Source organism: Thalia democratica, chromosome 4, assembly GCF_965202585.1.
Source record: "Thalia democratica chromosome 4, ktThaDemo2.hap1.1, whole genome shotgun sequence".
NCBI classification, from domain to species: Eukaryota; Metazoa; Chordata; class Thaliacea; order Salpida; family Salpidae; genus Thalia; species Thalia democratica.
In genome coordinates, this window is record NC_139168.1 from 5,387,302 (window position 1) to 5,448,249 (window position 60,948).

General features: G+C 25.3%; 1 protein-coding gene across 1 annotated transcript; it reads left to right on the forward strand.

The window, feature by feature from the left end:
* The first annotated feature begins 28,929 nt into the window (after positions 1-28,929).
* LOC145835230 (uncharacterized) lies at positions 28,930-54,026 on the forward strand. The gene is made up of 17 exons (XM_082942791.1): positions 28,930-28,964; positions 35,188-35,395; positions 36,575-36,736; positions 39,804-39,977; positions 42,508-42,663; positions 45,777-45,971; positions 47,253-47,412; positions 48,007-48,120; positions 48,747-49,051; positions 49,415-49,475; positions 50,087-50,144; positions 50,211-50,414; positions 50,614-50,780; positions 51,766-51,838; positions 52,838-52,969; positions 53,188-53,300; positions 53,994-54,026. The coding sequence occupies exons 2-17, from the start codon at positions 35,208-35,210 to the stop codon at positions 54,024-54,026; spliced, it is 2,295 nt and encodes a 764-aa protein (XP_082798917.1). The 5' UTR covers positions 28,930-28,964; positions 35,188-35,207.
* Positions 54,027-60,948: the final 6,922 nt, after the last annotated feature.

The following is a 60,948-nucleotide window of genomic DNA, read 5'->3' on the forward strand; positions in this document are numbered from 1 at the left end:
AGTTTTTATAATTTCATATGCTTGAAAATTTTAAAATTTTTTGAGTTTGTTATTAAGTTGTGGTTTTATTTTTAAACAAGCAATTGACTTTCGTAGACAAAATATCAGTGTTTTTCATTATAATTTCTTAAAAAAATGTAATTTTTCATAAAATTTAGAGACTAATTATTATTTTGTCTTGATTACCTTTTATCAAAGATGTCAATTTATATCTATTAAGTAGTAACCTTTAATTTTTGAAACGAACGATTATTTAGAAAAAAGTGACTGCTTTTATCATAAAGTGAGTGTATCAGTCTAATTGTAGTCAAATTGTATGAAATATTAAAAAAATAAATAGCAAAATATTAAATATGTTTGTAGCAGTAACACAACAATTCAAAATCTGGAAACTAATACTTTTTAGAGACGATATCTTTTTAAAGAATTTTGAATATAAAAATATAAAGTGTACAAGAAAGTTTTGTTATTGATAAATTGAACATATAAAATGTTTTTATTTTGAGCTTCTCTAATAGGTTATCTCGTTTTATCTGATTGTAAGATCAACTGGGCGCCGACCAACAAAGGATAAAACAGACTTTTCTCTTCTAAAACATATATTTATAAACATCCTCTTGGCAGATATTTGAGAAAAGTGCAAAAATAAAATATAGTAAACTACAAATTAACTTCTTTTTGCCTTACTAATTAAAAAAATCTGGTAGCCAAAACTGTCCGTAAAAAGCATAACTGTCAACTTTAATTAAATAAAAGGCAAAATAGGTCTAAATTGAATAATTTTAAGCTAAATATAAAAAACTTTTCGCAGGAACCCTGAAAACATTAAAAACATTAAAAAAGTTAAAATCATTAATTAAAAAATTTTCGCTGTAAAAAAAAACTTTTTCAAAAATTGTTAATGAGATGTTAAAGTTAAATTGCAGGTCAAAGATTTCTGCCTATGTTGCCCATCACTACTTTGAATGGTTTTTCTAAATTTGTTAAAACTGCTTTTATTTAATAAAACTGAAAAAAAAACTTTTTTAGCAGGTAAAAATGCTGTTGAGAACAAAATAAATTTAACTTTTCAATACAAATATGTTTGCTATATAAACTTTAATGAAGTCTTTTAAAAACTTTAGGTACAACTTTTTATCTTTTTTGTTTTTAATAGAATTAATCTGAAAATAATTATACATTACATAGTTTTAAATTTTAAAACCAATTACAGTTAACAAGTATAGTTTATGACTTTATATAAATTGTTTATAAAATTACAAAAAAAAACACTCAAAATAATTGTCCTAAGACCTAGTACACGAAAATACTTTTTAGTTATCGAGTCTCACACCACTGGTACCTTTTTATATTTTGTCCAGGACTTCGCGTATTCAATGTTTTTTCCAATTTTTAGAATTTTATCAACTAAAAATACATACAAGTTGGATTAATTTTTCCTGATGCATATATAAATCTTCTAAATAAGAGTAACTTTTGTATGTTATTTTTAATTGTTTTGTGTCTTGAAATGTTTAAGCAGTTCTACTACAAACTATAGGATTATTTAGATAATTATTAAGAAAAAGCTAGTAAAACCGTTCAATATTTTACTAAACCTTTAGAAAAACAATTTTTTTTTATTTGACCATTCTTAAGCAGAAGAAAAAGTTAATGAAGGAAATCAAGGATTTGAGAACCATCATCAAAACGCTGCAAACAACTATTAGTAATCAGAAAACGATATCTAACAATTATCAACAAGATCAGTCACGCGGTAGAAGTCGCAAAAGGAGTAAGTATATAAAATTACTTTATCAAATATGTATGCCACTATACTTAAACTGTATAAAAAAATGTTTTACAAAGCATAAGTACTTGTATAACATATTTGTCCATGTCTACCAGAAGCTATGCATCAACATTAAGTATTTTTAATAGATTCATTCCATTACAACGGAACCTATGAAAAAAAAACTAACCAAGTAAATGTAGGATTCATGGACTTCAAAGACGATAGCAGTGGTTGGTATAAGCATATTTTAATTGTTGTTTTATTTTTCTAATTAATTAATTTCAGTTTTCAAGTTAAACTATCTTGGTTTTGTAACAATTTTTTTTTTACAAAAGACGAGCAACCTCGTGCATTGACAGGAAACCAGGATAAAGTGAATCATACACCAAGAGAACCAAGTAGCAGAACCTCAAATGCTCGTTGGTTGCAGCCGTCCGGAGGAGGACAATCAAGAAGGAACAGACGTCAACGACGCGTTCAGTTTGTGGAGATGACGTCATCCGGACCACCATCTGATTCGAATGCAAACGAAGAATTCGTGGTCTTCAGGAGAAAAAGGCAATCAACAAGAAGTTTGTTTCTTCATTAACTTGTTGTATACAAGGAAAAAACATGAAAACTTGACCAGCTAACAAATAATGATGTAACAAGGTTCAATGAAAAAATGTTATTGATGCTTTGCAACATTTTAAGTAATTTAATCGTTTTTGTTTTAAACTAATTACATAAACAAGTAGTAAATAGTAGTAGGTCAACTTTATACTTCAAGTTTATAGTTTACATTCTGTTTAATACATGAAGCAACGATCTACTATACAAATCTCTACAAAGATACAAAAAAAGTTGTTTATCTTTTTGCTAATTAGTACTGATTAAAGTCCAATAGAAACTATAATTGTGTAACAATGATCAGTGATCACACTGATTCAACATAAGTAAGTTTTTTTTTTCTACTATCTATTTTTACAGAAGCTCGTCGTAACAAGAAAACCAACAGAGGTCCGTTCAGTTGCAGAAACGAGCACATGTCAGCTGAAAAAAATTATGAAGAGTCTTCATCGTCCAGTGACGAAGAAGAGAGCGTTGTAGCAGTAAGAGGGAAGAAAAAAACCCTAACTTTCGGAAGTGAGCAATTTATATAAAAACATAAATTTCATTATAATAATTTAAATTTATCGAAATAGTAGTATTCGCTATTATTATGTTATTATTTTCCAAGTTCACTCCACATAAGTTTTTTTAAAAGTACCATGAGAGTAAATGTAAATGTAAACCTGAAATATTGTAACATTTACAACAACAATAACAAGCTTTATCTTATAGAAAATTATTTTTTATGAATGCCTAACGAAATAACAGTTATATAGTGGTGATTGGTGATCGATTTTTTAACACTAGTTTTAATTTTAAGATTTTTTTATTATTATCCTACATTTATTGTTATTAACTTTCAGAAGCTTAATGTGATATTAAGAACAAATTTCAACTATGATATTTTACTTGTTTATTGCAGAAACGTCGCGTTTTAGCAAGATGAGCGAAATAGGACCAATGGAAGCAGAGAGAGTGACTCTAGTTAGGAATGTGGATATCCAAGATGTACCAAATGGTATGCGCTGTAACAAGAAAAATTCACGCTCAAGTTCCTCCAAAATTACTACTGGAGCGAGGAAGTCTTGGGTTTGTAGTTTTTACTCTTTTTAGTGTTTTTTTACGATTAAGGGTGTTACTAAGTATTGATATAGTTTCAAGCACCATACTACTTGTATTTTTGTTTAAAGATGAAAAGCAGACTCACAAAAGCTTATTTTTTGATTTTTATGTTAAGGTCAAAGTATTTATAATTTAAAAAAAAATCTTATCTAAATTCTTTTTTTTGTAATCATATTTAATCTGACTTTGATTCATAAAAATTATTAACCTGACAAAATTGTTAAACTTTAAAAGTTTTAATTTCACTACTGTCAAAAGTACATTATAGATTGTTTATAACTAGTCAAAAAGAAAGTACTTATGTACTTGTTACTCACTTGATTATACTTTGTAAAATAGTAAAAAGTTGTTATGCTTTAAACCATGGTGTTATTAAAACTTAGTTGCTAAAAAACGTCTTTATATGCTTTTGAAACCAATTTGTGTAAAACCTGTAATTTAAAAAATTAAACTAATCTTAATTCGTTAGCAAATTAGAAACAAGTCTTCTAAATGAAATTCAACCTAAAATGTACACGAGATATGTGGACGACATTTTTACTATCTTTTCAAATGAAGAAATGGCAAACGAATTCAATCAAAAATTAAATACTCTACATCAAGATCTTGTTTTCACAATGGAAACATGTACATCAGGTAAACTTCCTTTTCTTGACATAAGTGTTAAGCTGGAAGAGAACAAATTTACTACCTCAATTTACAAGAAACCATCAAACACAGATGTACTATTAAATTTTCACTCTTGTACCCCGAAGTCATGGAAGAAAAATTTGGTTAGACAGTTGTTCATCAGAAACAAAAGATTAGTGTCAGAAGAACTACAGAACATAGAAACAAACAGAATAAAGAATCTTCTTTTGAGAAACGGCTATCCGATTAACTTCATAAACAATGAAATAGAAAAACTTCAAAAATTAGAAGATAAGCAACAAATTCCTAAACAACAGTATCTAACAGTTCCTTATATAAAAAAGGTTTCAGAAAAATTCAGCAAAAATATAACAAAAAATTTGGAAACAATTGGAATCAACATCAAAGTAGCTTTCAGAACATCTAAAGTTGGAAACTATTTTTCACTGAAAGAAAAGATCAACAAACTCTACAGAAGTTGCATCGTTTATAAGTTTCAATGTCCAGGTGACCTGGATACCCAATATATTGGAGAAACGGAGCGACAACTGTTCGTCAGAATTAAAGAACATACAAAACCTACAAATAGCGCAGTTTTTTCACATATAGAACAATGTAGAATCTGTCAGAATCATAATGATATTTTTAATTGTTTTGAGGTAATTAAATTTTGTAAAAATAGAAATATTTTACTTGCAGTAGAGGCTATTATGATTAAAAAATTTAAACCTAAACTTAATCAACATCTAGGTCCTGATAAAGGATCTAGAATTACAATTAACATTTTTAAATAGTCCATTTTTGTTCTAATTATCTATTTTAGTTTTTATGATTAATTTGATTAGTTTTATATTGATTTCTTCTTTAGTTTACTCGTATTGCGTTTGATTAATTAGTTTTTTGTGAGTATTTATTTTGTTTTGACAAGGAAATTAGTTAAATTTTGAAAGCATTGCTCAATAAACCGTTTAAATGAAAAAAGTTTTGTTATTAGCAATTAATTGGTACATAAAGTCATGTAAACTAATCTTAATTTAGATTATTTTACCATTCTGCACTGCTGTAAACTATTTAAAAATGCTCTTTTATCAGCAGCTATTTTTACTAAATATCTGAGTTTTATATTCTTAGTTAAGTGGAAGAAACAACTTGAATTATGCATCAAGCACATAAAAACAGTATAACTATAAATACATTTATCTTTAAAGATAAATAAAACATTGGCTCATCATAACATTGAATTTAAAAATAAAACTAAAATCAAAGTATAAATCGTTTAAGCATTTTACAGTCGTAATTAATTATTTTCTATCAGTAATGTCAATATAAGTTAAAAATATTTATTTTTATAAATAATTATATTTCTAACAGTTTTCAAGAGCCCGTGCATGGTTTAGAAAATAAGAAAGAAAAGGATCAGATGAAGTAACAACACAGTAGCTTTCTTCATTGTTTATAACAGTTTTGTAAACATTATAAAGCTAAGTGTTTCTTATAGACTTTATCTAAACTTTACTTAATCACAATTTTTTTTTGTTTACTGTAAAGGTTGAAATCTTTGTAGTTTAAATGTTACTATTAAAATATTTTTTCAAAATTATCATTATTAAGTAGTCAATAATAAAATACTTCGCTTTTGTTATTGTTAAATGTTTTAATAAAAACTTCATCAAAAATTTACCTTAATGCTTTTAACAAAAGTAAAATAAGTTTTTTAAACAGTTTGAACTTAGGGTAATTTTTACAATTTTATTGTTCTTTGATCTAAATGACATATTTATACTTTTTTGCTATAAACTTTGTGTTTTGTTTCATTTTAGTATATTGACTTTAATGTTTAGTTAAAACCAAGCCTTTTCTGTTGAACCTTTTGGTATTTTATTTACAATAAACTCATCTGATCCAAATTGTATTTTTTTTGAAGTTTACTTTTAAAGTTTGATCTCCTAAATTTTAGACAACTTAATATTATTAGTACAGTACAGTTCAATGCAAACATTGTTTTGACCAAGTTTTGAAGCTCTTATAAAGTTAAACTTACTTTAACATTTTTACAATAACAACTAACTGTAAGATTTTTGTGGTTAAATAGGAAAATGTTGAGCGTTAAATATAAGTAAGGTAAAATTAAAAACAGCATAATTAAGCTTAAAATGTACAAGAAAATGTCAAAAATTTACTAAAATTATAAACTTAAGGCAGTTTTGATGTCTTCTTGAAACCTAGAGTGCCTTTATTTTTGGTTAAGAGTAAACTTTCCAGATATTTTGCAAAGTGTCGAGCGGTATAATCATACTTACAGTTATTTTTCTTTAAGTACGCGCTAGCCTTCTATTGAGAACACTTAGGTTGCAGTACTCAAAATTAAATTACTGTATTTACTTCAGCAACACCGTTTGACCTACTTAGCAAGTTTAGAAAATAGTGTCAAAAATATATATAAAGTAATGAAATATTGCAACAATAAAAACTTTTGTAAACAAACACTGTTAAGTTATTTTTTTTAAATAGATTTAAATAGTTATTCTTTGCACTTTTTTTATTTTACTCCATGGTGACTTAAACTCATCATTTAGTTCCTCACTTAGTAGGAAGCGGGTCAGAATTGCACGGCGTCAATATTGCACTGTGTGTCACTTTGGCATAGTTCGTCTTTTTAGCATTGTGCGTCACTTTTGGACGATACGTCACTTTTATACAAAATCACTCAAGCACGGATTGTCGCTTCAGCACGGATAGTCAAATATGCACGGCGTAATTAAGACACGTAGCGTCATTCTTGCACGGCGTCACTTTATCACAAAGCGTTATACTAGCTCTAGCACGATGGGCTCTTTTTGCAAGGAGAGTAAAGTTTGCACGGCGTAACTTTAGCACCGAGCGTCACTTTGACACAGCGTCGTATTCGCCACTACATCTTTTGCATAGTTTTTTACTTATTTTCCGTACTTGCTTGTATCATATTTTTTACAGGAATTCTTGCACGGATCTTCTCAAAACATTATAAAACTCTTTTTAAACTTTTTCAATAACACATTTATGATTTATAAATACTTAGAACTTTGTATTATACTAAACGCGTATTTTAAAACTAAATTCAAAAAATAAATCTAAACGCGCATTAGATTAGTAGAAATTTCAAGCTTAATTTACAACTTTATATACTTCAAGTATTTAGATTTACATAAATTTTAAAAGTGTTTCAATGTTTTAAAGATGTAAATCTATTTTTATAATGGTGTAATAGTGTGTATAGCAAAGCTTGATAAACAAATATGATAAAAATTTGACCAATTAAACTTCTGAACTAAGTAAAATAGCTAGTAGTGAACTAAATATACTCAATAGGTTTAAAAGAGTTACAAGCGGTTATTTGTTGTTTTTACTAATAACAAAAATACTTAAAACCTTAACAAGTTAGTTTTGAGTATACTCGTATACAGCTGGGTTGCTTTATGTTGTTTAGTTTTAATATTTATTTCTTCTATAAAGATTTTTGAAACTACTAAAACTTAAGTTATTCCTTTTTTGCTATAATTGTTAAAAATTTAAGCTTTTAAGACTTAGAATAAGCTATTCTAATCATTAAAACAATTGCAATCTATTTAGTTGAAGTCAATAAAAACTATGACAAACTTAGTTGTTCTTTAGATGACATCGTTGTAAAAACAATACTATTTTTGTTATTATGACTCTATAAACCGCATTGAATGAATATTCAATTTATAAAAATAAGAATATTAATTGGCCAAAACTTCTATAAATCAACACTTTCTTTCATGAAGTACTTAAAAATTAAAATTTTAAACATTTTTTTTTCACGTTGAAAAACACAGACTACATTTAATCTAAAACAAGTAAGTGTTGTATGAAATTAAGTTCAATATTTCAGAAAATTGTAATTTTTAAAAGATATATAATATAAATTACAACTTGTTACTTTCAATTTTTGCGTATTTTAGCAAACTTAAAAAATTTAGCTTTATAATTTTTTTAGTTGAAATCATTGTAATTTTCCTATTATTAAGTTAGTTAAAAATTTATATAATTAACAAGTTACAAACTTTAGCATTTTTACCTTTGATACTAAATAATGTAAACAGGAAAGCTAAGAAATATCAAAAAAAAATGTATATTATTACATGATTCTTAAAAAATAAGATTTTCATAAAAAAGTACAATATTACACCATATTAAATAATATGTATGAAATATAACATAATCTTTTTAACCTAGTTTTAATTTTAGCTTAAACTTCCTACAACTTAAGAATATTTACATATAGTTTTAATTAGTTGAATAAAAAATTTAGCAATGCAAAAATGACCCTCTGTGCTAAAAAAGCCGTGCAAAAGGGACGCAAGGTGTTAAAATGACGACCCTTGTTAAAGTGTCGCTGTGCTATTCTGACACCCACTCCACTTGGTAAGTTCTAAAGATTTTTTAACCATATAATACCATATAAGCATGACTGTACGTTTAATAAAGTTCAGTGTAAACAGTTTCTGCACTATTGTCTTATTACAAAAGATAGTCGTAATGTTATATTTAGTAACAAATGAGTTAATAAAACAGTTTGAATTAGGTTTTGTAATTCTGAACAACAACTTGAACCTCTGCATTTAATTTAAATACGTACCTTTAAATTAATGATAGTAAATACAGTCAACTTGTAGTATTTTTTGCTAATAAATTTTGAAGATTTGTTCAATTTTTAAATGAGGTTCATGATGATTAGAGTAATATAGTTTTTTTTTTAACACGTTTAGCAACCTTTCAAATTAATTAAAAAAGATATGTTCTAATTTTTGTTGAAAGACAAAAAAGTTTGGTCTAAAGGCTTGGTGTACGAAGAAACATTTCGGTTATCATCACTTGGATGCAATTTATTGTCTTTTCTACGACTTTTTTGATCAAAAGACATATATAGACTTGAAAAATTTATAAAAGCTATCGAAAGTATTTACCAAGTAGTAAAAAAAAACTCATATTTATTTTCTCCCAGTGTCACCCGTTTTAGTCTTTCCAGTCGGATTCATTAAAAACTATAACTTGAGTTATATTTATAAAAAATTTTTGTGTTTAAGAATTAAAATGAGCTACGCTATATTAGTTTAATAACCAAGTATAATATCCTTTGATTTTGATTTAATACGCCAGACCAGACTTAAATAACAGTACAAAAAAAAAACAAAACAACGTACAAAGTTTTTACCAAACAAAATATAATGAGCATAAGCTTGTTATCTCTCTTTCAATATTTCAAAACTAAAGGTACAACACTTCAACTGAGTAAGAAATATTTTTTACGGAAACCGCTTAGTTCCAACCCGCGATCATTTTTCGACCGCACACAATTCCCACAAAATCAAATCCGAAAATCACTTACCGACCAGGGGTAACAGTTATAATAAAAAATAAATAACAATTAAATAAAAAACAACAAAAATGACAAAGTTTTTGAGTTAAAATTGTGCGCGGTTGGGAATTGTTCGTATACTAATTTTTTTATGACAAAATGAAGCCTTACACGTATTAATAGTTAAATTTGAAAATGATTTACTTTATTTTTGTCAAGTTAGTTCAAAGTCCGATTGCTTGAAATCAGAAGCTCTTTTCTTTATTGCAATACTTATGTTTGCTCTTGTTACAGTTCTTTTCTACTAAGAAAAAGTTTAAGCATAAAAAACTTTATATTTTGCCTGTCTTCATTAAAAAAATAGTTTCAATTATTAAATTAACTTTGTGACCAAATATAATTGTGTCTTTAATACTAAGCTGTTACTAAAGTATAGCTGCTAGTAAAATAAGCTCAAAATTTGTCATAAAACTTTTTTATAGTGACTTTTGGCATCGTTTTTTTTAATAAAAAATTAAATAAATACTTTTGTTTTTTAAACATTTAATTTTAAAAAGACTGTTCGCAACTCCCCTCCTCAAATTAATACAAAAAGTTTTTACTAATAAGCATTTTAGTCTTTAACTCTTTTAACAAAACAGTTTAGTATATTATTATACTGTCCTGGACAAGACGTTAAAAGACATCCAAGTGGTGAGCAACCTGATAACCGAAAGGTTTTTTCGTGCACCAGGTTTTAAGACCAAACACTTTGAACGCTTTTATTTGTCGTTCAAAATACAATACAAAAAACTATTATTTTTCAGATTGTTATTTTCAAGTTTTGAATTTAATTGTCTTAAAATTATTAAAATTTTTTAGGTATTTGAGTAGGTAATTTTTAAACGCTAAAAAAATCTCCTAAGCAGGAGTAGATGTCAAATATGCACAAAGGGTTTCTTTTTCACAAAGTCATATTTGCACGGGTTGAAAATTTTTATTGTATTTTAAGCTTTTTAATTTTATTTATTATCATCACTGTTACCTCTTACCCTATGTCGATTTTTTTCTTGTTCTTGTATTTTTTTTTGAATATCACTGTGCCCCTAACCCTTAGTCATTAAACTTGTTTTATTGTTGTTTCTTTTTATTTTGTTATCTCTTTTTTTCATTACTATCACTGTTACTCATAATTTTTTTGTTTGTTTTATACTTATTTATTTTATTTTTGATTTTATATTTTTTTACTATCACTGTTACCCCTAAATGTTACCTTTGATCGCTATTTTTTATTTTCTTTCTTTACTTTTTTTATATCTATTCTTACACAAAAAAACTCTTCGTGCAAATTTAACCCTATGTACAAAAGTAACTCTTGTGCATATTTGACCCCCCCCCCCGTTCCCCCTTTACAGAGTTAATCATTTGTAAACATACTTCTACAAGACTACAGATTTTGTAAAACTTTTTAAAATTAAATCAAGACTATTTTATTTTTAACAGTTGTCTTTTAATAAATATTATGGTCTAAATAAACTTATATCTAACTTTTATTTTTATTTTACTTAATATTTATTTATGTTTATTTTATCAGAGAAATATGTACTGATATTCTGATTATAAAATACCCGACTTCGATATATATATATATCTGAATGTCCACTCTGGGCGAAGCTGTAGATACCAATCAAAATATCAATATGAATTTAGCTGATCCAAACAATGACATTTTTTATATTTGTTCTATTGATACATAGCTTTAAGACAACCCTAACTAGTCTAAAGATCTTTGAGACGGTTTATATGTAAGTTAGTTTATGTTTTAGTAGATTTTCAAACGTTTGATAAGATTAAGTAATTAAATTGCATGCAAAAATTAATTTGTTTGAATAAGCTGAAAATTAGAGAATTAAATATTTTTTTCTGTTACTAATCAAAGTATAAAAGTTAAAATAATACACAAAAGTTATCCTTATAATGATAAACACAGTAATATAGAATACAGTTACACAACTTCTAAACTATTAGTTAAAAAACATCAAATACATACAAACATAACTTTTAACATTCACTTATAAACAGTTTGCCTAAGAGTTTTTGTGTATTATTTTTGTACACCATTTTGTAAAAGAAAATTCTCAACTAACAAAGTTTAATCTGTTAAATACTTTTTTGTTTATTTTACCTATAACCATAATCAAATACAAATACTATCCAAAATTAGTGTGTTTAATTATTTATAGAGACATGATGTAGTCTTTACTTTGACTTTTTTTAAAACTTATTTAAAAACTAAATGCACCTGTAAGCTTTGATAAATGTTCCAATTATACTAAAATTAGTTAACATCCAGTCTTAGTAGTTTAAGTTAGTATAAATATTGCTTATCTATTAAACAAAAACTAGATGTATTTTTTATATAAACCAAACATATTAAAGAAATAGTAAAAATGTGTTAATTCACTTAACTTGTTTGAGACTCTATTTTGCTTTGAAACAATTATGTTGGTATTGTTTATATACCAGAGATAAACAACTTTTCTAGTTAGCATGCTAGGTTTACCATAAAGTTTTTTTTAAGGTCTTTAATGTGTAAAGTCTTATAGGATCCTATCTTGTTACTTTGTATGGTATACTGAAAACTCCCACCCGCAATCATTTCCAACCCGGATAAATCTCACCCGCGCATAATTTCCACTCTAATTCTTTTTTTATTATAACTTATTTACTTTTTACTATCACTGTTACCCTTAACCCTTACTCTTGGTCAGTAAACGGTTCTAGGATTTAACCGGATGAGATTTGATCAGGTGAGATTTAATCGCAGTTGGGAAATGATCGCTGGTTGGAAATGAGCGGCTCCCAATTTGTATACAAGTAGTCTGCTCACATTAAAACTTGTTTTCTGTAATCTAAGTCAACCTTTAAACTTTTTTATTTAAACATAACAGTTAATGTGGAGCAATGTAAAACAATTCCTTTTAAGAAAACAATTGTATTTCATCAAGATTGTTTTATTAACTGATGATCTCTTTTATTTTAGTGAAGCACAGTTTTGAAATAAAATTCTAAAATGTTAAAAGTCAACATTAGCGGTGTAGGATTCTATTTTACAGAAGATTTTAATAGATTACTACCATTTATTAAAACAAAATCCATATGTTCAAAGTATAACATATTTTCTTTTATTATTCTCTTTCTTTAACGGTGGATGTTATTAACAATAAATACATAAGCCTTTTTAGTCTTCAGGATACTTTAGAACTGTAAGAAAACGTCATATTTGGGTAAAGCCCTTTTATGTTCTTTAAATCAGGAGTTTCCAAAACATTTTTATAATCGCTTCAGCAGATAAATAAAAAAATTTCCCTCTCTTTGTTAAATATCACCCCTTACTAGTCAACTACATATTTAATTTTGAGCACTCTAACAAATTATTAAGCCTGATAGCAAAATATGCTCACTTTAATATTGTTTTTAATTATGATTCTAAATTTTTATGGATGTAATTGTTGTATTATGTACCATTTAACTGTTAACTCTCTTATAAAAAACAGAAAAATAGTTGATAGAGTTTTAACTAAAATGTTTAACCCGCCAGTTAGTTGTAAAGCTAAATAATATAAATTTATACTGCTTATAGTCTGTAAAATGCTTATAAACTGTTTATATAAAATATTGCGTTTAAACATAACATTAAACAAATTACCTTATGAGAATATCGACAATTTATCTTTCAACATAATTTTGTTTAAGATGTATGAAATGGTAAAACATTCCAAACAAAGGGTCAGTGACAACGACAGTCAAACTTACCTGGGACGCCATTCGCAAAATGGACATGATTTTTTGAAAAAAAGTTATGGGCAAAGGTATTTATAAAAAAATAGTTATATATGATTAATTTAGTGTATAAATAGTAAAGTTTACCCACAATCTAGCTAATTGAAAACAAATACTATTAAAGTATTATTATTAAAGTATTAATACTATTAAAGTGTTAACTGTTGTTCTCAAATAGCTTGTTTTTTGAAAGTAAATATTAAAAAAATTTATATCTGTTTTAATTCTGTAAATATTATTTTATGTTTATATAATTCCCAACTAAATTTAGCTATGCACAAAATCTTATAATTATCGTATGTTTTTTGAAGAACAAGTGTTTCTATAAAAGTTTATATTGAAAACAAATTCTTGTTGCAAAAACATTGTAGGTATAGACCAAATCGGTTATGATAAACAATTGTTGTAAACAAAGCATTATTATTATTGATTTTACTATTTGTTCTTTTTACAGGGTTTCCAATTCACTATAAATCCCTATAATTCCCTTTGAATTTGCAATGTTCTAAAACTTCCCTATAAATCTCTAGAAAAAAATGAAAAAAATGTGAAAATTCTTACTAATCCCTATGAATTTCGTTTTTTTTTGCTTGGTGATTAAAATTTAAAAGCCAAAACAGCGACACCACGTGGTGAAACAACACGTAAAAAAAAACAATATTTTTTTTAATTACAATTTTTACGATCTTAAAACAACAGTTTGGCTTTTTCGTGCCACTTAATGGATAAACTTTTTCTTTTTTAAATTAAGCTAGATATATATAAAGTTTGCTTATTTAACTATAATTAGAGATCAAAAACCCTCGAACTTTTGTAAATTTCTAATTAAGACTCATCTTTAAATAAAACCGTTCTAAAGTTCTTAAAATCGGGAACTCTAAATCAAATTTTTATAATCGCATACTCGGCATATAAAGTTTAAATAAACTTCCCCTCTTTCTTAAATTTCATCCATCATTAGTTAGTTAAATATTTACTTTTTAGCACCATAACGAGTTACTGAGCTTAAAATAAAATATGCTCACTTTAACAAACCTATGAGTTATGTCGTGTTAAATATTCTTTATAATCATGATTCTAAATTTTTATATCATGTAATTAATATGTTGTATTATGATCATTTAAATGTTAAATTTTATAAAGAAAACAAAACAGAAAATAGTTAACTAAAACTTTTAGTCGCTAAGTAGTGGCAAATCTCAAAAATCTAAATTTATATTGCTTGCTATCTGTAAAACGTTTATAAACTATTTATATAAAAAATTGCCTTTAAACATAAAATTAAACAAATTACCTAACGAGAAAATCGACAACTTATCTTTCAACATAATTATAATTTTATTTAAGAGATACGGAATGAGAAGACATTCCAAACAAAAGGTCAGTGAGAGCAACAACAAAACTTATCTGTCATTTGCAAAACGCCTCACCTGGGACATGATTTTTCGAAAAAACTTTTATGGACAAAGGTATTTTTGAAAAATTAGTTTTACTTTGAAATAAATAGTAAAATTTTACCCACAATCTAGTTAATTGAGAATAGTTACTGTAAAAGTATTATAATTTCTTGATTTTACTGATTTTAGCTGCAGTTTGTGCAGATCTAAATTTGCAGGGATTTAACTCAAACAGAACGTGACTAAAAAGGTAATTAATAAACAGTTCTAAGGTTTACAGTTTATAAAATCTTATTTAATCTTAAAGAACTACTGTATAACTAATTTTACTTAATAATAGTGGTTTATCACTTTTATGACTCAAAAATTTCTATCAAATTCAATTTTAACTGTAGTTGAAAACTTAGTTGTTTTAAATAAATAAGTATTAAAACATCTTTTATAACTGATTTATTTTGTAAATATTACCTTAAGTTTATACATTTACCAACAAAGTTAAGTTCTGTATAAAGTTTTAAAATATTTTCTTATTTTGTTTAAGTATAAATTTTTCTATGAAAGTGTGTATTAAAAACAAATTCTTGTTTCAAAAATATTGTGGGTGAAGACCAAATCGGTTAGGTTACACAATTTTTGTAAACAAAGCATTGTTATTACTAATTTTGCTTTTTATTCTTTATGTTTTAGTATTAAAATAAAAAAGTGAAACTTAAAAAAATCTACAATCTTAAATTTAGGGTTTAAACCAAAGTTTCCAAATTTTGGCAGTTAAAGCAAAGGGTGAGACATAAAGCCATAATTTAAAACTAAAACTAAATATTCTGGAGTTGATGATGTAGAGCAAAAAAGTTGTCAATGCGTTTTTAATTGACGTTTTTTGAGAAATCTTGTTGGAGGGGGCCAAAGCTTTTCTAATTTCTTCAATGGGGGCCTTAAAGTTTGAGATACCCCGGTCTAAACATTTTTTTAAAACACAGTAAAATTTTACGGTTTACAATTTTTTAAAATAAATTTAACATCTTAAGACTTAAACATAACGTAATCATAAGCAAACGTATATTTGAGATGACAAACATTTTTTTTAGTTATTTGCGATGTTCTAGTGGTACTTTTGTTTTAATAATTTTTAATATATAATTTTTTTCATTCTTATTTCAAATTTGACTTAATGAGATTGTTAATTTAGGATCTTTAAGTCTAAAAAGTAGCATTTTTTTAAACTTTATTACTTTTACTACTTTTAGGGTTCGCACTTTACTATAAACTCTAATAATTTTCAATATTCTGTAAAATTCCTATAAATCCTTAGAAAAAATTGTAAAATATATGTGAAAATCCCTTGAAATTACGTTTTTTGCTTGGTAATTGAAATTTGAAAGCTAAAACAGTGACAACGCGTGGTATAAACAAGTATAAAATAAACTCGGTTTAAATCTAATTCTTTGCCATCTCACTACAAAGCTGTAACTCTATAGTGCCATGTAGCGGATAATCCTTTAAGTATACAATTTATCTAAAGTTATTAACAATAAAACACTACATAACTAAAACTATGACAGTTTATGTTTAATTGTCATTAAAAGTATCGTTTTAGTAAAACATGTTCAAAGTTATTACAGTAAAAAGTATTTTAAAGACTTTAGATAGTTAAATTGTATGCTATATTGAACTACTTTTATAAAACACAAAACATTTAAAAATAAACATGTTTTGAGTAAATGATGCAAATTTTTACTTAATAATAATTAAGCGTACACTTTTGTTTATTTCCTCCTAAGAGATTTGACTTTAATTATTCATATTGGGTGCATGACAATTCAAATTCTGACAATTCAGGTTCTTAAATTTCTTTTGAGAACTAAAAATCATAAAGTATTCATATTTGAAAAAAAAAGAATACATATTATTTTTTGAGTTATGTCTAAAATAAATTTTAAAGTATAGTGATTTTAAAAAGTTTAAAAATACTCTAAACAATATTTAAAATTTTACCAAAAAGAAAGATTGGGTTGTAGATATTGATAAAATCTACAAACTTAATTTCAAATATTTCAAATTTTATTATATTTCTAAATATGATCTCTTAAAAAATTTTGTAAGAATTTAAATAGTCGGAATATAAATTGTCTTAATTTAAATTGTCATGAACTCATTCATATTGCTAGTATAATCTATATCATAATATTATACTATTGTGTTTATTTTTCGCTTTATACTCTACATTTAAAAAATATTTTTTAACATTCTATGGAAGTACATTTTAATAAAAGTCAAACATGAGTATACCAGTTATTTTTTTGAATTAGCATTTTTTATACTTCTATTTTACAGACTAAAACGGAAAGCTATCCCACTGATTTCCATGGAATGAAACAGAAATGGAAGTAATTAGAAAACAAGCTCCATTTTTCTAAAAACAGGTTTGTTTAAAACATTCTATTGTAAAAGAACCGTTAGTTTCTTATATCTGAAAAACTATAGTACATATGAAATTTATATTTTTAAAGTCTGCAGAGAATTAAAACTCAAATAGTTCAATATTAGAAAATTCAAATTCTTAGAAACATATTCAAAAAACTATATCTCAAAGTTAATATAAGTTTTAAAAAAATAAAAAGTTCATGGGTAGATCTTATTAAAAAATACAACCTACTTTGTCTTTTTTTTGCAAAATCTTAAATATTTTTATTAGAAAATTACTAACAATAACTATGTTTTTTACTTAAACTGAGCGATTTTTCAAAAAATATTTAATTTTTGCAAAAACAAAAAATGACTTGTAATTATTAATAGGACATACTTTATTTTTTACACTTAAAAAATAGACATTAATATTTTGGTTGTTTCTCTTCAGTTTTTTTAAGAATTGAATTGTCCGAATTTGAATAGTCGTGCACCCGTAATTATACATTAAAAAAAAAAAATTATAGGTTTTTTTTATATATACGTGCCATTATATTTGCATTTTTTGCCTATTTTTGCCTATTATATATACCTATTTTTTAGAAAACTATTTGCAACATTTAATGGTACTTTTGTTTTAATAATTTTTAATATACTATTTTTTGCGTTCTTGTTTTAAATTAAACTTAATGAGATTAATAATTTAGGATGTTTAAGTCTAAGAAGTAGTATTTTTATTAAAATTTATTACTCTTACTACTTTCAGGGTTCCCATTTTCTTATAAACTCTAATAATCTGCCATATTTTTAGAAAATTCCAATAAATCCCAAGAAACAATTTAAAATATGTGAAAATTCCCTAAAAATTACGTTTTTTGCTTAGTAATTCAAATTTGAAAGCGAAAACAATGTCAACGCATAATGTAAAACACGTAACAAAAAAACTCCTTTTAAATCAAAATCCTTGCCATCTCACTACAAAACTTTAGCTCTATAGCGCCACCTAGCGGATAGTTTTTTTATACAATTTATCTAAAGTTAATCACAACAAAACACTACATAACTAAAATTATGACAGTATGTTTAGTTGTCGTTAAAAACATCGTTTTAGTAAAACATGTCCAAAGTTATTACAATAAAAAGTGTTTTGAAGATTTTAAATATTTAAATTGTAAGCTGGATTGAACTACGTGCACAAAATAAAAGAACTTTTATAAAACACAAAACATTTAAAAATAAACATATTTTGAGAAAATGATGCAACTTTTTACTTAATAATAATTTAGCGTATACTTTTTTATTTCATATTAAAAGATTTGAATTATTATCATTTATATTGGGTGCTCAATAGTTCTAATTCCGACAATTCAGGTTCTTAAACTTCTTTTGAGAAATAAAAACCATAAAGTATACATATTTGAAAAAAAAAAAGAATACATATGTGGGTCTTTTAATTATCTACAACGCATTTTATCTTTTTTGTAAGACTTTCAATATTTTTGAGTTATGTCTAAAATAAATTTTAAAATATAGTAAATTTAAATAGTTTACAAATATCTTTAAAAATATTCAAATTTTTACCAAAAAGAAAGAATGGGTTGTAGATATTAATAAAATCTACAATCTTAGTTTCAAATATTTCAATTTTATTTTTTTAAATTATCTCTTAAAAAATTTTGTAAGCATTTGAACTATCGGAATTTGAATTGTCCTAATTTGAAGTGTCATGTAACCATTCATATTGGTCGTACAATTGATATCATAATATTAACTATTATGTTTATTTACCGTTTTATATTCTACAGTGAATTTTTTTTTCAATATGCTAGGGAGGTACATTTTAAAATAAGTCAAACATAAGTATACCAGCTATTTTTTTGAATCAGCAGTTTTTATAAACCTATTTTTCAGACTTAAAAGGAAAGCTATCCACTAATTTCCATGGAATAAAACAGAAACGGAAGGTAGTGTAATTCGAAAACAACCTCCATTTTTATAAAAAACAGGTTTGGTTAAAACATTCTATTGTAAAAAAACCGTTAGTTTCTTATGTCTAAAAAACTGTAATAAAATGAAATTTATATTTTTAAAGGCTGCATGAGAACTAAAATTCGAACAGTTCAGTTTAAGACAATTCAATTTATAAAAAAAATATTCAAAAGACTGTATCTCAAAATTATTATAAGTTTTAAAAAAATAAAAAGTACGTATGTATTAATTATTAAAATCTACAACTACTTTGTCTTTTTTTTTGCAAAATCTTAAATATTTTTATTAGAAAGTTACTAATAATAACTATGTTGTTTACTATAATTGAGTTATTTTTCAAAAAGTATTTAATGTTTTGCAAAAAGAAAAAAATGGCATGTAGATATTAATAGGACCTACATATGCATTTTTTGAACTTGAAAATTAGACATTACTTTTTTAGTTGTGTCTCCTTTATTTTTTTTAAGAGTTTGAGTTGTCCGAATTTGAATAGTCGTGCACCCGTAATTAGACAATTAAAAAAAAAAGTTTATAGGTTTTGTTATTATATACGTGCCGCTTATTATTTTTGCAAAAATTTAAACTTGTATGGCTTATAGATACTTATATGTCTTTATATTTTTTTATTTATCTATATTACTTTATTTCCAACTAGACATTACTTTTAGTTTGAGGCCTTAAAATTTTTTTTAAGAACTTGAAGTCTCGGAATTTCAATTGTCCTGTAACCATGAAATAGTAAACCAGTTTAAGTAACCATAAAACTGTATATATTTAGTTATAAGTCCAAAAAAGACTAATGCTAAATTTAAGAAACACACTATATATACCTTTAAATATATTAAGATAATTTAAAGTTTATTATATAATATGTTGTTAAACAGAACTAAGTGGAGTATTCAAGTAGAATGTAGATGTCTTTACATTCGATATTACAATGTTTTTCAAATACTACATCGTTACTATACGACGACATTTTAAACAGTATGTTTTTTTTTTTGATTATTGAAAGTAAGCTACTGTAAAACGTGACCAACTTTATTTTTTAACTTAGCCTGAAAGTTGAGATTGAATATTGTAACTAAACAAATTATTTTTTTACACCGCAGACTTATCACAAAACTTAATCATACTAGTTTTGTTTTATAATAGCTATCTGTTACTTTATTTTTACTTAAATTATTATTAGATTTTAATTAAATTTTCAAAAACATTTAAAATGGGTTATAATTGTAATTTTACAAAAATTTTCTAAATAATAAACTCTAAATAACAAAACATCAAAGTTTACTTTTTATGTTTTGTTATAAAGGTTGCTTAAAAATCTCAATCTTTTAATATTGAAATTTTTACATTTCAAAAAACTAAAAGTATATTAAAAAACTATAAAGCACTTTAATTTTTTATTTCATTTATACTTAATACTAAAGGTCCCAGAAGGAACAAATGTGACTACAAATGGTGGACTGAATTATCTTTGGAGAAAGTTTCGAGCATCACGTACCTGCCTTCCGACCCGGCGGATGTTCGAGTTTCTCAGCACGGTGTCCGGATAATCGAGAAACTTAAAACAACACCCTCTACGGCCGCGTTTCTCAAATACCCGACTTGAAATCCTGGAAGCCGATCGAGACGTCTAATAGGATTTTTCTTCCGCGAAAAAATTGTGACTACTAATGGATCAGAAGGCGATTGTATTGACGTTTGAGAGTCAGATGGTTCCTTGTTAAAGGTTTGTAAAAATAGCTAAATATTATGCAATTTTTATAAACAACATTGATTAAATTGAGTATTAAATTCAAATTGCTTAATAGTTGCTAAATTTTAAACTCTGTACTTTAAATGAAACAAAGTAATAAAGATTATAAATACGAGACAATGATTAATACATTAAAAACAACTTTTTTATTGCAAAAAATTATTAAAATCTCAAAAGATATTTTTTATTAAGTATCAAAAAGAGTTATGTATAGTAATTAGTTTCACAACAAGAAGTAAAAAAGAAATTTATATCAAAATATAAAATGTTTATAAAACTATTGTAATGGGTTTAGTAACTATAAAAACAGCTTTTATTGTTACTGTTTATTTAACAACAAACTGAATAATAACAACAATTTTTATCATTGTTGTAAATATCAAAATAGAAATATTTCCACAAGGAATGACATAACAGTAGTTTGCTCTTCAGGATAATTTTTTTCAAGATTTCAAGGTCAATTTAGACTAAATCGCTATTTTAGGTAAAGCAAAACGTCAGCATTAATTATTTCCAGCTTTTAATATAAGTTTAAAATTTTTGTTTAAGAGATCATGTAATCTCTTACTATTCTTAATAACATGTAATATGGATTTGTATACAATGTGTATTTATATTGTAAAAGATTTAAAACTTTGAGTTTTAAATTAAATTTGAAGACTATTTTGTTTCGTATAGATTCGTTGTTAAATTTTATTTTCTACTACTTACTTTTTAAATGACTGGTCTAAAAATCATTTGTAAATAATTGTTTGTAAGAGGGATAGCATTGTTAAAAAAGTTGTTACATACAATACAAGTTCAAAACTAAAATTATTATGATATCTATAGTCTGTGTCTGATTAAATAACTATAACTAGAATAAATATGTATGTACCAATATTTATACTAACAGTAGACTACTCAGTAACATAGTAGATACATAGTTTCATTTTGTTATAAGTTCAACTGGACGCCTATCAACAAAGGTGGAGTAAGTATCTGTCTAAACTGAGGAATGAAAAAACAAAATTACGAAATTTTGCGTAAAAAATGAGTATAAATATGTTATAACGTATTGGAAAAACAAAAAGATTATATGAAAATTTTTCTCCAAGGGCTTGGGTATTCGAAAAGACATCTAACAGTATAAAAAAGTGTGTAACTTAACCATGGTGGTAACATTAGTAACCCTATGATTAAAATTTAATTAAAACAATAACCAAACAAAAAGTAGTTGAAAGCTTGTTTATTTTACAAAAATTACAAGGAACATTAAAATTTACATTTACGTATAACTAAATGCTTCAAAAATAATAAATACTGCCATAGTTTACAATTAAAGTGTAATAGACTCTTTTTGTTGTATTTATTGTATTTTTAAGTAAGATTATCAAAATCAAATACCTTTTTTAATAAGTGTAATAATTATCATAACATTTAAACATGTATTTAAGCTCTATGAGAAGTACAAAAAGTTTGTAAAATGAATAATAAGTATAATTCAAATTTATATGACTAAAATAATCTTTATGTATACAATACAAATTACACTCCTATTGAGACTCCGACTACTCGAATTCTATTATTTTTTAAGGGCCATAACTTGAAAAGTTATATATATTTGAAAAAAATAAACAAATGCGTTATAGTTCTAATTGATACCAAAAAACTTTTTTTTTAAACTCTGAAAAAAAATTTGATACATGGTAAAAATCAATTATTTTTAGAGAATTAAATTTTTTCTTATAATTTTTTTTAACAAAAGAAAGGAGTTTGTTTTATTATTTGTTATTTTTACTTATTTTTGTTTATTGTTTTAATCTACATATATCCATTGTTAATTTTTTAAAAATATATATTACTTTTTAAGCTGTGGCCCTTTTAACATTTCGAAAGATTTAAATTGTTATATAACCATAATATTTTTTAAGTATAATTATATTGATTATCTTGAATATGTTTAAACGACATAAAAATAATAAAAAAATAAACTGAAGTTTGTATACTCAAATTTTACTATGCGGTTTGTAAAACTTTTGTTTCAAATTCAAAAAACCTCTTTTAAATCCTTGGACTTTTACAAAGTTTTAACATTAAAGTATGTCACTACAATTAAAATTATTATATATTGTTACCTAACGGATTCTTGAAGGTTAAGTTGGTAATAAAATATTAAAACTAATTTCTAATTTATAGTATTAATTTGATAAACTAAGTTTATTAAAAGTAACATAAATATAGTCTAAATAAATTTATACTAATAAAGCAAGAAATAAATTACAATGGAAGTTGTTACACAAATTATCTTGAATTACTTTTGTATATTCTATTTAACGTGGCATTTAATACTTCATAGCTTAACTGTTTAACTTATTTTACTAGTTCATTATGAATTTTTAGTAACAGTGTAAAGAGCTTAAATGCAAAACTAATCTATGTATTTATATTTAAAGTATATTTTTAGTTAGAATGCATAAAATGATAACAAAAACAATGATAGTTGTTAACTATGCAAGTAATTTATGCTAAATATATGTTTACTTCATTTTAATGTACTTTATTTAGTACTATTTTAGTATGTTTCAAAGTTGTTTCATTGAACTATTAAGTTGTTTATACGAATTTGTCTATGGTTCAACTAGTTCAGGCTGTTTGAAAAAAACTTTTAACTCTATCAAAAGCAAATGATAGTTTTTTTAAATTCAAGTTAGTTTAATGATCCAAACTTGATTTTTTTCTTCATGTCTACGTCAGGTGCTAAATTATAAACCAAATAATATATTTTATCTGACAAATTTTTTTTAACTTTATTTTCTGTATTATAACTAAGTGGTTTTTGTTTTTTTTTTGCCTTAGGAGTAAAAACCTTTTAAAATCAGTAGTTACTGATTAATTTTAAACTATTTTGTTATGAAAATTAACACTAAAATGTAGACTCAGTTTTTTTAATCAAACTTTTATTACCAATTTGTTCAATTTATTATTATACAAAGTCTAAGACCAATTAATGCTTTGTAGTTGTATAAGTTTTTTAAATTCTGTCTTAACAGACTAAGTTGTAGCTAACTAATCTTATTTAAACTTTTTTTTAAACCTCTTAAAAAATTGAAACAAAGACCAAAAATAACCTAATGTTTTAAAATTTAAAGTCTTTAAATGAAGTGGCTAACATTAAAAAAAACACTCAGGCTCACTCTAGCTTATCTGGTTTTGCTTACAAAACTCAGTCTTGTTTTTTTTTTCAGGCTAGAGTTTACAACTTTGAATTTTTTAAATAAAATATCATGGTTTTATAAAGTCCGCTTCTTGTTGTTATAGTACTTATTGTAAATTTTAGCTTAATTAACTATAGTGTTTTTTAATATTTTTTGTGATAATTTTTGTGATAACTTTGAGCTCATGTCGCCTCAGGTTAGCTTTCTAATCATAATTCTGACTAAAGTTTTATCACTCTGGCTGGGTTTTCATACCTCTAAGAGTGGCAACCCTTTAAAATGACCCTATAAAGCTTAATTCAAAATTTTGTATTTTAAAGTATTTAAAGAGTTTATGGTGACAAACGAAAAACTTAACTTTTAATTTATTATTTAATTAATGTACTTCAACTAAAAGTACAGAACACTTATGTATAAGCTATTGTAATTTGTAACAACTATCCCAGATTACTTATTAAATAAGACAATTTTTTTAAATTGTTTAGATTTTTTTCTAAATATAAAAATTATTGCAGCACAAAGTGCTTTATTGCTAAATTACTACTAACTAAATTCATCTAAATTATTGTTTTACATAAGTATGAAACACAAATATTTTAAATTATGTTTTTAAGTCGTATAAGTTTGATTCCTCTAATAAAAAAGTAACTTACTTCTTTTCTATATTAATTGAATCTTAATTTATTTCAAAAACTATATCTGTTCAGATCCAGATCTTAACAAGTAAATAATGAATTTGGTAGATAAATAAAGAAGTAAAATATTTAATCGATATTTAATAACAAAGTGATTATAACAAAATTAGTATTAGACTACTTAAACATGAAATTAAGTATATTTAAACTTATAAAACTTGTTTTAGTATTATGGCAAAACTAGGCAAATACTTATACAATAAACACAAAAGAGTATACAAAAAATATACTTAAAATTATTAAAGTTTTTTTGTTAAAAGTAAATATGTTATACTTTTAAGTGACTTACACAGTAATAAAAAGTTTTCATTTAAAGTTGTAGAAGTTTTAATAATAGTTTTCAAATAAAATAGTTTTTTTAAATTTATTAAAAACGTCTACTACAAAAGTATTTATTCTTACAAAAAATTGTAAAAATGAAAAAAAAAGTGTAACTGAATTTGTTATAGTTTTAACAGAGATACTTAATTTCTTTTTCGAAGAGAAAACAATACAACTGTTCGGACATTTGTAAAAAATACTTTTACTTGAGTTAATTTACCGACCTTTATACTTAATTTAGTTTGTATTTAACTTATTTAATTGTTTCAATAATAACTTTTCACAACTCATCATTTTAACCTCCACAAATTTTAGTAATGTTTATAACTGTTTACATTTTATTTACATTTTAAGTAAAAAATTACAGTAAGTTGGATATTCGTCAGCTTTGATCTAAGATACCATTTAGCTTAAAAAATATTGTTTTTTAAATAAATTCCATACTTTTTGATTCAATATCACAGTATTACTTACAATAATTCTTTTTATAATTTTATGGTACACAGAAATTTATAGTAAAATTAAGTTTATACTTATTCAATTTTTTTTTATATTTAGTATACTTTTTCTCATTGTTGTTAAAGTTATAAATAAATTAATGTTTAAATGATTTGGATTTTACAAAAAGAAATAACCCTTTTTTGGTGATTTTACTATCAGAGACAGTTTAAGAAAAGGAGGAACAATTAATAAATGAGCCTATTATTTTTTAATGTTTATACCAGGAGGGAGATTTAATAAAAATATTTTGGAAACCCTAATTTAAAGCCTCAATTTCAAATCAACTTGTACTTGACATATAATGTTGTAGTTTGAATTAAATAAAGAGTAAAATATTAAATAAATATTAAATTATTTTTTAATATTTAAGTTTTTTATGGCTCATATTGTTAATGGAATAAGAAAAACAAGCGCTCTAAAAGTTTGGTTTAAATATTTTGTGTAAAAAGGAACCTTTTGGTTGTCGATTCATATAAAACAGACAACATTTTCAAAGGATAATAAAAAGTTTTAATGTTAACTTTATGTAACCTTTAATAAGAAATTTGTTGAGAACAATACTAATCTGAAGTTTAAAAACTAAAAAAATATATTTTACTATATGGATTCACTTTTGAACACCGAGTTTTGCATTGTCACAAATTATCGATCCCAAACTAAAAATGTTTATTTTAAAGTATTAAATTTTAATATGACTACCAACCCCCTTGAGTTTTTTTTATATATTGTAAAATTAAGAAATATAATTAATAATAAAAAACTAAAGTTTTTCAACTAATTCAAAATGTAAGTTAATAACTGTAAAGTTAATTACTTAAAAGTATTATATATTGACCTATGTATTAAAACGAAGTATAAAACATCCGACAAATTTAAAAAGATTTAAAAAACTTTGATAAAGGTAAATTTGACCAAGGGTATAAATCAAGATTTTCCAAAAAGCGCCATATGGCCCCATGAGGGCGGTTTCATGACATTTTGTAAAGTAAAGCGACTAGTTAAGGGCCATAAAGTAAAATTTTTAACCTGACACAAGATATCCTGGAGTTAATGTAAAAACCAAAAAAAAAGGTGTTAGGAAATTTTAAGGTAGCTTTGAAATTTATACTAAACATTACAGGAAAGTTTGAAACGAATACTTGACCAAGGTTTCCCAAAGTAGGCATTTTAGAAAATAAGGGAGCAATAAGCTATAAAGGAGGTAGTTTTATAGCCATAATTTTAAACTTACACAAGGTATTCTGGAACTGATGGTGAACAACAAAAAAAATGTCTTAGGTGTTTTCAATGGTAATTTTATGATAAATGTTTTTGGAGGAGACAATTGCTTTTTGAATTTTATTAAAGGGGGCCTCATGAAATATAGTTTAAAAAACCTTAAATAAAATTATAAACTTAAATGTTGTTAATTTAGTTGCTATGTTTGAGAAATCCTTTCTGACGGGAAAAATTAGTTAAGTATTCAATAGCACTACATTTTCAAAACTTATCTCAGACAATGGTATATACTCTGTTGATTAAAAAATGAGTAGGGGCAGACAAATTTTTTTTTTGGGTCAGATTAAATAACAATAAATTTGTTTTTAAAACGACTCGCGGTATTAATTTCAATATAAAAAAATATAGAAATTAGAAAACTGCAAAAAAAAATTATCATCAAATGAAAATTTTATAAACATTTGTGTATAATAAAAACCAAACTGAGAGCATATTTCAAAACTAATTGTAACTAAAAAACAGTTTTTCTTTTTGCTCTGATAGATCTCAAGCTAAAAATTTTTAGTTTAAAATATTAAATTTTAAAGTAACTACCAACCCCTTTGAATTCTTTTTATATATTGTAAATAAAGAAATATAATTAAAATAAAGGTTGTAAACATTTTAGGCTAAGACTTGAAATTAATCCCCATAATATTTCAAAAAGAGTTTTTTAGTCAAATAATATCAATCAAACATTGATATAACCAAGTTTATTTTATCTTGGGAACTCTTTTTTGAATAAACAACGAACAACCAATACTTATTTTACCATTATCTTTACTACCATTATATATTTCAATACTTATCGTCTAAACTAGAATTTTCCAAAACTTTTTTTCAAACGATCCCCTTTCAAGAAATTTAAAAAGCTACGGTAAAAGAATTTAAATAGCTATGGCCCACTACAACAAGATTACACAAAAAACTAAAATTAAAAGCACCTAAAACCTTTTTTTTCGTAATTCATCAACAACTCCGAAATATATAGTGTAAGTTATAAATTTTGACTTCATGGCCCCCTGTGGCTGTTTTACAGCACATGCCCCTACCTCTTTGCTGCTTATGGTCCGCTGAGTATCTGTCATGGCCGAATTTCAGAAACCCTAATCCAGACTTAACATTTTACTTTTATAATATGTTTTAATAATTATTCTACTTAACAAATTCTAAATTTGTTTTGTAAATATAAAAATAATAAACATTTTAACGTTTTTCAATGAAGATGTAGGTCTCTCAGGAAAGTATTAGGCTATAAACTTCCTAGGATGTACAAAACTGTTCAGTTGTTTAGTTTTTCAAACGTATAAAATTTGAGTAAGCAAATTTTAGCTAACATTTGTAATTAAGACTGGGTTACCACATTTTCTGGGTAATTTGAAGAATTGAAAAACTCAGGTTCACTCAATCTTTTTTAAGTTTTGTTTTACAAAATTCAGGCTAGTTTTGATTTTTCTTAAATCTTAGGCTTTTTTTGTTAACTTAAAATCTTTTTAATAAAAATATGCTATTAGGCTAAGTCTTACTTTTTTGTTATATGTGTTTAGGTATTTTTAAGTTAAGCTAAAAGTTTTTTTCAGTTTCTAAATAATTATTTAACTATTTTTTTTAATAATCTCAGGCCAGATTAGTAAAGCTTAGTGTAGTATTGCTAGTTTTTAGTCATTTAGGCTTTTCTTGCCTCGAATTTCGGCAATTCTTTGAAATTCTTCAGTCATAATAAGATCTTTAAAAATAATGAGTATTTTGATAACTATCAATTTGTGTTTATATATGTGATACTTGAAAACAGTAATGTTTATGCTAACTAAATCAAACTTTTAACTAATAAAAACCATTTGAACAATCTTTACATGTCCTGACCAATAAATAACCTTGCAAAGATTAAACTAATACTAACAAATTAAAAAATACTAGCATTTATCTTGAAACTAAGAGTTTTAACTACTTTAAAAGTATTTTTTAACAAACTTCACCAAAGTAAAACTCTACTTTTCATGAAAAAATTCTATAACTAAAAAATTACTTACTATACAAAATTTTCAAGTTCTTTCAAATACTGATTTATAAATGGATATATTTTTCATATAGAAAAACGGACGGTAGCTAAAAAGTATTTGGACGAATCGAAATCGAGAATTGTAAAGGTGAGCGAATAGAGTTTTTAACTAAAATATAATTTTAGTTTGTAAAATATTACCTAGCTAGAGCTTATTATAGGTATACCGTGATTCTGTGTTTTATTTAAAGTTATGTTTAAAAACTGTAGAAGTTTTTTTTCTTAACAATCTTTAATTTTTGTTCCCCTGTTCCTTTAATTTAAAAGTGGTAGCACTGAGCAGTTTTTAAAAATAAGTAAACAAACAATTATTTAAAGCATACTTAGTTTATTTTTCAGAAAACATTTTTTTAGTCTGTAAAGAAAAATATGAAATAACAAAAGCACTGTTAAAATATTTGAAATAAAATTTCAAATGTGGCCCATGAGCTAGAGATTCCTGCAGGTAAAGTTTTAGCTGATACAAAAGTAATAAAACTAAGAAACTGTACTGTTAAGGTGTTCATATTTATAATTAAGTTCAGTTAAAAGATTGCTAGTTAAAACTTGTTGTACATACATCAATTTTTCTTTTAAACGTTTTATTTTGTTAATTTATTTGCGTGTGTTGTTTTTGTTAGCAAGTGCTTTAAACCAAAGAATAAAAGTTATCCTTGAAATATCAAAAATTTGTACAAGATATCTGTTTATAAAAAATTATTAGTAAACTAAATTAAATAATTTTGTACTACAAATTATCATATTCATGAATGCATCACAAAATAACTTTGATTTTTTTAAATAAATAAAATTACTTTTTAAAATGTTTGTAAGTAACCCAAAAGAAGTAAAATAGTTTAAAATACTGTTGAAACAGTTCTAAAATAATGTAGATTGTATTGAATGCTGATAGATGGTTCCGACTTCCAACTAGTGTTAGTTATAATTTTTTTAAGTTGCTCGAGCAGAACAAAATTCTGTAGTATTTTTTAATAATAATAATTTTTGCTCGTACTTCCGATAATTAAGAGTTTCTAAATCTTTGGACTTGAACGTTCTTTTTTATTGAGATAATAATAACTGTTTGCAAAAATGGTAACCATAGCTTTTTTTATTAAGATTATCTTAAATAAGTTATTTGTAATACTAAGGGTCAACTAAGTACATACATAATGGATTAGCTTACTTGATTCTTAAATAAAAATTATGTTTATGTAATCAAAAAATATATTTTTGTAAACCATTAGTAAAAATTTTTTTTGATTTTTTATAAAAAATCTTTAAGTATTGTTGCTTTGATAAGGCAGCTCAATTATGAATGCGAGTTTATTTAAAAATTTAAATTTTTTTAAATATGTTTCACTGCTACTCTATATTACAAATAAGCACTTAAATTTTAAGAAAGTTGTATATTTTACACTGAAACTAAACCCTATTTTGCTTACATTTATATAGCTGTATATATTTCAATTTAGGGTACAACCAAAATATACTATAAACGAGTATTTTTGAAAACCTGAAAATAAATTACATATATGAAGGCAATGTTGTGTTATTTTTGTAATATTTAAAAATTTTATATTTCTTTTTTTTTTATAATTTAAGGGCTAGATAACAATTCTAATTCGGATAACTCAAATTTTATAAATAATATTTAAGAGGCTAAGTCTCAAAAAAATATGTTTAAAAGGATAAAAAAAAGTACCTAGGACTTATTAACATCACAACAGATTTTTCGCAAAATATTAATAATATTTCAAAATATATATTTAAATATTAGTATAAATTACTATATTGTAAAAGTTACTTCAGCCAAATACTAAAAAGTGTTTAAAATTTTGCAAAAAAAGAAAAAATGATATCTGAACATTAATGGTAATCTTATAGTTTAGGGACGCGTAATATACTCATTTAACTATTATTTTCAGAGGTACTTTTTGACATTAGTTCATGTTTTATATTAGCAGGGCTACTAATTAAAAAATTAATAACTAAGAAAAATTGTTATTATAAACACAAGAATAATATTAATTAGAAAAAAAGTTACCGACCGAGGGTTTGGGGTAACAATGATAATGAAAAAAAATTAAATTAATAAAAATAACTTTTTTATTAAAACTAACTTTGATAATAACTGTGAATATTAGTAAAACGTATCCCTGCTAGTATGAAAAAATTAATAAAGTTGCAAAAAGTACCTTTGAAAGTACTAATTTTAATAGGTAAAATATGAGTTTTTAAATTAGAAGACAATCTATTAGTGTGACATACATAACTAACTAAATATTACTTTTTGACTCGTGGCTCTTTAAAGTATTTTAAGAACTTTAGTTTTCGGAATTTGAAAGGTGTAAATTTGAATAGTCGTGCACCCGTGTTTTAGTAATAAAGGTTGAAAAAAAAGAATTTTTCATTCAAAATTAATTTTGTCATGATATATGCAAATAATTTGTAGGTTTTTGAAGCTGCTATTGAAAAACTCTGTTTTTTTAATGGCTTGGCTCAACTTCACAAATTCACAAGTTCTCATCAACATAAAAACGTAATTTTCTTAAGTTACTACATGCATTATAATCTTAATTAAAATCTAGATATTAACTTTAAACCTGTTAGGGTAGGGGTCGACAGGTCAAAAAGGAACATTTTTTCATGTGCTTTAAAAAATGTATTAAAAGACATTGTTTGTGAACAAAAAAAAAATAGGCGATAGAATATCCTTTAGATATTATACTAAAATTTTATGTTTGTGTTTTCAAGAATATTAGTGTATTAAACTAGTTGAATAAAAAATTACATGTGGCCCTCAGTTTGCCGACCCCTGTGTTAGGTTAAGGAAGGATATATGTGACGTTAATGATGCTAAAATTTTTGGTAAATCACTAGGATGAAGACGCACCAATATCAAAGTGAAAATATATTATATTTGATGTCTTTTTTAAGTATAATTATATGCTAAAGATCAATGTTTTTAGCCTAATTTGTTTAACCTATGATACTATTTTGAGTAATTTAAAAATATTTGTTTTAAACAAGCTTTATAAATACATAGTATGTAATAATTAAATTTATTTATGATAAACTAAAATATTAAATAGAATTTTATTTTACTATATCGTAATCAATATAAATAAGTGTATTAAATTGTCAAATAAATGAGGTTAAATATGAAGTTGTGTTATTTCAAGTTTAATATTTATTTATAAAACAAATTTTAGGCCAAAAATATGGTTAAAAACTACATCAAATAAATTATGTTTTTAATTTGATATTGGTTTGACATCATCCTTGGGAATTACCAAAGTTTTATGTATTCTAATGGAAGTAGACTTCTAACCAAAAAAACTAACACAACCCCTACATTTACATTTATGAAAACTTATTCATGTAGTATTAATCTTACATTATCTAAACTTAAAGTTATTGTACTTAATACTTGAGACATCAAAATGAAATTTTGATTTTAGATATGTACCTAGTTATTTCACAATTAACTGCATTTAGACTAATTATTAGTAATAGAAAGGTTACTTATAACATTTATTAAACATGATATAAGTTTCAAGTTAAGTTGTTAATTATTTATAACGTTGGGAAAAAAGTTTTTTTGCTAAGAATATCTGGTTATTCAGTACGAATTTCGAACTGTTTTAATTTTAATATTATACTTAATTTTTGTTTAGATATTCGTACTCACAAACAGGGCTTAATAAATAGACTTAATTACTTAAATACCTGTAAGTGTTTGTGTCTTTCTTACAATTTAAAGTGGTATCATTTCAACTTCATATTACATTTTAACTTTTAGAATTAAATTTTTTAAAAGTATTTAAGTTACTTCCTGTAAATATTGATGTTTAAAAAATATGATAAACTGTGTCATCAAAGTGAAATTCTATTAAAAGATTAAATAAAAACTATATATCATAACAAACGGTTACATGACAATTCAAATTCGGACAAGTTAAATTCCAAAAATTGAAGTTCCTAAAAAAATATTTATAAGATTATATCTCAATAAGAAATATTATTTTGAGAAAAATAAAAAATACATATGTAGATCTTATTAAATCTACAAGCCACTTTTGCTTTTTTTCAAAATCTTAAATACTTTTCAAGATGTTAAAAAATTACAAAAAATATAATGTTTTAATATGTTTTTTATCTTATTTAAGCTATATCTCAAAAAATATTTAATGTTTTGCAAAAAGAAATAAATGGCTTGTAGATATTAATATGACCTACATATGTATTTTTTATACTTCATAAATATACATTATTTTTTAATTTGTGGCTGTTTTAACTATTTTTAAGAATTTTAATAGTCGTTCACTTAAAAAAAACAAAGTCATTTTAATTTTTTTAAATAACTAGCACGGTACTTTACGTTTACTTTAAAAGATATTTATATTTTATCACATATAAATATTAATATAATCTTAAAATAGTTAAAACTAATTATATTAATTTGTTCTTCAAATACCCTCATTGGTTTTTAAATATATACTATTTCAGTTTTGTGCAAGTGAATAAAATTAATTTTGTTACTAAACATAAATAATAGTTTTAGTGCTGTAATATGTGAAATGAATAGTATGCAGGTAGTCTTTTGTATACTTAGTACTAATAAAAGTTTATTAAGCATTAAATTTAATTAACTACCTAGCATTACATTGCACCAATATCAAGCTGAAATAATATAGTTAGCCTTTTATTCATAAATATATTTGATGTCTTCATTAGGCTAAAAATTAAGGGTGGGTTCAAACCTCGTTTTATTTTCAAGCTGCTTTTAAAAAGCTGTTTTTATCTTTTCAAAAGAACAAAATTTTGCTTCTGCTTTGATATACAATAGTTATCATTTATATTAGAAATAGTAATACAAACGTACAGACAAGATAAGCTACACTTAAAATTAAAACATACATAAGGAAAATAGCTACGGGTAAAAACTGCACGAAGACAAAATTGCACGAGTGACAATTTTGTAGAAAGGGTCATTTTTGCACGAGAGTAAAAATATATGAATAAGTATTTAAATAAATAGAAAAAGTAACAAAAAAATAAATTATTAAAAAAAGTTACCGATCGAAGGTTAGGGGTAACAGTGATAATGAAAAATAAATATCTAATAAAGTTTATTAAAAAAACTTATCTGCTATAAAATGTTTTTAGTTTTTTTAAAGTGTCGTTCAAACGCTTTTTTTAACAGAAACTAAGTTTTTCAAACCTATTAATTTACAATTTCTTTAAAACTTCAAAAAACGAAACTTAAGATATTTAAGAACTTAGTCTGAACATTCAAGTTAACAAAAATCGAGTGATTTGTAATAAGTCTAACAAAATATTTTAAATTCGTTTTTGTAAATAGTAGTAAAGGCTCATTTTTTGTCAAACTAAGACTCTGATAACATTTATTTTATACTAAAGTGTCAGATGCATACAACTACTTTCTTATATTTAATAAAATCGTGTACTCTTAATATGATTTTTGAAAATGTTTTTAAAGAACTATTTTTAGTGCAATAAGTTGTAAGTTTTCTTGCTATTTCATTAAATTCAAATATTTTCGTCAAAATATATTTATATGAAGTGACATCAGTTTAAGAAAAAAACGAAAATATAAGAGACATTAGATCGCTGTTTAAGATATTGTTAAGGTAAATTTCATTTAAGATAAAAAGAAGACTTTTTCAAACAACATACATAAATATGATTGACAAACAAACAATTGCGTGACAACACCTGAAAAATTATACTTCAAACCTAAATAACTTCCAAAAAATATTTCGTAAAATCATCCGATGTCCATAAAAAATAAATACCCAATCATAAAATTTTATTTCTTTGAAAAATTTCTTTGTTAAAACATATTTCAACATTTTCATATCGTAGTCATGCTTTTCTTACATTTTTCATTATTGTGCTATTCATTTTTTTTAATATCTTATAGAAAAAAGGTTTTTGTAGTTTTTAAAAACAACAAATACATTATTTTATCATAATTCTTTATATGTACTACAGACTGCAGGTTAGTGTTGATAGTGTTTTTGATAGTATGTTGAATCTTCTATTTCATTTCAGTATTGTTAGTAACTTATAAAAATTTTTCTAGTTTTAGACCGAGAATAAATATGGTTAGATATTATTCATAAGGAAAATAGCTATGTTGAATATTTTTTTATTTAAAATAACATTTTAAACAGTAAGCTATAAGTCAATGCATCTAAGAATAAATTGTTTTTAACTACTTAAAATACTAACTAAAAAATTATTAGATATATCTGTTTAAAAACAAATATTTATTAGTATAACTGCAACTAATTAAATTTTAGAACAGAATTACCTATCAAACATGAACACCGTTAGAAGAATTCGAACTGAAATTGTGAACCAACAAACCCTTGAAGTAGAAAGCAAGGGAGTGATAAACAAGGATAACATGAAGCTCAGTAACTTGGTGGAACTTGGTGGAAGGGCGTCGACTGAAAGTAGCATTGAATCTTTTCGATCTCTTGCCAACATTACTGCTTTTGACCAACAGTTAGTGTTTCTAAATAAAATATTTTTTATTAACACATGCTAGTTATAATATTTGTACATTCATTAACAAAATAAAATTGTTTTTGTTTTAAAATAGAATAGCAAAAATAAATAAAAAGTGTTTAACAATAATCAGATGTTTAAAGTTTAAAACAATTTATATCTAACTGGTAAAATTAGAAGAATATATGCATGTTTATGAAAAAATTTGATTAAGTTCGTCGAGTTATAGTTAGAAACTTATTTGTTTTAAGCATTTTTGTCATACTATTGAACAAAGTACAATGTAGATATCATCATTATATTACTTAGGTTTTGTATCTATTGCTATCCCTATGTAGTTTGCACATTAATGTGTGACTTTGTTTAAAAAAAAATCATCATCTACAAATAAAACACTTGAGTTAATACAAAACAGTATTTAGAGAATTTTTTTGTTAATAATAACAAAATAAATAGCCCAAGGCATTTAACACTAATAAAATAACTTGTCGGCACTTTTAACCTGCTCTCTTTATTTCAAATATTTTGTTGTTTTGTCATTACCTGCTCCTTGTAGTTGTAAAAACAAAATAGTAAAGATTTAAACGAAACTATCTACTAATACAGACGCATCAATATTCATAAGCAATATACGCTAAGATGACGTTACCTAATACAAATCAAAATAGCTAATACAAACCAAAATTATAAAATACTTTAACTTGTAATTTTAACGACTAAGCTTTTATTTACACATGCTTGTTATACATTGTATGCTTGTGATTAAAATAATAGTAAGCATATACTCTAAAGTTAATAACAAAATTACTTATAGCTAAGAACTCAACGACTTAAAACTTATAACTATATAACAAAACTCATTCTTTGTAAACTCTTATGTTACTTAAAAAATGGCGCCTTTACGCTAAATAGGTTGTGATAAAATTAAAAATATAATTACATTCAAAGCTTTTAAAAAAATCATAATAATAAAAATGGTTTTACTAACACCCCATTTTTGAGTCTAAGAAGAATTTTTATTTTTATGACCAAAATAAAAAGTATAGCAGCTATAGTGGTAATAAATTTCTAAAAACTGTAACAACTCACGAAAAACTTAACATTAAAGGCATGTTCACATATATTAGATATGTTGATATTGTAAAATCTATATGAAATACTAATTATATTTTTAAGGGTTAACACCGTCAGAAGAATTCGAACTGAGAAAACAAATGAACAAAACCTCGAAGGCGCAAGTAAGGAGGGTCAATGCATCAAGGAGTTCAATGATGGAAGGGTTTCGACTGAAAGTGGTTCTCTTCGATCCCTCACCGATTTCACTGATGTTGACCAACTGTTAGTTTAAGTAAAATATTTTTTATTAACACATGCTAAGTATTGTATTTTACAATCATTAACGAAATAGAATTGTTTTTGTTTTAATAGACAATAGTGAAAACATTAACAATCATCAGAAAATAACTAAATTTTATAAGAAATTATATCTACATGATAAAATTAAAAAATTACGCATGTTTATGAAAACCTGGTTTAATTTCGTCGAGTTTCAATTAGAAACTTATTAGTTGCAAGCATCTTATTTTATACTCTTGAAAAAAGTACAAAGTATATGTCATTTTTAAATTACTTAGGTTTTGTAGCTACTGCTATCCCTATGTAGTTTGCGCCTTGATGTGTGATTTTGTTTTAAAAATAAATTTCATCATCTACACATAAAACACTTGAATTATTACAAAATAGTATTGAGAGAATTTTTTTGGTTATTAATAACAATAAAAATAGCCCGAGGCCTTTAACACTAATAAAATTTACTTTTCCGCACTTTGAACCTGATCTCATTATTTCAAGTCTTTTGTTGTTTTATCATTACCTGCTCCTTGTAGTTGTAAAAGTCGTTATAAAAAATAGTAAAAGTTAAAATAAAATTATCAATTATTAATCATTTAGCTGTATTAAAATCTGCTCTTATTATATTGTATCTAAAAGTATCAATTAATAAAGACGCAATAAAATAAATTAGCAATAAATGATAAGATGACGTGATCTAATACAAATCAAAATTAGAAATACTTTAACTTGTTATATTAACGTCTAAACTTTTATTTACAGATGCTAGTTCTAAGTTTTAGGTTTATGAGTAAAGAAATAATTAGGATATACTCTAAAGTTCAAAATATAACTACTTTCAGCTAATAACTTAACGACTTAATACTTAAAACAATAAATTAAAACTCATTCTTTGTAACCTCTTCTGTTACTTAAAAAATGGCGCCTTTACGCTAAATAGGTCTTGGTAAAATTATAAAAAAAATAATTAAACTTAAAGCTTTTAAAAAAGTCATAACAATAAAAATAATAAAAATGATTTTGCTAACACCCCATTTTTGAACTTAAGACGAATTTTTATTTTTGTGACCAGAATAAAAAATATAGCAGCTATAAAGGTAAAAAATTAAAAAAAAACTGTAACAAATTACGAAAAACTTAACATTAAAGGCATGTTTACATAAATTTTTTATGTTGATATTGTAAAATCTATACGAAATACTATTTATTTTTTTGAAATAAAAACGTTTTAAAAACAAAAATTTGCTTTATGGTGTGTTTTTAGCCTAAATCTCTTTAATGATGGGCTTTTCAGCGTACTTTGAAGATTAAATACAGCTGTCTATTTTATATTTTGCTATCTTGATAAACTTTGAAAAAGTAGGCTGTTAAAAAGCGTGTTTCTTTTGTTTTTTACAAATACTTGCTAATATTCGACCGTGTTCTTTAACTTTTCTTGTATGAACCTTGATGAACATACTTTCTAGTTTTTTTTATTGTTATTTATTTCAAAAACTCTTGGTTTATAAATTTTTTCATAACTTTCAAAATATTAAGCTTTACAAAAAGCTTTTACAACATGAAAAATTACTCCTAAAATATTATTTTTAAATGAAAAACATAATTTAAAAGACTTGTTTAACAAAAAAGTTTAACTCAGTTTTCATGCCCAGATAGTTTTACTTTTTCCTATAAACAGTAAACAACGCTTCACGACCAGTTTGAAAAAGTAGGATAACTCTCAGTTATTAAAACTCATTTTTTTAGCTAAAACAATTTGTGTTATAAACTTAAGTTCATCGCGTTATCAAAAGTCTAAAATACGTTGTTTTGTTTTTTGATTACGTTAATCAGTTTTATCGCTTTTATTTTCGTGTGGTACAAAGACTCTTGCATTTCCTATCGCGGCTTCCGTTATATCACCGCTTTTCTAAATGTGCATACTTTGTGCATGCAGTACCAATGTTTGGTTATGGTAAAGTGTGTTGGAATATTTTTAAAGTAATAAATTTTGTTACACACCTTGGACGACGGATTATGACGTCATAAGGGGATCGGATTAACATAAATTTACAGTAATATAAATTTCTATAAATACAGTTAGAATTCATACTTTAAAGTTCATTTTAATTAGTTTTTGTTCAAAAACCGTTTCAGTTTTCATATCATTACATTCTCAAACCGAAATAAAAAGCTAATACTTGAAGGATTTTTAAATACTAATTTTCGTGTCAAAAAGTAAAATATAAACTAAAGTCGTGTCGAAAACTTATTAAAAGTTTAATTGATTATGACGTAATTATGCAAGTATAAAATGGAATTTATTAATTCGAGATGCTCCAAGTATTAAATAGATTTTTTTTAAATAAAAATTTAGCGATTTTAAGTTCCAAATGGTTTTTTAATACAACAAAACACCTTCTAACAATTGAACTAGAGTTTCTCTGTTAAATTCTGTGTAATTCATTGTTTTTTAGTTAAAATGCAATAAAGTTTAAGCTAGTTTAAAACTCTCCACATACGACGTAACAACGCATCATTCATTCAAAAACCAAAGCTCTTCAGTTATTCGTAGTTTATATATCTATTAGTGTTAACATGTGTTTCACTTTCCTATATTAGTTTAATAAAATCATTAATTTTAACTTTAACATTAACTGTCGTGCCCCAAAATGTCCTTTTATGTGAGGCGCTTTTAATAGCTATTTTCTTATCGAAAACATTTTTAGCTATTAGAAAAAGATCACCTTTATTCAATGTAAGCACACTGAAGTTAATTAAAAGCTGCTTCCAAAAACCCTGCAACACTTTACACGAAAACTGCAATCTCTTTATGTTGTCTTTATGTTGTTTGGATAATCTTAACTTTAGCTCATCACTTCTCCTTACTTATACTGGCTGGTATACTTTACGTTTTACTAAAGTCAACCTCCATAACGCTTTCCCCTAATCAAGTTTTCAATAAATTTATATTCCTTTTTTCAAATTCCAGTACGCGGTTTAAACGCCATAAGGCGTGGTCAGCTAGGTAATATTGTTTTACTCGCTCCATAATAACCAATATTTAAAAATCTAGCCACGTTGACAACAAGACATCAGCCGAGCAGGATGCGGTGGACGAGAGTGAGTTTGGTTTTATGCAGAGTGAAATAGATGAATTTCAAGAAGCGAGTTCACTGTGCATAGATGAGTATGATCAATCTGCAATTCGAGGATTTTCCAGTGGAGAACTCGGATCTCTGGACGATAGGTCGGTTCTTTTAATATGAAACTGATTTAAAGTTTAAATGTTGTAAATTAATGCGAGCTAAAATTAAACGACCTCTTAAGGTAGTTAAAGTAAGACTTTGTTAGGGAATAAAAGACGTGTTAAGAAATTATAAGGCTGTTTAGTATTTGTTAAGACAATAATATTCCAATATGTAAAAAAAAAACAATTAGTAATACTGTTAAGTTACATACTTTTTAGTAAAAATGGTTAAAACTACTTTAGTCTTAAAAACTAATTGCCAGTAACAAGCTTCAATTCTAGATGTCTTACTTTATACTGCATAAGTTGTAATTGTAACTGATTTTCCTTAATTATCTGATATAACTTGTGTTTTTGTGCGTGATTGACTTTTGAAAACTTTGCTTTTGATCACCTAAGAGCTAAAGTTTTTCCGTGTGTTACTGTCGCTAAAACCTTTAATTGGAAATGCTTAATTGCCCCAGACTGTCACCATTTTTAGATGAGTTTATTTCAAACTATTTTCTAATACTTTTTTGAGTCTTTAGTTATTTTATATATTCATCATCTTATTCGTTTTTATTTGTAGAACTCGTTGTAATACAACGTAGTAAACACTATTTAAACATAAACTAAAGCAAACTATGAAATTATTAATATAAAAACTATCAGTAAGAAACTCAAAGGTTGTTAAAAGCAAATAAAACATACTAAAAATTTACTTTCAGTTAGAATTTTGACGGTTAAAGCCTAAAATTCAGAAACTTGCTTATAATAAGTTGGCAACTTTACGTTTGTATACTTTTCTGTTATTTAAAAAATGGCGTCTTTACGCTAAATAACTTTTAGTAAAATCTTTAAGACTATTGTACAGTCACCTCTCGCGAATATACGCACTCATTTGGCTTTGCATTTCAGAATTCTAAAATAAAACAAAATACAACTATTTGAAAATCTTTACTGTTGTAAAAGTTAAACTTTAAGTATGTATCAAATTAATAATATAACTATAAATTTTTTCTAAAATTAAATATGCTAATTATTCTCGACCTATATTTAGACTTTGTAAAGTTATGTTTCTTGACTGATAAAAAAAAACATTTAATTGTACCATAAGTATTGATAATTAACAAAATTTGTAATTAAATTCTGAAAACAGCATTATAGTCTGACTAATAATAATAGAAGTTCGCAACACAAACATATGGCACAGATCAAAAGAAAGTTTAGTTATGACATAAATAACATTAATTACCAAATGTTTCATTACATCCCAATAAATCTCTTTTTTAGGTTTTCTATTATCTGCTTACTTAAGATTAAACTTGTCTTGCATTTAATTAGATAAATTCATTTTTCATCTTTGTTCGTAAACAAAAAAGTGGGAAAGTCCCTTAATTGTCACTAATCAAGATCATCTAATGTAGTAAATATATTTGCTACATTTTTTTTATTAACGTACTTTTGCTCTGGACACTATGTGCGTAGATTCGTGAGAGGTGACTGTACTTCCGATTCAAAAAATACTATAACTTTTTTTTGATAATATACCGTTTTATAACTTAAGGAAAACCACCATTTTACTGACTGATAACAAAAACTATAGCAGCGATAGTAATAATAAATCTTCATCCTATCGTAAATTATTACACAAAAAAAATATAAAGCATGTTTACTTTATAATTCTTATAACGATTTTATTGAACATATACGACGTACTATACTCATTTTATTAAAAAAGTCGACAATAAAAGTTTGTTACGATCTTAACTTTGCTTTAAGTTTTGTTATGTCCTTAAAGCTCCTTTACGATGATATTTCCAGCATAATTTTAATCTCTTAAACTGTATTAGCTACTTTTGAATTTTATATTTTACTAAATTTACCTAGTCCAACAAAACGTAGTTTTTTTATTTTTAGTTTTTTCTAATGCTTAATTATGTTATAAGGATCAAAGTTTCGTAAACAGTTAAATTAGTTACAACAGTAAATATTTGTAAAATAGATTACTTGTCATTAAAAAATTTTGTTGTATTACTACTTGTAATTGAATCTTAATTAAGTAATTTGATCAGAAACGTGACATTTGTAATGAAAACTATTAATTAGTAACAATAATAGTTTTTTGTATAACAGACTACTTTTCATTTAAAAAAAGTTGTAATAAATGAATCTCAACTAACTCATTTGTTCAGAAGCGTGACAATTGTAATGAAAACTATTAAATAGTAACAATAATATTTTTTTATATAACAGACTACTTTTCATTTAAAAAAAGTTGTAATAAATGAATTTCAACTAACTCATTTGTTCAGAAGCGTGACAATTGTAATGAAAACTATTAAATAGTAACAATAATATTTTTTTATATAACAGACTAATTTTCATTAAAAAAAGTTGTAATAAATGAATCTCAACTAACTCATTTGTTCAGAAGCGTGACAATTGTAATGAAAACTATTAATTAGTAACAATAATATTTTTTATGTAATATATTACTTGTCATTGAAAAATGTATAATAACTAAATCTTAATTAACATATTTCAACAGAAACTTGATACGGGAGGAGTTGATGGCTGATCCGGAGGAATCTGAACGTAGTACTATATGTTCATTAAACAATGAACTTTTATTACCAGGTATTTCCAGTTTAAATTCAGTGAACAATGACAATGAGGTGCAAATCAGTGAAAGGTTGTACAATGAGTGAGTACCTTTTGAAATATTATTGCTTAATAATATTAAATGTATGGTTTTGTATTAAATGAATATTCAGAAAAATTTATGTTTTCATAAAATAGTGTTACACTAATATTAAAAAATAGATAAAATAGTATGTTGCTTTATATAGTTTAGGCTTTTAGCAAACAAAATTAGTAAAACTAAAAATAGTTATTTATATAATTAGTGGTCTGTATCAAAAAGATCGTCAATGTAATATTGTGCTTATTTTATTTTAATTCTCGTTAAATGCAAAACTGTATCATAAACAATTAAAACATCAGAAACTATTTTTAGTAACAATGTTCCATTTTAAAAGTGTGCAACATGTTTATAATATTATAACTTGAAAGAACCAACTAGAAAATAATAAAATTGTGTGAAAAATGCCATCGTTGTTTCTATTTGTTACGACTCTCATCTGATTTACTTTGTTTTTAAACTTTTTTAGTATTAAGTGTCAGAATGCTTACTTATGATTTAACCACAACCCCACTTAAAAACTCAAAAGTTCCGCACACATTTTCGCAGTTTAAGTTATAAAATAAGTTTAGCTTTAATTTTTATCTTTATAATGTATTAATTGTTTGAAATTGGAAATCAAAAGTTTTCTAACTTATCACATGCACTGCATAAAAAGTCTTTACAGTTTAACTTTAATTACTCTTTTGAAAATTAAAGTTTACTTTTAGAAAACAAAATTTAAGACACAAATTAACTCACAAAACATATATGTCGCTAGAATCAATAGTCTTCTACTAATGTAAGTTAAAAAAAAATGTAGTCTATATCTTTTTATAGTTTAGAACAAAAGTTTGATACTTTTATAAAATAGCGACAATAAATTAAAAAGACTTTTTAAAATGCAACATGAAAGTGTATTATGAAAATATAATTTAAATTTTCACTGTGTCACAATTACTCATAAATTGTTGTCATTTTTAATAGTTGTATTTTTTGGGAACGGGACAGAAAAGCACGGGTGACAATTTAGCACATAGTGACACTTTAGCACGGAGTGACACTTTAACACGGTATGACTTTTTAGCACGGAATGCCATTTTAGCACAGAATTTATTTTGTTTTTTTTCTTTGCTTAACTCACATTAGGTACTGTATTTTTTTAAAATCTAAAAACGAACTATGCAATATGTAAACTAAAAGTTAACAAGCTTTAAATGAGTTACAAATTTAAGCTTTGGCTAAAACTAAAACAAAAGTAAATTAAAAAACTTTATTAATTTGTTTTACTAATTAAATCTAGATGAAAATATTTTGATACTTTTACTTAAAAATTTTCGACATAATACTATTTTATTAAACCTAGCAATAAATACAAGCTCTAGGACTATTAAAACTTTTGTAAAAGCTTTAACCAATTTTAATGAGATTAAAGTTTAAGCATAAGTTTTAAATAAGAAGTGAGACATATAAAGATTAAAAACGTTCTTGTTTCATTTTAAGCCCATATTAAAAACTTTAATTATAACTTAATTTAAGACGACATTTTTATAAATGTTAGAACTAGTTTTTATAATAATTTGTTTAAAGTTAATTATTTTATATAATTAAACATTATTTAGATGAACATTTTGAAATATTTAAAACTATTACGTGCAAAAATGTCACTCCGTGCTAAAGTGACACCGTGCCAAAGTGTCACGCAGTGCTAAAGTGACACTCTGTACTAAAGTGTCACTCCGTGCTAAAGTGTCATTCCGTGCTAAAGTGACGCTGTGATTTTCTGACACTCCTTGCTAAAGTGTCATTCCGTGCTAAAGTGTTACCCCGTGCTAAAGTGACGCTGTGCTTTTCTGACTCCTACCCATTTTTTTCATACTTTACTATATACTTGTACGTGCATTGTAATACGTAACTTTTGATAGAAAAAGTCACTAACGAGTGAAATTTGCAAAATAATACAAATATACAAAGTTTACCAAACAACAGTTTTGTCAGTAGTTAATAATACCCTCAGGTTTAAAAATAAATTACGACTCAAGTTATACGTCAGTATAGTTTTTTGTCATCTTTAGTTATTTAAGCTAGCTATACTTGGTTTATGTTAAGTTACTTTTTGAAATCAATAAATTTCAAACTTTAAATAAACAAAGCATTTTAATTATTACGTTATAAATTATATGCACCACAAATTCAGTTATACTTTTACTTTAATTTTTTTTAATATCAGATATTGTTGGTCTTAACAAGGGGAATGATATATAAAAAAACAACTATATATAAATAGTTTTTTAAATATAACTTAACCAGTCAAGTGAAATACTTTTTGTTAAATAAATCGTTTTATAGTGCTTACTATTACTATTATTACTATTGTTTTTATTTCTTTTTTTATCTAAGTATGCAACATTTGTTTGCTATTTTAATCTCACTGTTTTTAGTTTGTTTTTTATTTTATTTTGCTATAATTATAATATTTAAAGGTTAAACTAAAATAATAGTTTATTTAAACTACAAAACGTTTTTTATGAAGATCGTATAGATAACTTAAAAGCAAGTTTTGTAGTTTAAACAAAGCATAAAAAATTTCTTTTTTTTTGCTTTTATGTTGAACATTTTTAAGATTAAACTTTTTAGTCACTTTAACATTAATTGTAATTTTTCAAGTTAGCCAAACTATAAATTACAATAGCAAACAATCTTTTAGATTTAGAACTAATATTGTAACTATAACTATTACTTTTTAGATACTTAAATTAACTACGGGTTTTAAGTTAAATAGTTAACAGTTACTAAGGTACCAGTAAAATTTCTATTAAAGTATGAGTATAAATAACTTTTGTGACCATAAAGTTTTATTTATATGTTTTATATGTAAAATTATTTTATTTTATATCAAAAACGTAGGTAAAAAAATGTTACTTGCATATTATCAAAGTTTAAAAAAAAAGAAACATGTATAAAGCTTAGTTACAATTTAATTCAAACTTTCACACTTTTATCGAGAGTCTCACTAAATAATTAAAAATGTTTTAAGTTTATAATTACAAAATTCCACCAAGTTTCTAAAACTTATAAAACGTAGCATTAGTAGTGTGCCATAATACACCTTAAATTCATCAAGACATTGAAAACAGGCCAAACAACATGAATGCTGTCTATGAGAATCTGAGCAAAAGTGAAGTTGGAAAGGCAGACGTGGTAACTCAGAAAAACAAGTTTGGTTTCGAGTTCGATCCCTGCAATACCTCTCAAAGTGGACCTTCAACTAGCATTTATGGCGTCAATGGAAACGATTATATTACTGAAGCTCAATGGCATTTCGACAAAGGGTTAGTTTTTTTTTTTCAAACATAACTGTTTAGAATTGTGTTTGAAATTAAAGTTTGTACAAGTTCAAAACCAAGCAATGTATAAAAATATCTAACTAAAATAAGTACTTTTCTTAATGTAAATAAGAGTTTCCAAAATTTATTTTGAATTGATTAATCAAATTGTTGTAATAATTTGAAAATTTTTTACTTTAACAAAAAAAGTGTTTTTATATTTTACACTTTACCTCATGAAGTAAAAATCAAGTGTCAAGCTTAGATTACGATAAAACGAATTAGAGTAGTTTAAAATCACCCATTTAAAATTATAAAACTCTGCTCACTACTACTGCCAACTAATTTTTCAAAATGACATAGATCCCTGATTTACAATTTATAAATTTTCAAACAACTAAAATTATCACAACTCTAAAGGTTTTCGTTGTTTTTAGTTTATTTTCTAACCTTTAATCTTGATGAAAAGTTTAAAAAAGTATAACTAGTAACGTTTCGGTAAAAGCAGTTATGTGTTTAATACAGATGTGTATTAATACTCATCTTGCAAAACATTGAGCTACGTCCCTTACAAACGCTCTCTATATGTGATTTATATATGAATTCAATAAATAACTTCTTTTCTTTAACATAGACATAATTTTTACAACAGCTTCTTTACAAAAATTACAAAAAAAACAATTTTCAAGTAAAATTTTGTTTTATGATGTGTCTTTTAAAAATATAAATAAAGTAATCTGACTACTACACTAAAACTTTTTTTACTAAGGTTACTACACAACCTTTAAACTGTCTTGTGAAAAAAAAGACAACTTTCTTATAGTTTAGGTTTGAGTGAGAAACGGTTTTTACTAAATAGTTGTTTTTTCGAAGTTTTGTTGTTGAAATTATTGTTTAATAAAGATAAAATGAATAATATGGCCAGCAAAGAATTTGCCTGCTAAAACTGGTCTGCTACTTGTAAAAGACAACTAATATCTGGCATAAAATATGTGTAAGTAATGAAATATTTTTAAGTGTAACAATAACTAAATAATTCAAGTAAATAGTTTTAACTATGTAAAAAGTTATTTTCAGATATCATTATACGTTTTACTAATAATCATATTTTATTTCATAACACAAACTATTTTTACTTAATAGTTTTTTTTTCTTCAATAGTAGTTCTTTTATAGTCGTGTTATATTCTCTAAAAAACACAATCTATACTAACTTTGTATGATTTTTTAGAAGATATCGTGCATTGACATTTCTAAACTTGTCTTGTTATCCCAATTATATTTACAGGCTGCGGGTCGAAACGATGATGAAGGAAATTTGCTTGTCGGTTTCAAAGCACCCGAGCTTGGAGGAGCAGAACAAGAAGCTGAAGGCAGCGCTGACCAGAGCGCTGACTGAGTGGTCCAATTGCCAAGCAGAAATGGACCGGTTGAAGATGAGAGAAAAAGTGAGAGCCGTTTTTTTTAAGTTTATTAACTATTAAGTTTATTGAAAATCTATATGAAATTCAAAAAAAAAAAAAAGAATTCAGTCTTTACTGTTGATAAAAAAAATCTGTAAACTTAAAATAAAATTGCTTTTCTAAGACATTTAAAAGATTTACAATTTGTTAAATCAAATCCATACCGCTAATTACATAATATTCCACATGCTATAAAACAAAGCAAGTTTTCTAGAATCGGGTCCACAACAAACGTTTTGTCTGCCAGGCGACTTAATAAAAATTTTGTGGGTTGAGTAACTTAAAAGGGTGTACTGCAAAGTTTTAAAAAAAGTTGTTATACAGCAAAACTTTAATTAAATATTAGTTTAATAACTACTATTTGGAACCAAATTCAATCTAAGAGCACATTCTGAAAAGTATGTTTTGAAAATGTAATTTAAAAAGATGTTTTTCATTTAAAAAGCTAAGTCGTGTATCAGATATCTATGCTTGGTATACAGAATCCGGCCATGTCCAGTACATTTCCCACTCCAACTATGTATTAAAACACAAAACTTATGAAAACAGTTTTTTTTATGAAAAACCTTTCTTTTACAGGTCAACACGGCTGCAGGTATAAAAACAAACGCTAAAGAAATTAAGTCTGAACGGAATGGTTTGGAACCAGACATTGCAAAGGCGATGAAAATTCTTGAGAATGTCAATTTCAAAGTAAGTAGTTTTAACTAAACATCAAAGATTTACAATGGCAAAAAAAAATTGTAATAAAAATAGTTTAAAATATTCTGACCAACAGGCACATACTGTTTTGCAAAGATGGTTTTTAGAGATCGATAAATAATGTTTTTTAACAACTTTTAATTATAAGTATGTCTATCTACTAAAATTTCAACGTCGTCTTTTGAACAGTGGAAATATTTCTTTTTACTATTTTGAACCCAATTCGTAAACAATATAAAATAAAATAGTCTAATCATTATACATTTTTAAAACATATCAATTTAACACTTATAGTTTACATAAATAGTGTTCAGTTTAATTAAGCTTCTAAAGCTTAATTTTGTTTCAAATAAAAAAAATTATGCTAATTACTGCCAACTGCTGACAATGATACTTTTTTAATATTAAAAGTAATTAGTTTTATATATTGTTTTTACTTAATTTTCAACTGAATCGTTCTCAAAATTTCTAATAATCAAATAAAAGATGACCAGAAAAAAATTCTAGAGAGAGACATCGATATCATTTTGTGTTGATATTTAAAATATGACAAATCAACATATTTTATTATATAAACAACTATCATTTATTTTTACTAAATCACCATCATTGAACAGGTAAAAGGGGTAAAGATGGAGAATGTAGAGCTGAAAAGCTTAGTCGAATCGCTCCAATCAGCCAACAACCAACTCGCTGCACTCGCCATACATCTCCAAAACGAGGACTGCCGCAAGGAGGTGATAATCCGCCATAAAGCAGCTGAAGCGGAGAAGGTGGCGAAAGAAATAGTTCAGTTGCGGAGAGGAATCGAATCAATGAGCCTGGCGATCAACAACCAAACCGGCGAAATGGAGACGTATGTCGATTTTGTTAATGTTCTAAAGAAAGACATTGCAGAAAGAGATCAACAGCTCAAGTATTAGTTAGTTTAGAAATATTTTATGCTGATACACTAAAAAAAATTATAAATTTTGCTCATACCAAAAAAAAATTACTAATTAATTTGAAATTCACTATTTTAGTTTTTTTAAACTTAAGTTTGCAATATGAACAAAAAAAAAACAAATTTCAATAAAATTGGTAATGTATTGTAGTATTAAGTACTTTAAGTTGTCTTGTGTTTGGTTTTAATAAATATGATCAACGTGTAGTATAAAATAAGTTGTGTTTTTTCAAAAATAAATTTAAAAAAAAATTCATAAAACTCAAAAAACTTTTGTATTCTATAAGATATATATACTTATATACAAAATAAAATAACTAATAGCTTATCTTTTTACAAAAGTGAAGCCAAATTTTTGTCGAGCAATCGTCGTTTGCTTGGAGGGGGAATCAAGTCTAATGAGGTTTTTTATTGTTATTATAGTTTACCACAAATATAAAAAAGTTTAATTTATTAACTTTTAAGTTTGTGGAATTATAAATGTTTTATTTTATTTAAACGACGCTTTAGTTTTTGATTTTTACACAAATAAAAAAATAAGAACGTTCAATGTTAAAACTAAAAAATACTATTGAAAGATATTGTAGACTTGATGATGTAATATTGTATGTATTTGTTAAACTTTTGATAAAAAGGGCATTTTTTATTGAGAGAAGTTTTTTGTTTTGATGAAAGTTAAAAAGTTGTACAATTTACTAATTGTACTTAGTATTTTTAACAATTTAGTTTACACTAGATTTTTTATGTAAAATTTGAACGCCCTTATTAAGGTGACAAATTTAAGTTTTTTTTTTACTATAAGGTAGAAAATCATTAAATTAAGAAAGTTAGGCAAACCTATTTGCACAACAAATATAGCTTAATGTTTTTATTATATTTCACAAACTTTATGTTTTTAGTTACTTTACTTGCTCATATAGTGTTTTTTGCAAAAAAATTGATTTTAACACAACCAAGTGGAAGTAAGCTTTCATGTACAATTATTAATGTAGATTAAACCGATATAACCTACAGGTTAAACTGAGAAGCTCGAACAATCAACCACGCAGTAATCACAACCACAGCAGAAGAAGTAAGCTTTTATTATATCTCTATCAAAACATATCTAATCACACAAAATAACTCCTAATATTTGTAGATGCTATGCTGTTTAAAGAAAACTGGACAAACCCTCATATTGAAACCACCAGTGAAGAAAGTATCAATCAGGTATCGGAAAAAATATTCCAGGAGAAAGGAGCTGATCAAGGAGTTCAGAGATCGGGGAAAATATTCCAGGAGAAAGGAACTGATCAAGGAGTTCAGAGATCGGGTTACGCGGCTTCGGAGGACGACAGCAGTGGTTGGTACAACCGCATGTTGTTTATTTTTATTTCAATATTTGTTCAGTTAATATTTTTTAGCTTTAAGGTTAAATTTTCAAAGGTTTTTATTTAATACCAGTGGTCTTTACTTATACTAATCACATGTTTTTTATTGTGTATATACTTTTCAGCTTTTATATTAAATTATTTCAAGTTTATCATAAAGTCGTTTTACAGAAGACGAGCAATCTCACGAGATGGCAGGAAACGCGGAAAGCGCACTGACACCTAACGGAGAGAAAAGTTCCCGAACCAGCCGTCGACTATCAAGCTCGCGCAAAGTGCGTTTTTCTGACGACTCGGTACAAGCTCCGTCCAACACAAACACAGGACGTCAACTGCAGGTTTGTTTAAGAGTTTAGACTACTAATCGTAATAAAACATTAACTTATTTAATTACTGTCCTATAAATACTAGGTGCCAGTGGCGTAGCGTAATATTTTGGTCAGGGGGTGCGCAAACATTTTTCTCAAAAAATCCCCTAAATTAAAACTTTTGTAATTGGGTATGAAAAGATCTTTTTATAAGTAATATAATTGAAATAAATTCATTAAGTAAAACAAGTTCCAAGTAACTGTTTGTTACTTTAAAGTTTTCAAGTTAAAAGTATACTTTTTAAATTAGATTTATCTGATTGTATTTGTTTAAAATAAAAATCACAAACAAAGTTTATTTCTCATTGGCCGACACGCTTTTTCTTGTATGTTTACAAAAACAAAGATCAGAAAACTAGCAGTAGTCTAAACATTTTTTGTAGCATATAAAAAAAACTTGTAAAATTGTTTAATTTTCCTTTAAGCGTGACGTATTTTTGTAAACTTTTTGTAGAAAAGTCTGCCATAAGGTTATACTCTCGCGGTGAATTACATTAATTGCGTGCTTTTTGAGTCTGTATTCTTATGAAGTTCATGAAGTTATAAAATTTTTTCTTGTGGAGTTTTTTATCAACACCGGTGCGCATTTTCGCTTGCGCACCGAATCAGTATATTGAGTAACTTTCCTAACTTGTCACTAATTGGTATTCGAAATTTCGTTTAACTTTTCGAATACTAGATAAACATTGTTGAAAAAGGGCAAATTAAGCATAAAAAATAAACAATATAGGATAAAGATATTACATACTTTTTTTTTGAGTGGCACGCATGCGCCAGTGTCCCTCCCCACGCTACGCCCCTGCTAGGTGCTACTTTGGACTATTTATATTAACTAGGCATAACATATGAGTTACTATATTGTATTATAAAGGAACCACACACAAAACAGAATAAGAAACTTTTTCAAGAAGTTTTTTTAAATGCAATAGAAACCTTAACACAAGTATTCTCACAGGTAACTGGAGATTTGCGCGTTGCACCTGGTGGTTCCAGCTCGGGTGATGAGTTATTATTGGTGAATGAAAGAAGTTTGTTTCTTTATTATTTTAGCGTTTTAATATACATTTAAAATGAAATGAGATTCATAGAGAATTTATTTTTAAGCCTTACAAGATTCTAAATAAATTATGTTTCAGTGTTTATAATATAAGTAAGAAAGTAATGGGAGAATTCTATACTCAGAGTCTATAGTTCATATTATGCTCATCCATAAAGCAATGAAAAAATAAAAACTTTTATAAAATTAATACAAAATTATAACACTACTACAGTCATCTATCGCGAATCTACACACATTGTGTACACAGTAAAAGTGCGTGACTAAACGGGAGAAAGTAACTAAACGAGTGCGTAAATTCGCGAGAGGTGACTGCACTGGGTAGGTGTCAAATACGTTCGTAGGGACAGTTTTGCACGAAAATATATTTTTGCACAAAGACACTTTTGCTCGGGTTAATCTTTTTTTTATTAATTTGAATTCTTTGTTTATTTATTTTTAATTTCACTGTTACCCCTAAACCTTACACTCGCTCGGTAACTCTTTTTATTTAACTTTAGTGTTTTTAATTTTTCTTATCTTTTAACTTTGTTATTTTACTTTTTATTAGTTATTTTTGTTTCTAGTATCACTGTTGTCCCTAACTCTTACCCTCAATCGGTGACTTGTTTTTCTTTTATTTTTTTATTATTTTTTTGTTTCTTAAATTTTTTTTTTCAAAAAAAAGTTCTTTTTTTCTTCTTTTCTGTTTTTTTATTTACTATTACTGCTACTTTTAATTCTTACTCCTGGTCGGTAACTTGTTTTTATTTTTTATAATTTATTTTTTTCATGTATATATATACTTTTTTTTTACTTTTTCTCGTGCAAAACGACCCTTGGTGCAAAAATTTCTTCATGCATATTTGACCCGTACCTGACTGTACTAGTTTGTTTTAATTAAAGTTAAACTATAGCCATAATAGTGGAATAATGATCCTTGATTACATTTAACTAAGTTAAGTAAGTATTTAGTTTTCTATTTTTACAGACGGCAGAAGACGTCCTTCTACTTGTAAGATAGAATTTCGAAGACCAGAAAACTCTTTGGATGAAGATGCAGGTGACATCGAACATGTGATTGCCACCGTCAGAAACGATTCACATGAAATCGTCTTTGGACGTATGTGATTGTTTTTATATCTTATATAAATGTTTAACTTCATGGTAGTTTTATAACAGTAATCAATTGCCAAATTAGTTATCAAATTTTTATGGGATATTTTCTACAACTTGCACAATAAATAAAAGTTTATATATTGTAATTCTTTCTAAAAACTAAAAAGATTCGAGGTAGATATAATGCTTCCGAACTGTAACATTCATAATTATATTTTTTAGATTGCTACTCTTACGAGGAATTCCGAAAAAAAATCGAGATGAGAAAGGGAAATGTGGAGAACGCGGACGTCGCGTTACCCCCGAACAAAAAAACTTCTCGTGGCAGATCAATGGTGTGTTTTTTAATATTTTTATTAATTTATTCAAATGAGTATTAATATTTTTAATTTATGCTCTTATTTCTATTTTTGTGACATAAGTATACTACTGTTTGTTTCTTTCTTTTGAAATGTTGAATTGGCTAATGAAGGTTTTGTTTTAAAGTCTTGTTATGACACTTAATCAAATGTCAGTAATGCAAAATCTCAGTTAGCATTAAAGAGTACGTTTAAAGCATTGCACAAATGTAGTAAATTATTAACATTTTTATCTTATTAACTTTTTTGATACATTATAAAGTAACTATGTTTAAAACCAATAACTAAACTTATAAAGTACTTAATTCATTGTACTACTTAATTTATAAAACCTTTATTTTAAAATTAAGCTTCACTAAAGTTAATTTACCAAGCTACTAACCTTTTTTTTATATTTACTTTTAATCATTAGTGACTGTTTATTTTTACTCAAGTAAAATAAACAAAAAACAAATACTTTACCCTGTGACGACCATAATAAAAGTGTACTATTGTATTTATTTTTACGTTAGAGTAAAAAAAAACATTAGCTAACTAAAACTAGTTAAAACAAAACTAAAATATAAATATAAACCGTTCAAACAATTTAAAATCAGAATTCGTAGTCTTTCATCAGTATATCAATTTAAGATAAAATTATGTTTTTTAAACCAATACTTTTCTTAACAGCTAACGAGAATTCGTGCTTTATTCAGAAAGTAGGGAGATAGCTAAGAGCAGTAAAGGATTGGTAAACGTACTAACTTGGTAATTTATGTACGTTTTTTTAGTATTCTGATAATTTTTTATCAAAGTGCTTTTTAATCACCCTCTATGCTTTTTTATTTGCTTTCTATAAGAGTTACACTTTCTTCAGTCTAACTGTAACTATTATTACTTTTATAGTTATCATTATTGATTAAACAATACAAAACTTTTTCACTTTTTATTCGTCAAAGGTTTCCTTGGTAAATTCAATTGATCAAAAAAATTAGTAGTATTTACGAAATTGTTTTTTATATTAACTTTAGTTCAGCTTAAAGTGAACTTTACTAGTTTTGTTGACCATTTGTATGGTTATGCTTTGCTTTTTTGCTATAAACTTTGTGTTATGTTTTATTTGAACCGTACTTTATTGAAAGTCTATAATTTGCTTTTTTCTGATGAGCACTTTTGATGTAGTTTTTTTTAATATACTAATTTGATAAAACTGTGTTTTTATATAACATAACTTAAGAATAAAATAAACTGTATTGCAAAGACTTCAAACAGTCTAATGTAAAGAGTAGAAATTACTATTTTTAAAGTTGAATTACTACTTATCAAAAAAATATAATAAGTCAATATTTGATATAATTTTGTTTAGCTAGGTTAATTTTTTTTTAATTAGTATTTTCTTTGAATTCGAAAAAGAAAAAAGAAAATTTATAAATACACATGAAGTACAACTTGAAGTTAATGTTTTTAGTTTGCATTCTAGGTTTGGTTAAACAGATGGTAACTATAAGTTTTGCAAATACTTATTTACTTAACTAAATGCATGATTAATTAATAGCGCATATATTTGTTCCACTAATGATTAGTAGTTTTAAACTTTTTATTAAATTTTGTTTATTTAAAAAGTAGTGAGATTATATATTCAACTTAACTATACTTTTCATAGAAAAAATTTTTTGGTCAAATTTTAGTTTTTACTTTAGCATTTTAATAATAATATTTAAACATACAATTTCTTAAGGTACAAAAGAAATTATTGAACTTTTACATATCTAGGTTTAAGCTAAATTAAGCATAGTCAATCCTTAAATGCAAATATACATACATGTGTCATGTCTTTAGAATATGTTGAAGTTCTATCTGAAACTTATGTGTTATCTTGAAATCCTAGCTTTTTTATATTGTTTTTTGAAGACAGTTTGTTAGGTATTTAGCAAAGTATCAAACGGTATAATTAAAATATAATTACAGTTATCTTTCTGTTAAGTTCTAAATTTATAGGTACGCACTTTCTATTGAGTACGCACTTTTAGGTTTCAGTACTTGGAAAGAAGATTACTGTATTTATTTCAACAACACTGTTTGATTTATTTGTGCAGGGTAAGAAATAAAATCTAAAAGTATGTTGATATTAGTTTACTATTGCTATCGCAAAACTATACTTTAAACAAACAGTGTTAAATTATTAAGTAGTTTTATATAATAATTTGTTTTATTATCAAAGTTTTAGTAATTTATAAAAATTTTTGTTTTGAAAAATATTGACCTGCTTTAAAAACTAGCCTAAAACCTAGTTCTGTTTATTTTTTTCTAATCAACAGTAAACGCTACTGTACGAACGGTTCATACCGAACAACAATAAATTAACTCTCAAAGCATATTTAGACTTGTTTATTTATGTAATCTTACGGCTGCGGTTAAAAAAGCTATCTCAGAAACATTTTATAAATCAAAGTGGAATCAGATTTATTTCACATTAGAATACCTGAAACTCATAAACTGAACCGCTTACTTTCTAGATTCTAAATACATTATTGTTCTATAATTTTTTTGTACGGTTAATTAAATAGTTGTAGTATAAACAGTTCCTGTAATTCTTTGTTATTGCGAAGTTTAGTTTGTGAGTTATGTCAAGTTACAAGTATTACTTAGACGAGAGAATAAAAAAAGTGTGATTTTATTTTTACAAGTGAAACTCAAACTTCTGATTTCAATTTAAGTTTTTATATATTCACGACAGTAAGTACAATCTAATTTGTTTAAGATTCGCTTAAAACCAATTTAATTTGTAAAGTTTTTTATTTCTGTGTAATTTTCTAGTTAATTTCATGACTACAGGGAAGTACATATTTAATTTATTAACAAAATAATTTAAAATTTTATAGACTTGTTTTAGTTACTACACTATTTTCTAAGCTTGATCTTTCACTAAATACACCAAATAAGTTGAACTATACCATACCTATGAAAGAATTTTGATATTTTTTTAATTTGCAAAGCTACATTAAATTTAATTCCCTAGTAACATTTAGTTTTCAAAACATTTTTTTTTTCAATTTTATAATTATTTAACCATAAGTTATTTAATTAATAACACTCTTTAAAAGGTATTGTTTATTATTAGAAAATAAAGTTTTTTTTTGAAGAAAGTCTTAGCCTTTGAACCTAAAAAATGTATTTGAAAGTACTGTAAAAAAAATTCAGGAGATGTACAATATTATTTCGCAAACTTTTAATTAAATTACATGTTTTTTTTTCTCTTGATAATTGTTCTGTACAACTATTTGTTCATATTTATAAATGTTGTATTTCTACGAGACTTAAAACTTATATTATTAAAAAACATTTTTGTGATGATAACTTCTACAAAGTTTTAAAATGTTTAGTCTAGCTTACACAAAACTTTTCTTTTAGTGAGAAATGTGAATAATAACTGACAAATCTTTACAATAAAATGCTGGTAACTTTACGGCTAGATAAAAAAGATTTTTTAGTTTCTGTAAAACTAATCTTATTGCCCAGGTTAATCTTTATTTATACACTTGTTATTTAACAAAATATTCTTAGTGAACGCCGGTGAACAAAGATGCTTATAAGAACTTTTTTACTATCAAAAATATCTACAAAATTGTACTAAGTTAAAACCTGAGAAAAGCTGTAATTGTTAACTTAGTTTTGTTGAAAGCTAAAACATTTTTATATCAAAGTTTACAAACTAATACAAATAGCTGTAAATTTTCTTTAAACAGTTGTTCAGAGAAAATGTGTGCACGGTTTTTAGTATCGAAATAGCTTAACTAGACATGATAATGTTATCTTTACTAAAAATCACTTAAGCTTACTTCATTATTTAACTACCCTAAATACCAAGCTAAAATAATATAGTGTCCATCAACTGATACTTATGACCATTGCGTAAGCGAGAAACATTTATAAAGCAATAAACTCAGTTAAAATATTGTCTTAATTGTATAAAAGTAATACAAGTGTCTGTTAAGTGTCCTGGAAAAGACGTTAAATGGTATCCGTGGTGTGCGACTTAAAATCCGAAAGGTTCTTCGTGCACCAGGTCCTAGGAAAAAATATTTTGAGCGTTTGTATTTTGTCGTTCAAAAGATTTTAGATTTACTTTTTGAGTGTAATCTTTATACCAAAGTTTTAATCTGTTTAACTTTAGCTGTTAGTACTATATTTTAATTCCTATAAAGTTTAGAAATTTTACAAATAAGTACGGCTGCTACCTTAACAAACTCAACTAGTGCAGTACTTTGGTTCAAATCCTAGGCAATAATAAAAACAAACTATAAAGATATATATATATATATGTATTTAGTTGTAAAACGTTTCAAAATATTGTATACTATACTCTCTATTTTTAACTCTTTATAAATTAATCTAATGTTTAATTTAAGTAAAAATTTCAAATATCTACTTTCACGAAATAAAATTAAATTTTTAATAGATGTTAATTTGCTTAAAATACTATTAAAGGTCAGAAGCGATGAATAAGTATTGTTTATTTTGTAAAAAAAAAAATAGTTGGCTAAAAATGTAAGATCAAAAAAAAGCTTAATATGGTCAACCTGTTAATATTTATATACGTTTTTAGCAAAAAAATACAGTATATAACCACTTATATTTTTTGGTAAGTTTTTTCATCAACAATTTTAAATTCTATGCACTGATAAACTAATAACTACAAAGTACACAATTACTAGTGAGTGAGAAAACAAGAATTAATTCAAGGTGTTTGGGGTTTTCTTAAAGTTACTTGCTATCTATTAGTTGTAATGCATAAACTCACATTTTTAGTTCATGCAACAATGTTTTATAGTTTTGAACTAGAAAGTTGTTTCAAAACTGCGCTTTTAGTTTCAAAGGTAGTTTAGCTTTTTGTACTGGGAAAACTGTTTGAAATAGCTCTATTTAATATTTTTAAAGCTGTTCAATTGAAAATGTAAATTTTGTTAATATATTTCAATCTGATGAACAACCTACTTTACCAATTTGTTGTATAACACAGTGTTTTATCAACGGCATATTGTGGCAATTTTTGTATTAGTAACTACTCGATATCTTTTTTAAGTGTCAAATTTTAAAAAACTTAGTTACTTTAAAACTTTTACTATCACAATACCGAGAAAGTTAAAAAAAGTTCCAGAGAATCATATAAGCTTTAAAATTTAAATATTAATGTTAAAAGTAAAGAAAAATAAAGAATCGTCTAATATCTTAGTCTTGATTCAAAATAAAATACTAATATCAATTTGCTTTACTCTTGAACAAATATTATGAAAGTATTTTAAACCTTATTTGTAGAGTAAAGCTTATTCCTAAAAATTATTAACAACTATATGTGTTGTTTTACTTTTTTATGCTGTTACAAATTTTTGTATAAAGTTTCAGATGTAAATCATAATATGAAAATTTTCATTCATTTAGTACAAATTTAATTTATACTTGATTGTGTACCATGAATATATGGTGATAACAAAATCAAAGGGTTGTATTTCAGAAAACTACTTAGACAACATACTAAAAGTTAGTTTGACTAGAAAAAAATCGTTAGCACAAAATTAAATCTTAAATGATTTTATTTTTTGTTTGGTAGAACGGTTTTTTGCACAAAATAAAAATCAACGCTAATATATTTTGGTCAAAGGACCTAGATAAGGAAAGACCTTTCGATCATCGAGCTACACACCAAATGTTTACTTTACCTAAGTATTAGATTAATAGAAAAACATTTAAGGTACTGCATCATTCTATCAGCCTTGTGGACTAGTTTCTTATCTAACAGTATAGTTCATAATTAATTCAAAAGTATTTAAAGTTTTTTTATTAAACACTGAATTATTAAAAACACAAAGTAAGAAATTAAAAACTAATTTAATTTAATGATTTCAGTAATCAAAGCTTTTAATAAAGTTATGTATTTTCTACAAACTTTTGTTTTAAAAGAACTTAATTGTATTTTAGAATGAGAATGTCTTAATTACTTATTAGTTAAAAGCTAACAAACAGAACTGTGGTTTTCATTAAAAGGAAGACTTTGTAACAGTTACTTACATTTTTTATAAATCACTTTAGTTAATTTTCAATAAACAAAAAAGCTATAAAAGATGTTCTTAAAAGACAGAACTTAAAAGACAGAACAGTTGTTGCTGTACAAAAAATGTTGTTTAATTTTGAAATCCAAAAACAGTAATGAAGCTTAAAAAGTTAAAAGCCAGTTATTAAGCTACAAAAAGTAAACTTCAACTAAATTTAACAAAAGCCTGACCTTACTAATTTAATAGCGAAAATCTAAAATTTCAAAATAGTTAAACTAAGGTTATATTCTTTACCTAAAAATTAAAAGTGACATATATAGACTAATTAATGAAATTTCAGATAAATTTGATTAGTTTAAAGAGCTATTTATAGTAGACAAAAAAGATTTTAGTCATTTTGTTCAATAAAAAATTATGGTCGACATTTGATTTTATGCTAATAAAAAAAAAATAAACAGAAGTATATATGTCTTAAGCTCAATAAATGATGTACCAAATTTAGAATAAAATAAACCTGTTTTTTTTAGATTATCAGTCTAACTATATTGTCTAAGTTCACAACGATGTTCAGCTGAACTGTAATGTATAAAGCAGTAGGTGATCCAAGAAAAAATTGTTTGAGAAAATTTGAAGTTGACACAAGATTTGTTAAAGAAAAGCACAAACATATCAAAGACTATTATAGATACAACTAAGCTATTAGCCTAATCGGAATAAAACAAATGAAAAGATTCTTCGTATTATGTTCTTTCATTGAACTTAAGGGAAAAATTGTAATGGAATAAATTTCATAAAAATATTAAAACAGATAAAAAGCTGGTATAGTGATAACCAATTGAGTTACAAAATAAGGTTGAGTATGAAACTTTTTATAATAAAGTAAGTAGTTTAGTATTTTCAAGAAAGACATACTATGATAAAAGTTACAATATGGTATATTGTAGAACAAATGTTTAGTAATTATTTAGCTGGACCAAAACTAAAAGTAATAGAGTTTAAATTATTTTGGTTGTTTTATTAGTTTTTTAGAAAATATCAATTTAACTCTTTAACAATAAGCTTTTTTACTTTTGTTAGATGACTGCTTTTTACAAACAAATTTAAGTTTTTGAACAGTTAATTTTTCTTATAAAATTTATTAACAAAACTATGAGTATATTTAAACACAGGTCGGTTGCCACAGATGGAGCAGAAAAAAAATCTTTGCTTTTCTAAATAAGTCTCTTAATTTAAACAAATTCAAAAGAACATAACCAAAAATTAAATTTTTTAAATTTATTTCAAAAATTAAACTAGAATTCAAATAAATAAATTGCAAAAGCAAAACTTTTAGATATAACATTAGCAAAATGCAGTTTTTGGTTATGATAAACTTTCTTACTAAGAGCACATTTTTACATTGTTTCTTGACTTTTTTTTGAATACCCCTCTTTTTTCCTGACTTTTGTCTTTTTATCGGATTTTGCAAATCTTGTTTTTTAGAAACCCTGTTAACTAAAAAACTGATTATTGCTAATTTGATGTAATAGTTGTAACAATCTTAAATTTTTCTTAAAATTTATTCTATTAGTTTTACGATAATCATACTCCGTATT

What these genes read in the sequence shown, in the direction of transcription:
- LOC145835230 (XM_082942791.1), top strand. Translation starts at nt 35,208, where the DNA reads ATGAACACCGTTAGAAGAATTCGAACTGAAATTGTGAACCAACAAACC. An exon ending in ATTATTGGTGAATGAAAGAA is followed by an intron (nt 51,839 to 52,837) that starts GTTTGTTTCTTT and finishes CTATTTTTACAG; the next exon opens with ACGGCAGAAGACGTCCTTCT. An exon ending in ACATGAAATCGTCTTTGGAC is followed by an intron (nt 52,970 to 53,187) that starts GTATGTGATTGT and finishes TATATTTTTTAG; the next exon opens with ATTGCTACTCTTACGAGGAA.